This window comes from Gracilinanus agilis, chromosome 4, assembly GCF_016433145.1.
Source record: "Gracilinanus agilis isolate LMUSP501 chromosome 4, AgileGrace, whole genome shotgun sequence".
Classification (NCBI taxonomy): domain Eukaryota; kingdom Metazoa; phylum Chordata; class Mammalia; order Didelphimorphia; family Didelphidae; genus Gracilinanus; species Gracilinanus agilis.
The window spans coordinates 428943348-429015436 of record NC_058133.1 but is presented as its reverse complement, the minus strand read 5'-3'; positions in this window follow the sequence as shown (position 1 = coordinate 429015436).

The window sequence follows — 72089 nt, the reverse complement described above, 5'->3', positions numbered from 1 at the left end:
TTTCTCATCTTTTCCTGGCTTCCCTGGCTTGATGTTCAAGTTCAATCTAAATTCCCATCTTCTATAAGATTTTCCCAACTTTTCTTAATTCTAGTCCTTTTTGTGTTATTTCCTATTTAGTTGGTACTCAATTTGTTTGATTGTGAATTCCTTGAGGGCAAAGACTATCTCTCCTCTTTGTATCCCCAGTGTTTTGCATAATGCCTGGTATATAATGTTTATTATGCAATTCACTGACAGATGATAAAAATCTAGAATTTCTACAACTGGAGGAAAAATAAACAGGCTGTGCTTAAAATAAAATCAAATTAAATCAAATTTAAAAAATAAATAAGTAAATAAAATGGTGTGTTTGAAATGCCTACCCACACAAACACATATAAACAGGTTACTTGTGTTGGTGTGGGTAGGCATTTTATACGCACCCTTTTCTTAAGCTGATGGGAGCTTTTTCATCTGGAACTTAATATGGACTTCAAAGCATTTTGTATTGGACTGTTGGAGAAAGAGAAATCAATATCATTAATATCCAGATATAAAACAATTAACTGGGGCTCTAACAAGCCAATAGTCACAGTAAGCTGCTTTTGTAGAAATAGTGGAAATAATTGATTTAAGGAACTGCAACTGTCAACAACTAAAACTGAGTGATGATTTTGTCTGTACTTCCAGCTGAGGCACAATTTACATCCACAAACTAATTATTTCTTTTGAGTGGTTAACAAGTTTTATATTAATTTATGACCATGCTAAAAACTGCTAAATGGAAATTGGTGCAAAACATGAATATTGATCTCTGTTTTAAAGACAGCTAATACATATACTGTAGGTTTTGGTGAGAACAATGCTGAGATGAGTCTAAGTGTATTGTTATCATCATCAAGTCTTTAAAGGTTAAAATCAGCATTTGGGCATCTAATGATTTTTGGGTATGGAGGGAAGGGTAGCTTCACTAGCTTCATTGTTCAGTCAGTTGTGTACACCTCTTTCTGACCTTCCATGGTCTTTTATAGGCAACAACAATAGAATGGTTTCTCATTTTCTTTTCCAGTGGATTAGACAAAATGAAATAGATACTCTTAAGCTAAAAGCCATCTCTTGATAACAAAGAGGTAGAGAGAATCTTGAAGTTACTAATTCTAACTTCTTGCCATTCTATTTAATATTGAAAGTGAAAGAGATGCACTTTCTCTAGGCTAGTTATAATATATCTGTCCTTCGAGTTTCTCTGTTACCTTAAGAGGCATAAGAGAATATTTCTTTGCTTTTACTAATTATGTTTTCCATACTTGTGTTATGGGCAATGATGAATAGCTTAGTTTTATTTAACAGCTTTAGTTTTGAAGATATTGGCAAATATACATACATAAATTTTATCTCAATACTTCAAGGGTGTGGGAACATTAGGGGAAGAGCCAAGATGGCATAGTAGAGGAAGCAGTGAACTGAGTTCTCCCAACATTCCCCTCTAAAAAACTTTACAATGATACTTTAAATTGAATTCTGGCCTGGCAGAAGCAACAGATGTCAGAGTTACATATTCTTCCATCCCAAAAGAATACAGGAGATTAGGAAGAGACTGTGGAATGGGGGAAGAAGCCATTCTGGAGCTCAAGTGGATAAAACAAAAATAGTTGTTGGTAGTGACAGTAAGAGCAATATTTTGGGGAACTATTAAACCAGAGACACTAAGGCACCTGGGAACAGAATTTTTTTTCAGAAAAAAAATTTATGGTACTCCTTTTCTTTGTTAGCATTGATCACAGACCAAATGCTATTTGGTAACTCAATTGCCTATACTAACTTTGAGGGCAGAAATAAGCACTTTCAGTAAAAAGAAGGAATGTAAGTCCTGAGGTTCAGTATTATTTCAGGCTCCAAGGGATAAGGCACCCCTAATTTCTAGGTTCCAGAAGAGAGGGACCCTGTAGAACAGTATCAATTATAATCCCAAGGGATTGGGAGTCTTCCTGGGGAAGGACAAGAGTACACAACAGAGCAGTGACCACAAATCTCTCTAGATCATATTATCTCAGAAGCACTGAAAACTTCCAAACCCTCAAAATAGCTCTGAAAACAGTAGTGTAAAAAAGTCTGAAGTTGAAAACAGTCCCCCTTTCCTACCCCATCCCAGGAACAAAACTTAATAAAAAGTTCTAAATTAAGAAATAAGTTGTGAAGATGAACAACAACAACAACAACAAAAACCAACCTGATCATGAAAATATATTATAACAGGGAAGATAAAGAAAAACTCAGAAGAAGATCTTCTGATCTTCTGTAATAAAGTAAATATGATAAAGTAAATTATCTTCTATAAAAAGTAAATATAAATAAAGTAAAAATACTAAAGTATAAATATTTATAAGAAAAGCCTCAAAGGAAAAAAATTAGTTGTACACAAATCTAACAAGAATTTCTAGAAGGGTTTTTTAAAAGTATTTTCAAATTCAAATAAGCATGGTAGAGAAAAATGGTAAATAAATTAAAACAAAGGAAGAAAATAGTGAAAACACAATAGTTTGGTAAAAGAGGCAACAAAAAATACTGAAAAAATAACTTTATAAAACAGTATCAGTCAAATAGAAAAGAGGATACACAAATTCACTGATAAAAATAAATCCTTATATGGCAAAATTGACCAAGTAGGGGAAAAGATGCAAAAGTTTGCTGAAGAAAATAATTCCTTAAAAATTAAAATTGAGTAAATGGAAATTAATAACTCCATGAGGCATGAAGAAACAATAACATGAAGTCAAAAGAATGTAAAAATAGAATAAAATGTGAAATATATCTTAGTTAAAATAACTTAAGGTGAAAATATATCAGGGAGACATATTTTAAGAATCACTCGACTACTTGAGAGCCATGTCCAAAAAAAAATAAAAAGGGAGTCTAAACATTATATATCAAGAAATTATCATGAGAAACTGCCATGATATCCTATAACCAGAGGGTAAATTAGAAATGAAAGGGATATACTACTCAAACATCTAAAGAAGATCCCAAATTAAAAACTCTTTGGAATATTATAGCCACATTTCAGAGCTTCAAAGAGAAAATATTTCAAGCAGGAAAAAATACATCATTCAAATATCATGGTGCTTTCAGGACTGGAAACTTTAGAAGCTACCATCTTAAAGAAAAAGATGGCTTAGAGTACTTTAGTCTGCAAGGCAAAAGAGCTGAGATTATAACCTTGGGTTACCTAATCATCAAAACTGATTATAATTCTTTATGGAGGAAAAAGTAATATTTAATGAAATAGAGAATCTTCAAGCATTACTGATGAAAAGAAAATATCTGAATGTGAAATTTGCCTTCAAATACAAGACTTGAGAGAAAAAGAGAAATCATAAAGGTCTCATTAAGGTTAAACTATTTACTTTTATATATGGAAACATAATACCTATATGTCCTAAGAACTGTACCATTGGGGGGCAGCTGGGTGTCTCAGTGAATTAAAAGCCAGGCTGAAAGATGGGAGGTCCTAGGTTCAAATCTGGCCTCAGACACTTTCTAGCTATGTGACCCTGGGCAAGTTACTTAATCTCCATTGCCTAGCCCTTACCATTCTTTTGCCTTAGAATCAATACATAGTATTAATTTTAAGCTGGAAGGTAAGGGTTTAAAAAAAACTTTGTCATTATGATGGCAGTTGGAAAGACTTTACATAGAAAGAGAGTGTAGGATTCTGTTGAATATTTGGGATGAAGTAAATAAAAATGAATAAGTAAGAAAGAGAGATTCCCTAGGAGAAGGAATAAGGGAGATAAAGAATGGACAAAATTATAGCACATAAAAGAAGTATGTAAGTAAGAGCTTTTACACTTGAGGGAGAAATGAAGGGGTGGGCAGTTTTTGAACCTCACTAACAAAAAATTGGTTCAAAGGCAGAAAATATATATAGTTACTCAATTGGTAATAGAACTCTATCTTACAAAACAGAGAATAAGTTGATGAAAGAAAGGGAGAATGATAAAAAAAAGAGGACTGATAAAAGAAGAGTGGTCAGAAACAAAACAAACTTTAGAGGAGAAACATGAAATAAAGGAGAGAGAAAATTGCTAGAAGAGTTGAAGCAAAATGCATAGTTAGATATAACAATTGTGACTATGAATGGGATGAATTTATACCCAAATAGAAGCAGAGAGCAAAATGGATTAGAAAACAGAATCCAAAATCTTGTTTATAAGAAACACACTTAAAAGAGAGATGCACACAAAGAAGTAAAACAAGGTACAAAACAGAAGTGAATATATTCAATCGAATCCTTCCCTCAAAAAAAGACAGAGGTAGCAATTATACTCTCGAAGAAAAAACAAAAATGAACTTAGTTTACAGGGATATATAGGGAAATTATATCTTTCTGAAAGGAACCATAGGCAATGAAATGACATCAATATTAAATGTATCAACACCAAATGGCACAGCATCTAAATTCTTAAAGGAAAAGTTAAATGAATTACAAGAGGAAATAGTTAATAAAACTATATTGTTAGGAGATCTCAACTTTCTCCTTTCAGAGCTAAATAAATCTAAGCACAGTAAGTATAAAGAAGTCAAGTAGATGAATAGTATATTAGAAAAGTTGTATATTATGAATCTCTGGAGAAAACTGAATGTAAATAGAAAGAAGTATACATTTTTCTGAGCTGCATGTGGTATCTACATAAAAACTGAACATATACTAGGATATAAAAACCTCACAGACAAATGCAAAAAAGTAGAGATGTTAAATATATTATTTTTGAGTCATAATGCAATAAAAATTACATTAAATAAAGGATAATTGAAGCATATATTAAAAGCTACTGGAAAGAACCTAATACTAAAGAATTAGTGGGTCAAAGAAGAAATAATAGAAAAAAATAATTACATTAAAGACAGTGACAACAATGAGATGACATTCCAAAATTTGTAGGATGTAGCCAAAGCAGTTTGTGGGAGAAAATTCACATCTTTAAGTGCATACCTTAATAAAAATGAAAAAAGAGCAAATTAATCAATTGGGTATCTAACTAAAACACTCAAAATGAATAAATTAAAAATCCCTAATAAACACCCACCAAAAAGAGTACAACCATTCTTCAGATTTCCAAGATTTATAACCTTGGAGTTATCACTCTTCAGTCTTACACACCTCAGATATCCAATTACCTTAAATTCAAATTAAACTATACCATTATTTTAACTCAAGAAACTTTAATGACTCTTTATTGTCCATAGGATAAAATGTAATTTCTTCCTTTTAGGTTTTAAAACCCCTCATAATTTGACTCCAACTTATCTTTGAAGCCTCATTGTAAAATTATTTTCCTTTCTTTCAGTTCAGTAAAATTGACCCTCCATTTTTTTCTGATACAATATACCCCATCTCTCATTTTTGTGCCATCTCACTGTCCTTATTCCTTGTTTGTAATGCAATCTCTCTTCATGTCAGTTTCAAAAAATTTAGCTTCAAGACACAGCTCAGGTATCATCCTTTATACCATGTGATATCCCTAACTCCTAGAGTTCCTCCCAAACTACCTAATTTATTTTGTATTTATTTATAATTAATTTAATTATATTTATTCTTCAAATATTTGTTGCTTTATTCCAATAGAATGTTACCTTTGAATGATGATTGTTTCATTCTTAATATCTCTAAGACCTAGAACAGACCCAAAATTAAGAGGATACTTAATAAATCTTTGGTGATTAATTAACATGGGAAACTCAATGTCTTTCATTAACTAGAAGTAAACAGCATTTCATTCATTCATTTATTCTTGTAATGATCTCAATATATGTGATTCTATTTCATTCTTCTCTTCTATGATCCAGCCAGACTGGATATTTTACTACTCCTCACATAACTCTTCATCTTCCTTATTCAACTCCTTAGTATCTCCATTTTCCTTCAAAACTCACAACAAATGCCACCTTCTACAAGAAGACTTTTCCCATCCCACTCAACTACTAACATCTTCCCTGCCAAAATTCTTTGGATTTATTTTGTATACTCGTGTGTGTGTGTGTGTGTGTGTGTGTGTGTGTGTGTGTGTGTGTTAGATCTCTATTAGAATATAAGTTTTTTCAGGGGAGAGGCTTGTTCATTTCTATTTTTTTATCTCTATAGTTCAACATAATGTCAGGCACATAGTAAGTACTTAATGAATGTCTGTTGATTGATTCATAAATATAATTGGAAATATTTATTTATCATCTATTTTATATAATACATTGTTTTAAGGTGGTAAAGAAGATAGATAAATAATGCAATGGATTTCCTCAAGGAATTTAATATCTACTATAGGATATAAAGTTATGACATACTCAAATAAATAAAATACAAATGGGAATATGATAAGTGAATAAGTAATAAAAATTATTATAGTATTAAGGAGATATTTCTTCCTACTAACGGCATCAGTGGATCATGCTACTGTGAGTTTGATAAGGGATCATGCTAGTGTTGCTAAGACATGCTTTAGCAGACGCTTTTAAAATACTTCTCAAATTTTAATTAGATATAGGAATGAATCAATGTAAAGATATATTTTATGAGGTGCTAGATGTGGGTAGAAGAAAGGAAGACAAGCATTTATTAAGCAGCTATTATATTATAGGCACTAAACTAAATGCTTTGAAACTAGTATCTCCTTTAATCCTCACAATAACAATAGGTGCTATTAATATCCCCATTTTATAATTTAGGAAACTGAGGTACATAAAGGTTAAGTGATTTGCCCAAGGTCACACAGCTAATAATTGTTGGGTTAAATTTGAAATTGACCTTTCCTGACTTCAAGGCTAGTCTTCTTTCCCCTGTAGCATCTTTTTTGCTTCCTGTTGTACAATATGTAAGGGAATGTCCATAACATCAAAACAAAAAACATCAATAAAACTGATATATACACACATATAGGTACATCAATAAAACTGATATATACACACATATGATATATAAACACATATATTTTTGTACATATAGGTAATTCTCCCTCTTTGGGGGGTTTGGGAGAGGTAAGACACAGGCATAATATTGATATATCTGGGTCAATTACAACTTTACAAATAAGTTTCCAAATATCTATAAATTTATTATTAAGGAGACATAATCCAGATTTTTGAATTGTATTTGATTCTCTGTTTCAATTTTCATCTGCACATTTTGACAATGGTAATGTATGCATATCCACATGTTATTGTAGAGGTCTAAGTTCTAAGCTATGCATGCATGCCTACTCTCTTCATTGTAGTAGGAAGGGATAGACCTAAAGAGTATAAGCTGGAATAGATAAAGGAAACATACAAATCATTGTCTAATTTCTTTATTTTAGAGAAGAGAAAACTAAGAACCAGAGATACATAAGCAAAGGGCAGAGATTGTTTTGTTCTTATCTTTGTATGTCCAGCAACTAATACTATGACTGACGGAAAGTACTTATTGGAAAGAGAGAAGGGAAGACAAACATTTATTAAGCTCCTATTATGTGCCAGGTGCTATGTTCAGCACTTTATGAATATCTTATTTAATTCTCACAAAAACCCTGGAAAGTTAGTGACATTATTATGCACATTTTATAGTTGAGGAAACTGAGGGGACAGAAGTTAAGTAACTTGGCCAGGATCACATAGTCATTAAGGCTAGATTTGCTCTCAAGACTACTGGTCCAGTGCTCTATGTACTGGACCACCTAGCTACTAATAGTTTAAGCACTTATTAAGTATCTTATATGCTAGAAATTGTACTAAGTGCTTCTCATTTTGCCCAAAATAAAAGTTAGAAACAGATCTAAGTCTACATCCTAATCACCATCTAATCACCAGGTGAAAAACCACACACAGAATTTAAATACACCTGCAAAAAAAAAAAATACACACATATATATTTCTAAAGCTACATAATAATGTGCTTAGTTTGCATTAAAGCTTAAGAAAATATGATTGTTTTATGTTTCTTTTTATTCTATAATTCAATATAACAAATTATGAAGTTACTATATATAAGGCACAATGTCAAACAGAAATAATACATAACCAAAAGCTCAAAACAATTTCTCTCCTCAAAGAGCTTACATTTTTCTAAGAGGATACAACATATAAACAAGTAATTGTGAAATACTTTGAGGAAGAAAAAAGCATTAGGAGATCATATAACTTTGGATCAGAACAACTTTTAGCTACAAATTAACTTTTGCTCCACTGACATAAAAATGCATATACGCTGTACATCATATATACATATGATAATATGAGAATATATATATAAATGAAGACCAATTATTTGGGGTCATGGTTTGGACCAATTTATCATCCTCATTTCACTTTTCTTTTTTAATAATTAAATAATTTAGAGCATCAGAAGTAGAGTTCACTAAATATTACATAAAGGTCTTAACAAGCCACCTACTGACTAAGAAAACCACATGTTAATATTAATTATGTTTTACTTAATTTTTATTTATTTTTGTTAAATATTTACCTTGTCACATTTTATTCTGGTTTGAGCTGCACTCATGAATGTTATGGGTATCATGCTTCTGATGTAGACATTATGAGAATCAATAGTTTCGCTAAAATATTTAGGGACACTGGACCTCTGACAGTTTTATTCGAAGAAAGAAAGAAAGAAAGAAAGAAAGAAAGAAAGAGAGAGAGAGAGAGAGAGGGAAGGAAGGAAGGAAGGAAGGAAGGAAGGAAGGAAGGAAGGAAGGAAGGAAGGAAGGAAGGAAGGAAGATAGATATAGATATAGATATAGATACATATACAGATATAGATATAGATGTAGATGTATACATGTATTATAGCAGCTGCCAAATGGCTCAGTGTTGTATTCTATTGAAGTATTATCCTAACTCAGGATTTCTTAGCTGGGTGACTGGAGAATTCTAGTTCACTATATAACAGTTCTCTCCTCTGTGGGTATAATAATAATATCTACTTGACAAGGCTGTTGTGAGGATTCAAAGAGATCACACATGTAACATGCTTTTTTAAAAATTTAAAACATTACATAAATGCTAGCTATTATTATCACAGATGTTATATGTTGTATTTATTTATTTTAACTATGTATTCATCTATTTATTGGGAAACAAATGCAATGCTTCTTTTAGGTAGTATCTAGATCTACTGTGTGTTGTTTTTCAATTGTTTCAGTCATGTCCAATTCTTTATGATTCTATTTGGGGTTTTGTTAGCAAAGATATTCAAGGGGCTTGCCATTTCCTTCTCTAGCTTATTTTAAAGATGAGGTACTTCTGGGTTAAGATGGCTGCAGAGTAGTCACAGGACTCTTTACTCTTCTCACCACCAACCATACATAATACATCAAAAAGACAAAAAAAACACAAATCCAGATGAAAGAAGGGACTCCACAATAGGGTGCAGCATCGAAGGTATATGGAATTTGGGTATTTCAATGCTATAAGGGGGTAAAAAAGCTCCTACCAAAATAAAAGCTGATCAACCCTCCCCCATCCCACCTACGGTGCCAGAGCCAGAGCCAGCGAGCCAGTATTATAACAAGCATACAGCAATCTCTAGGGTCTTGGCAGCTGACTAAAAGTACCAGGGATCTACCCCTGAAAGCAGCTAGACCTGAGACCCCAAGAAGCTAAAGAGCATGGACTTTGGACTCAGAGATGGGAGGAGAGGGGCTGCAGACAGAAGCAGCAAGATAACTACTGGAAAAGTAGCCTCAGGCAAAAACTGCTCCATAGCTCCATACACAGAGACCCTGCCCTCCTCCCTCAGACTTCTGGCTGAGAAGGAAAATCGGCATAGTTATGGCAAGCAATAACCAAGAAATAACCACCAGAAAGAACAAGAAAAAGGCACTAACCCTAGATAACTTTTACAGAGAAAAAAATCCAGATGACAGAGCAGATAGCAGAGGACAAACAAGTAAACACATCCAAACTTTCCCCCCAAAATAGAAATTGATCACAAGCTCTTGAGGAGTTCAAATATGATAAAGGTGGAAGAGATTTGGCAAGAAAAGTGGGAAATAGTTCAAAAAGAAAGTAACAGTTTAAAAGACAAAATTTCGCACTTTGAAATTGAGTTACAGAAATCAAATGAAATGATACACAAATTGAAGTCCAGAAATGACCTGCTGGAAGCTATGAAAAGCAGGATAGACCAAACAGAAAAGGAAAATGAAATGATTATAGCAGAAAAGCAATCTTTAAAGACCAGAATTGGGCAAGTAGAAGCCAATGATCTTGCAAGAGAGCAAGAATTAAAAGGCAAAGTTAAAAGACTAAAAAAAATATAAGGAAAATGAAATATCACACTGAGAAAATTAATGACCTTGAAAACAGGTATAGAAGAGACAATTCAAGAATTATTGGTCTACTGGAAAACCCAGAAATCAAAACCCAGGAACTTGGACAGCATACTCCAAGAAATTATCCAAGAAAACTGCCCTGATGTTCTTAAACATCTCTCTTTTATAATTTCTTGAAATATGATATCTAGGCTCTTTCTTTGATCATGTTTTCAGTCCAGTAATTCTCCAATTATATCTCCTTCATCTATTTTCCAGGTCATTTTTTTTTCCAATTATCTATTTCACATTCCCCCTTTCCCCCATTTTCCCATTATTTTGACATTGTTTTATTGTTTCTTGTTGTCTCATGGAGTCATTCACTTCCATTCACTTCCACTTTCCCATTCTAATTTTTAAGAAATTATTTTCTTTGAGAATTTGTTCTTCCTTTTCCATTGGCCAAATCTGCTTTTCAAGGATTTCTCTTCAGTGAATATTTGTGCCCTCTTTAAAATGAGGCTAATTTAAGTATTTTTGAGGATTTATTTTCTTCAGTATTTTTATTCCTTTTTAATTAAGCGATTTATTTTCTTCTCAAAATTTTCTTACATCATTCATCCCCGCCTCCATTTTCCCCATCACTATTGCTATCTGCTTCTTTAAGTCTTACAGATATTGTTGTGGAAGGTGCTAGCTATTTTCACATTGTTGTCTTCCTCTGAGTTTCTATATTGATCTTCCCTGTCACCATAGTAGCACTTTCTAGTTATGTTCCTTATTTTTGTTTTTGCTCATTTTTCCAGGCTATTTCTTAAGTCTGAGCTTTATTTTAAAGTTGGGTTCTGCTCACCTGAATATGAGTAGGCACTATCTTAAACTTCAGGCTTTTCCATGTTGCCATTTTCTGAAATTAGTCCTGAAGGTCTGTAAGTTTTTGATACTTCTTAGGTAATGTGATCCTGTAATAAACATGGTCATTATTCCCCTGGTGGGTGATCTGTTCTTTACCTAGTAAGGGGACATGGTCGCCTGCATCCAAAAATGTTAGCACTTCTCTTTCTCTTAAAACTGAAACTTGGGACGCTGCTTCTTTGTAAAAAACCAATAGTGCTCCTACCCACCCTGAAAATGTTACCCACAACTGTGTATGGGCAATATGGGTAACAGAGTTAACAACCAGTGCCAGCTGTATCCAGTGACAGCAGATGCTCCCCTGTGATCTCTTTCTGACCAGTTTTCTGACCTTCTTACTCTCTGAGCTGACAGTTCCCAAAGCAGCTGCTGCCCTGGCCACTGTTGCTGCTTTTGCTTATACTCCAGAGAGGCCTCAACTACAGTGTCAAAGATGGCTCTTGGTGACCTTCAAATTTTTTTTTGTCCAGAAACAATATCTCACCTTGAACTTTTGTTGGTTCTGCCACTACAAAATTTGATGTGAGGTATTATTTTAAAGTTGTTTGGAAGGCAATGTTGATAGAGATCAGCTGAATTGCTGCCTCTACTCTACTCTCTTCCCTAATCCAAAATTAGAGAAAACCATTTATTGTAAACTCCTTGAAAGCCAGAATCATTTTATTTCCCTATCACTTCCCCAGCCTGCAAATATGTCTTATATCTAAGACGTTCTTTATGAATATTTGATGAGTGAATGATAAATGGATAGATGAATAACAAGTTCTCCATTATGTATTTGGATCTACTGTATAGTCCTGGAGATTTCTTCTGCTTCATCTTTAATATTTTTGAGTCAGTCAGGAATGAATTACATACAAGAATTTGATTGAATACTAAAAACAATATCCTTTGAATGTTTAAAAATGTTTTTTGAATTTGCTCAATATTTCCCAATTACATGTAAGAACATAGTAATTTTTTTCAAATTTTGAGTTCCAAATTCTCTCCCTTGCTCACCTCTTACTTCTTCCTCCTTGATAAGAAGATAAATAATTTGACATTAATAATATATGTGAGGTGATGCAAAATATATTTTAACATTAACCATATTACAAAAGAAAATACAAATAAAAAACAGAAAATAAAGTTTTAAAAATAAATCTGCATTTGGAGATCATCAGTTCACTCTCTGGAGATGAATAGCATTTTTCATCATAAGTCTTTCAGAATTATCTTAGATTGTTGTCTTAGTCAAAATAGGAGAAAAAAACAAATTTGTACAAGATAATTCTCACTTAATTTTTTTAATCTAAAGCTCTACTCAGGCTCCATTGGTCAGTGGCTAATTTCAACTATAGGCTCAAAGAAAGTTCGAATCTATCAATGGGTGGTTCAAGTAGTTACTAAGATCTCTCACCAGTCATCTCAGAGTCCAATACAGTTCTGGGCTTCCTGCTCTTTATTAATAACCTCTAGTTTTGTCTCAAAATTATGCCCTCTCTTTTTCATTTTTATATACATTAGTAAAGAAAAATTGAACTTTCAAATACCAAGCGTCCAAACAGGCTACCTCAAATTTATCGCAGTTATCAACATTCCATATCCTATTCCCATCTGTGAAGCAAATTATCCCCACCTTTTCATGCCATGCCATGATGACTAAATAGTTGGCATCACCCCTAGTATTACTGAAACCCTCTGGCATCAGACTGAATATCAGCATGCAAAGTTGATGAAGGAAGGAGGAACTTGGAAAAGAAAGCCCTCTGGGACTTCTTGAACAAAGATAGATCAGATGCACTAGGGGATTATCACAGTTAAAATGTATTGGCTTTAGCTAAATGGAGTCTCTATACTAATCTATACTTTAGAGCAGGGGTTGGCAAAGTATGGCTCTCTAGCCATATCTGGCTCTTTTGAGGGCCAGATATGGCTCTTTCTGCAGGAGCCATAAAGTCAATTTTTTTCAGGCACTGTTACAGGAGTGTGCTATGAGCACTGTACAGCTCTCACAAAATTACATTTTAAAAAATGTGGCGTTTATGGCTCTCATGGCCAAAAAGGTTGCCAACCCCTGCTTTAGAGCAACCTACCTCTATCTCCTCTCTATCATCACTCTCCTTATCCCTTCTGATTAATAAAATATTAAAATTCTATTGCCAGATTCCTCATTTTTAATCTTAACACATTCCAGACCCCACAATGAGGGTTCATTGCCAATATCCTTATCTGGTGTGGTGAATACAATGGTAATTTCAAAATCAACTGCAAGGAGGAGAGATAATTGTAAGTTTCTTAAAGAACTATTCATGGCAATAGCTCTCGTAATCCTTAGATTATGTCTCCTGGATTTATTTTCAAGTTCATTTTTTTCCCAGAGAAAGATTTCAACTTTTCATTTTTGATTCATTTGAATTCGTTTTATTGTTTTTTTATTATATCATGAACTAGTTAGCTCCCATTTGTACAATTCTAATTTTTAGGGAGCCATTTTCTTCTTTAAGGTTTTGTACTTCCTTTCTTAGGGAATTATTTTCCTATCAAGAGCATTGAATTTCCTTTTGTAGGAGACTCTTTTCTTCAATAAGTTTTTGTTCTAAGTTTTTTATTTTTCTTCGAATATTTTTTCACATTTTTTTCTAAAATTTTTATGTGTTTTTCTATTATTTTTTGGAGTTTGTTCAAGGTTTCACTTTGGGTTTGACATTCTTTATCATTTACCTTTGAGGTTTCACATATCTTCATTTTTGTTGTGCTGTCTTCTTCTGAGCTTGTATTTTGGTCATCTCTTTTATTGAAATTTTTTTTTCTACTGTCAGGCTTTTTCTCTGTCTTTTGCTCATTTAAAGCCTATTTTTTCCCTTGCTGAATCCCACCAAGGATGGACCTTTTTGAGTTCAATTTCTTCCCCTTCTGACTATGCTGGGTTCTCAACCAGCCTCTGTTCTGGGTAGACTATGCAGGGACACTTTTCTCCTACTGCTGCTTCTTCTATATCTTATTAGTTTGTACACCTACTTTGTTGAGGCTGAACTGAGCTTGTTTTGTTTTTTCTTCCACCTGCTTGTGCTGTATCATATCCAAATTTTGTTGAGGCTTATTCAGCACTCCTTAAATGAAAAGAAGACAAAAAAGAAATGCTTAATAGCAATTAATAAAGGGAAAACAAACACTCATAACTTTGAAAATCAATCTATGAAATTGTCCCCAAAATGGAGAAAGATAACAGAATAAATAAAGAAACAAAACTGAAGAACTTTTAAGCTATAAGCAATACTTAAACATAAAGATCTAAAAAGGGTTAAAATGAAGAGTTTGAATAGAATTGTCATAACTCTGGAACCACAATAGCAGAAGTAGCAATTTTAATTATAAACAAAGCAACAATCAAAAATAGATATGGATCAAGTAGGGATATTGTGTTAGAATTTTTTGCCTTGTTAAATATATATTTACATATGATATTTATATGTGTATATATATTATGTGTGGATATATATGTATATGTATATATATGTATATTTATATATATATATATATAATTAAAATGAGATAACATTTTTGCACTTAAAGAAAAGCCTAAAGGAATTAAAGACCTAACATAATAGGTAAATAACTGTTGGGAACTTTGACATTTCTTCTATGAACATAGGTAAATCTAAAAGCCAGATTAAACAGAAAATAATTTAAATATCCAAACAACATTAGGAGGGAAAAGATACTATAAACCTATAGTGATTATTAATTAGAAATATTCAAGAATATTACTATTCTTCATTTTTAATTACTCCTTTATAAATGATTTTATAGTAAGATATAAAGAACTTAAAAATAAATAGTATGATGAATATTAATGAAATATAAACAATAAAAGAATAAATACTCTAGTCAAGAATGGAAACAAGTACTAAGGATTGNTATATATGTATATGTATATATATGTTTATATATATATATATATATATAATTAAAATGAGATAACATTTTTGCACTTAAAGAAAAGCCTAAAGGAATTAAAGACCTAACATAATAGGCAAATAACTGTTGGGAACTTTGACATTTCTTCTATGAACATAGGTAAATCTAAAAGCCAGATTAAACAGAAAATAATTTAAATATCCAAACAACATTAGGAGGGAAAAGATACTATAAACCTATAGTGATTATTAATTAGAAATATTCAAGAATATTACTATTCTTCATTTTTAATTACTCCTTTATAAATGATTTTATAGTAAGATATAAAGAACTTAAAAATAAATAGTATGATGAATATTAATGAAATATAAACAATAAAAGAATAAATACTCTAGTCAAGAATGGAAACAAGTACTAAGGATTGATGTTTAAATATAGACTAAAATGTTGAATCACAAATTTAAAAAGCCTCAAAAAATAAATGAAATAACATCACTACTTTAAAGAAAATGTCAACAATGAGTCAACCTTCCAAAATTTCTATGATACAACAAAAGTAATCAGAGGAAAATATTTCATTATTGATTTGTTTCAATAAAAAAAAGAAAAACAATCATCAATTGAGCATACAATTATTTTTAAAAAACTAGAAAATCATAAATTAACCCTAAACAAATATAAAAATGGAATTATGAAAAAAAATTTAAAACTGATATGCAAAATGGAACAATTGTTGATAAGAGTGAAGTTTTTTTATAGGTTAGAAAAGTAACTAAATAATTAAATAGTTTTTCCCAAGGAGGGGAGAGAAATAAGGAAAAGAAAGACAGAGATTACAAATGACCAAAATAGAAAAGGAAAACAGAAATGCACAATTAACCAGGCCCTTATTTAATTATCAGAAATTATGGCAGCTTTATGACAACCAAACTGAAAATTTAAAAGAAATATGAGAATATTCCTTTAACTCTTACAATAGAAAAATCTAACAACTCCGTCTGAGAAAGAAAAAACTGAGCAAGTGATAAATTCGTAAAGAAAAACTACTTCAATTTCAAGTAAATGTGCAAATGAATTCTATTAAGCACTTAAAATTAAACAACTAATCCATATGTTTATGCTGTATATTGTTCATTAGTAAAGTAAAGAAAGCATCTTTCCAAATTCCTTTTATAAAGAAAATATGGCCCTGATATAGAAGCAAGGGAGATATAAAGCTATTTAAAAATTCTAGAATAATATCATAATTAATGCAAAAATATTGAATAAAATATTAACACATTCTTCAGTGATACATTCAAATTTAGGGCCTTTTGAACAATTGCTTTTATGCCAAGAAAAAAGGTTAAAAATTATAAATTTATTAAGTTACATTGTACCAAAATCAATAAAAATTATATCACTGTATCAATAAATATAGAAAATAAGTTATGACAAAATAAAGCATCAATTTTACTAATTATGTGTTAAGAATACACAAAAAGCATAAGAATCAAAGAACTTTCCCTTGCCATTAACAAAAGTATACAAATTTTTAAAAGATATTTTAAAAGTATTTAAAACATATAAGAGAAAGTATATTTTTTCAAAAATATCAAAAGTAAAGCAAAGACACTTATTATCTTTGATATAATATAATTAAATGCTAGGCATAATAATAAGACAAGGAAAACAAATTGGAGGAATGAGCATAGGCAACAAAAAGGCAAAATGATTTTCATTGGCAGATTATCTAATAGTTTACCAAAGAATCTCTCTGAAGAACAAAAGGCCAACAATATCAAATGAATTAATTTAAAAAAAAAGCATGGAAGAAGGATGACTGGCTATCCCAGATCTCAAACTAAATTATAAAGTGGTAAGCATCAAAACAATCTGGTACTGGCTAAGAAATAGAGTGGTAGATCAATGGAATAGATTAGGCAGTCAATACACAGCAGCCAATATCTGTAGCAACTTAGTGTTCAATAAATTCAAAGATTTAAGCTTTGGGGGAAATAACTCAGTATTTGACAAAAACTGCTAGGAAAACTGGAAATCAATATGGCAGATATTAGGCATGAACCAACATTTCACACCATATACCAGGATAATGTCAACATGGACACTTGATCTAGAAATAAAAGGTGACACCATAAACAAATTAAGAGAACATAGAAAAGTTTATTTTTCAGATTTGCAGATAAGGGAAGAATTTATAACTAAAGAAGACAAAGAAAAAAATACAAAAAATTAAATAGATAATTTTGATTCCATTAAATTGAAAAGGTTTTGTACAAATAAAACCAATGCAACTAAAGTTAGAAGGGAAAGAACAAATTTGAAGGGGATCTTATAGCAAATACCTCTAACAAAAGCTTGATTTCTCAAATATATAGAAAATTAAGTCAAATTTATAATAATACAAAGTATTCCCAATTGAAAAAAGGCCAAGTAATATGAATAGGCAGTACTCAGAAGAAGAAATTAAAACTATCCATAGGCATTTGGAAAATGTTCAAATTGCTATTGATTAGAGAAATTCAAACTCAAATAAGTCTGAGGTACCACATCACACCTACCAGACTGGCTAACATAACCAAAAAGAAAAGTGATAAATACTGGAGGGGATATCAGAAAATTGGGACACAAATACACCGGTGGCAGAACTATGAACTAATATAAATATTCTGGAAGGCAAAAAGAAAGCTGGCTCAAAGGAAGACAAAACTATGCACACCCTTTGACCCAGCAATACCACTGCTAGATCTATACCCCAAAAAGATTGGAGATTAGGGAAAAGGGCCTACTTTTACCAAAGTATTTCAGCAGCTCTATTTATTGTGGCAAAGAATTGGAAAATGAGTGAATGTCCATCACTTGGGGAATGGATGAACAAGTTGTGATAAATGGTTGTAATGGAATATTATTGCACCATAAGGAACAAAGAACAGGATGAGTTCAGAAAAACATGGAAAGTCATATGAACTGATGCAAAGTAAAATAAGCAGAACTTGGAAAACAATGTATACAACAGAAATACTGTGTAAAAATCAACTGCGATAAGTACTAAACTATTTTCAAAGCAGCAATTCTCCAAGATAACCACAAGGGACTCATGATGAAAATTCCTATCCATAGCCAAAAAAGGAACTTTTGGAATTTGAGTGCAAAAAAAGCATGCCATCTTCCATTATACTTCGTGAGATTTCAGTTGTATGTGTAAAATGTGACTTCTATCATGAACAATACAGAAATATGTATCACATGGGAATGTGAGAGAGAGGGAGAAAACTTAAAATCTAAAATGTCAAAAATCAATTATCAAAAATTGTTTCTATATGTAACTGAAAATTTTTTAAAAATTAAGAATCCCTTAAAGAATTAACAAATGGAAATTATAATGACACTAAAAGAGCATGATACAAAAAAAAACAATAAAAATAAAAGCCTTTCTTTATATTTTTACAAAACCCAGAAAAAGAAGAGAGAAAAAATTATTCAAAATAATTGCAAAATGCATAAAATATAGAAATGTTAACATAAAAAATACAATAGACCTATATAAAACAATTCAAGAACACTATAGAAATAAATGAATACTTAAATAATTGAAGAGACTGACAATTGATTTTGGGGTCATGCCAATACAATATCACAATGCTACCTAAATTAATTCATATATTTCATGTTATCCTAAACAAATTACCAAAATGTCATCTTATACAAGTATTAAACATTTATTTAGTATAATGAACAGTCAAGAATTTCAGAGGACATAATAAAATCGGAATTAAAAGTTGTTAATATTGGAATTCAAGCTACATTATAATGTGGTTGTCATCAAAGTTACTTGGTACTGGTTTAATTTCTTGAAGTAAATCATAAAATAGATTTATGATCAAGTGAATACAATAGTTTAGGTTTTAATGAGCCTAAGATTATAAACTCATGGAGGCAGGGTGCAGGAAATGACTCCCTAGTTAAACAAGTACAGTGGAAAAAACAAGAAATACATTTGAAAGAAATTAAGTTTAGACTAATATCTTCTATCATTCATCAAAATAAACCTTAACTAGATAAGCAATCTTAATATAAAAGGCTGTTAATTATAATTAATCTTAGTTCTATTGCCTTTTGTTTTATTTATATCATAGTTACTGTATATTGTTCTGGTTCTGCCTTTCTCTCCAAATATCTGTTTCTCTCAATTTTTCATAGTTTTCATTTCTTAGGGCATAATAATAGGAGACATTTGAAGAAGTTTCCTCACCTCTGAGTTCCCTATACCAATTAAATCATAAGTCCATTTCCTATTTCCTTAAAGATAAGAATATTCCATTGTATTCATATTCGTGCAGCCATTCCCCAAATGATATGACTACTTCTGTTAGATGACATAATAGATAGAATACCAGGCCTGAAGTCAGGAAGATTCATCTTCCAGAATTCAAATCTGGTCTCAGACATTTATTAGCTATGTGACCCTGGACAAATCACTTAACCCTGTTTACCTCAGTTTTCTCATTTGTAAAATAAGCTGGAGAAGAAATGGCAAACCACTCTAGTATCTTTACCAAGAAAGTCCCAAATGAGGCCACAAAGAGTCATACGTGACTAAAAACCAACTAAACAACAACTTCATTTCAAGAGTTAGGCACTTATTACATAAAACTAGCATAGAATAAAAAAGGTACTTTTTAATTTTATGATTAGAAAAAAGTAATCATCAAACAAGACACAGAATATATCACGAGGCATTTAAAGAGATTACTTACATGATTTTTTAAAATGTATGTAAAAAGTAATGTAACCAGAATAGAAAAAAACACATTGATTGATTGATTGAGGAAAATGTTAATAACAAATGTCTCTGATAAGTATGTTATGTTCAAGATATAGAGTGACCTGATATAAATTTATAAGGCCAACAGTCATTTCCTAATTCACAAGTGATCAGAGAACATTTCAGAAGAATAAATGCAAACTACCTAGAATCTTATGGGGAAATATTTCAAATTGCTAATAGTCTTTAATATATACCTTAATTCAATTTTATATTACTTTATACATTAATGAAAAAATGAAAAGACATTAAGTGTTTACTATGTATAACTTCTGTGCTGACTGTTGGGAATACAAAGAAAAACAAGTAAGAGAACCCCTTCATGTAAAACCTTACATTCTAATGAGGAAAGACAACATATATAAGAAAGTTGAGGGAGGAATGTTTTTAGAAAAAATGAAGAAAGAAGAAATAAAGAAGCATATATTAGGTGCTTAAAAATATTATCTCATTTAATAATAATAGCTAACATTTACGTAGCACCTACTTTATGCCAGACATTATACTTAATGCTCTATAATTATTCTTTAATTTCATGCTCCCAACAATCCTAAAAAATATGTTATAATGATTTACATGTTATAGTTGAGGAAACTGGGGCAAACAGCGGTTGTGATTTGCCCAGGGTTACATGTCTGAAGATAAGTGTCTGAGGCTAGATTTGAACTTAGCTTTTTCTGTCTCCAGGTCCAGCACTCTAACCACTATGCTACCAAATGATCTATAGCCAGAGAAATCTCAGGGATGGCTATTATATTCAAAGGCAATGATTGACACATCTTTTCTAGGAATGGCAGCATTGATTTGACAGCCATCCTCAAAATTGGGGGAAGCTATAGCTATGGAATGCTTCAATTTTGACAGATGTAGTTGCTTTGGTTATTAGTTTTGGTTAAATGTATAGTAAAAAAATCAAGGAGGAGGAGATGACAGGAATATATAAGTGATGGCAAGTAATAAAGATGGTCAGAAAGTAAAATAGTATGTCTGGTAAAAACTATATATGAGAAAGACTTGCAGGTAAAAAGCCCCAAGACACAGGGCAGGAATTGGAGTGGGAAATCAGATTTCACCAATAAAAAGATGAAAAAGAATTGCAAAATAAAAGAAAGAAATATTCAATGTTGGAAGTATAATGAGAAGATAGGAATGTTGCTAAACTGTTGGTGAAGTGAATTGGTTTGGTCAATCTAGAAAACAATTAGGAGCTACAATAGACAAGTCATTAAATTATTTGTTTTAACATATGACACTAGTGGACTTATTCCCTAAGAATCATAATCAGAGGAAATGTATATTTGTATATACATATATGTATGTGAAAATATGCACATGTGTGTATGTATGTAGCAATACGTTATGTGGTAGCAAAAGTCTAGAAATAAAATTGTCACATTCAGTTGGACAATAGCTGAATAAATATGACTGTAATGGAATATTATTCCACATAAAGAATAGGAATAAGGGACTATGGCTATGATTTCATTACTCTGAGGAACTCACAATTGAGGGAACTTCTTCTACTGTTTCTTATCGTTTTATCATAAAAGAAATAAAAAACAATTAAGAATTCAGAGAAACATTGGGGAACATAAGCACAGATAAGAAAAAAAGTAAGGGAACAAAATAGAAATTAAATGAAAACAACAATAAAAGGATTCTCATAGATTAATTGAAGTCAACAATTTTGCTTCAGGTAAACAACATTCATTCTCTTGGTAAAGCTGAGAGGTTGGGGAAGCTACAATTTTGAAAGTTTCATTGTCATATTGTAGTTGCCTTGCTTAATAATTTTGTTTAAATGCATAGTTACATAGAAGAGATGTTATAAGGGCAAATCTATGTTGGGAAATGTTTTTTAAAAACATTAATTTTTTATAATTACTTTTAAAAATGAAAGAATGGCACAGTCAATAGAGTTGACTTTGAACACAAGAAAATATAGGCAAAAGTCACAACTCTGAAGCGTGCTGGCTATCAATACTGGACAAGTAACTTCATATTTCTCTAGGCAATCATGGGTTTCTGAGAACGTGTCTACCTGTATAAGTAGAAGGAGTTACCCAATCCAGGAGCTCTCCATGCCAGAGAATTCACAAGTCCAATCCCTATTCACTCCCTAACCTTTATAAATAAGAATCCTTCCTCAGTATTCTTTTTGAATTTATATCTTCAGTTTCATACCAGCTAATATATTACATATATTCTCAAAAATATTCCTTCAATGTGTTACCTGTATATGTTTCATGGCCACCATCTTCAATTATAATAGAGGATAACTTCTTTCACAATAACAAGGATTTCTGATTATTTTTCTCATAATGTCCTACAAATAGAGCTAGAAATAACAGGTATAAGTAAATTGTAAACTAGTTAAAAATAACTGTTAGATATAATACCTAAGGCAAATATTAGCCCCTCATCCTCATGTCTATTATAATAATTCAATTGAAGAAAATGAGTGAATGATTTCACAGTATTTCTAATTTAATTAATTTTTTTCATATATCCCTTTAATTTGTTTGTATGCCCTGCTGATGGTTGGTAAGTAGCATTATATTTCTTACATGAACAATAGTTATTAATCTATTTGCCTTTCATTATGATAATATTTGGTAATTGGATTGGCAACAAAGTTTAGTAAAATGAATTCTCCTAGTGAAGTACATTTCTATTTGCAAAATAATAACAATAATTACTAACGGCCTCTTGTTTTTATTTCTTGAAAGTGTCCATGTCTCAACTTGAAATTATAATATTTTAATAATGCAGGTATAAATAAAAGTATTTGTGGGAATAACAAAAGCATTACTTACTGTAGTCAATTTTAGTTCTGAGTTAAGAATTCTCCACTAAATCCCTACCCAAATCCCCCACCAAAGCATAGAGTCCCTTGGGTTCTGGAAGCCTTTGCCAGCAAAGCACCCTCTCTCACATTTCTTTTTGTTGTTATTTTTATTGCTTAGCTGTTTCGGTTCTATTTCACTCTTCATAACCTCATTTGGGGTTTTCTTGGCAAAGATACTGGAGTGCTTTGCCATTTCCCTCTACAGCTTATTTTACATCTCACTTACTGAGGCAAACAGTTAAATGACTTGCCCAGAGTCACAAAACTAGCAAATGTCAGAAGTCAAAAATTTGAACTCAGATCTTCCTGACACCAGGGAAGCACTCTATCCACTCTACCACCTAACTGACTTTTGACAGAAATGATTTAAGGAAACTAAAGGGATGTCTATCAATTGGGGAATGGACAAACAAGTTGTGGTATATGAATGTAATGGAATACTGTTTTGCTTTAAGAATCGACAAACAAGATAATCGCAGAAAAACCTGGAAAGACATATGAAGTAATGGAAAGCAAAGTAAGTGGAACCAAGAGAATATTGTACATGGTAACAGCAATAAAGTACAATGACCAACTGAATGATTTAACTGTTATCAGCAATGCAAGAATCCAGGACAACTCCATGACGAAAAAGACTATCCACAGCCATAGAAGGAACTAATAGAGTAGGAATGCAGATTGAAGTTTACATTTCTTCACTATATTTCCTCCGTTATTTTTCCTCTAGTGTAAGCAATGTTTCTTTTTTCAAAATATAATGAACATGGAAATGTGTATTGTATCATAGCACTACAAGTTATGTCATATTACCTGCTATCTTAGGGAGAAGAGAGAGATGGAAGGGAGGGAAAGAACATGGATTGCAAAGTGTCAGAACACTATTATTAAAAGTGTTACTAATATGCAATGTGGGGAAATTTTTTTGAATTTTTAATTGCTGTTCCGACGGCAGATTGTTTCTATTATCCAAAACTCAGGCTAGTTTCTAAGTGCACAAAGACTCAACTCCTGGATGTTAGCTACCAGATAATTAGGAGAAGGTTCTTTTGGGTAGGGACAGAGTAGAGTAACACATGAAGCTGTCTAGTGCCCATAATGATAAACAAAAGCTTGAACTGAAATGGTTTTAGCTGAACAATATTTATTATACAGCTCATATTATGGTTTAAGTATTTCTCAATGTGAAATAGCCCCAAAATATTTTCTAAGTTTCTAATTCCTAGAATTGAATTTAAAATGTCCTTCGTGGACAATTTTCATTAAATTCATGAACATTCATAACTTAATACTGATCAGAAATTGTAAGTTTGCTTTTCTGGTTTATAAGTAGGTATATTTAATTTTGTAGTCTGACAGCCTTTTTGTACTATCATAGGAAGAAAATGACAAATCTACCAAGTATTGAACTTTGTAGGAGTGAAATGAATCTAAAAATGTATAAGTAAAGAACACAATTTCTGTTGAAATACTTTCTAGATTGTACATTTAAATTGTCAAGATAACTTATTTTTTCAGTAGCTCTGTCTTTGGTGAAAACTAGCTGTGCATTTGGAGAGAGTGATGATTATATGTTGGAAGAATGCTAGAGATATAGTTTACCAAAATTTAATTTAGCATTTGACAAAGTCTCTTACACTATTCTTATGTATTCTTACAGTTATCCTTATATACAACATGGAACTGGTTGAATAACCAGACAACAAAAGTAATCACCATGGTTTAATATCAGCTTGGGAGGAACTGCCCAGAGATCTTTCCTATTAACTTTGAGTATTTCTTTTAACATTTTTATCAAGAGTTTGAGAAAGCAAGACTATCAAATGTGTAGATGACACAAATTTCAGAGGGATAAAAAGCATGTTAGATGATAGAATCAGGATTCCCCCAAATTTTAAAAGCTTAGAACTTTGTTGAACAAGATAAAGTTTCATACTCCTAAATGTAGTGAATGAATGAATGTGCGAATAAAAAAATGTTATTACATGCTCATTTTGTACTAAGTGTGTGTAATAAATTATGTGTGAATTCAAAAAGTGAATTTTACAAGAACACAGTAAAGTTTGGCTAGCCATTATTTCAGGTACTAATATACATATTTTAGTAAACTCTCAGCTCAGTGGAAGTTAACATTTGTGCTATCACAACCAAAACAGCTAATGAAATCTTGGGTTGTCTTTAAGAGAGAAATAGTGTCAGGACTATGGTTCAGGCATATTTTTTCCTTTATCAGATCATATCTGTAATATTATATTCACTTCTGAGAAACACATATTAGAAAGTGATTGAGAAGCATCAAAAGGCTCTTCCAGGAATCTATTGTATCATGTCCCCCTGTAGCAACCTGTGCAAGTCTATGGATTCCGTCTCAGAATGTTAATATAAAATGCACATGGTGACAAAAGAATCCAATTAAATTGAAACACTGTTAACAACAACAACAACAAAAAATCTAATCCTAGATTAAGAAATCTTGTTTTGGAGAATGACAAGCTAGCTACTGAAGGGCCTAAAGATCATAATAATATGTAAAAACTGGTTAAAGGAAATATGTACACTTATGCTAGAAAAAGAACACATTGAGAAAATATGAACAAACACATGAAAAGTATTCTAATTCTCTTATAATTAGAGAAATGCAAATCAAAACAATTCTGAGGTACCACCTCACACCTAGCAGACTGGCTAAAATGACAACAATGGAAAGTAATGAATGTTGGAGGGGATGTGGCAAAATTGGGACATTAATGTATTGCTGGTGGAGTTGTGAATTGATCCAAACATTCTGGATGGCAATTTGGAACTATGTCCAAAGAGCGCTAAAAGCATGCCTGCCCTTTGATCCAGCCATACCAGTGCTGGGTTTGTATACCAAAGAAATCATAGATAAAAAGACTTGTACAAAAATATGTATAGCTGTGCTCTTTGTGGTGGCAAAAGACTGGAAAATGAGGGTATGTCCTTCAATTGGGGAATGGCTGAACAAATTGTGGTATATGTTGGTGATGGAATACTATTGTGCTCAAAGGAATGGCAAACTGGAGGAATTCCATGTGAACTGGAATGACCTCCAGGAGTTGATGCAGAGTGAAAGGAGCAGAGCCAGGAGAACATTATACAAAAAGACTGATATACTGTGGTAAAATCAAATGTAATGGACTTCTCTACTAGCAGCAATACAATGATCCAGTAACACTATGAGGGACCTATGAGAAAGAATGCTATTCACATTCAGCGGAAGAATTGTGGGAGTAGAAACACAGAAGGAAAAAAAACTGCCTGATCACATGGCAGGATGGGGATATAATTAGAGATATTGACTCAAAACGAGCACCCCAGTGCAAATATCAATAATATGGAAATAGGTCTTGATCAATTAAACATGTCAAACCCAGTGGAATTGTGTGTTGGTTATGGGAGGGGGCAGAAGGAGGGAAGGGATAGAACATGAATCCTATAACAATGGAAAAATGTTCTAAATTAATTAAAGATCTTAAAATTTTAAAAAGTTTAAAAAATAATTTCATATTTGTCAAAGAAGGAGGAGGAGGAGGAGGAAGAGGAGGAGGTTGAACCTGAGAAAACAGAACTAGGAGAAACAGATAGAAATCAAAAAGACACAAATTTTGACTTGATGTAGGGAAGGAAAATAATCAAAAATAGAATTGGCCACCATGTGAAATGGTGGATTCCTCCTGTCTGGAAATCTTCATGCAAAGGTTAGTTTATCATTTTTCAAATATGTTCTAGAGAAGATTCTTGTTTAGGTAAGGGTTGGATATGAAGTCTTCTAAGGCTCTTTCCAACTAAGATTCTGTGATTCTGTAATTTTTTTTCTTTAGGGTCTTGAATTGCAGATCAAATTGGAATCATTAGCAAATGTTTGGATTTCCTCTGGGATGTGGTATAGAGTAATGCGGATTGAATGAAATTCAAGAGACAGGGATTTTCTGCCCTGGCTTTACTATTTGATCATCCCTACACTAACTACATTCTCCTTTCTCTCTCTTGACCCACTGGTGATCCTCAAAACTAAACTATTGCAATAACCTGCCAGTTGATGTCTCTGACACATGTCCCTCTCCATTCCAATCAATTCTCCACTCACCTTTCAAATTAATCTTCCCAAAGTGCAAGTCTTAGTATGTCATTCTTCTATTCAATAAGCCACTCCAGTAGCTTCCTGTAACCTTTAGGATCCCATATAAAATCCTCTTTTTGCTTTTCAAAGCCCCACACTTCTCCCACACACACATTTCCAATCTTCTTATACCTTACACCACCACCACTCTCACTTCCCATTGATCTAGTGACACTGGTTTTCCTGCTGTTTGTAAAGCAAGATATTCCATCTCCAGTTTTCAGGCATGTTCACTGCTGTCTCTCCTACACTGGAATGGTTATCCTCTTCATCTCTGCCTTCTGACTTCTCTGATTTCCTTCAATTCCAGCCAGATTCTACCTTCTCCTAGAAACTTTGCATGATTCCTCTTAATTCTAATGCCTTTGATCTAATGATAGTTTCAAATTACCCTGTAAATACCCCAGTTTGTAGTTTGAATATTGCCTCCTCCATTAGACTGTGAGCTTCTTAAGACAGGAATTTTGTATCTCCAGTACTTAGCATCATCCCTCATTCATAAAAGGTACCTAATAAATGTTTAATAACCAGCTGTGTGGAGGGATTGGGCTATATACATTTTTTGAGCTTGTGATAACCAGACCTCCAAAAAGAGAATAAAAACCATCTCAGTAAAACCAATTTATCAATCATTATAACATCATATGCAATATTTTATACACATAAACCTCTGAATCTGCAAAGAAAGGAAAGGAAGTAAAGGCAGATAGTTGAATGGAAATATACCATATTTTCCAGACTGTTTTTCCTATCCAAATAATGAGTATTGTTTTTAAATCATAATCTGGCAAAATAATATCAAAGGGAAAGGTGTGAAAACATTATTTAGTGATTTCCAATCAAAGCATCTCTGGGAAGCATCTGTAATTTTACCTAAAGTATATTTTAAAAAAAAGATTCACTTAAGCTTTTGCTACAAATTTGTAAGCACATTAGAAACCCCATAGTAAGCTTTTTATTGTACAAATTAATGAGATATATTCTAAAGATGTAGCAAATGATGGGAGTGGTTCTAAAGTTCAGATAAAGGCTTTTATCTAAAATTAAAGTCAACTGTTTTATGTATTTTATATTTTGATTGACAAGAAGAAAACAATTGCCAACCCTTCTGAATATATTTTCAACTTAATAGACTTCAAAAAACTAAATATGAAATTGCAATCCCTACTCTTAATGGAACCACACACTAGCACTGAGAGGAAACAGGTTATAAAATGAGCCTTGCCTTATGCCCAGAAGATTAAGTTTGTTGTTGTTGGAGTTGACAAAGTTCTTCACAGAACTGCCAGTCCTTCCTGGGCAAACAAATTTATAATTAATTGGAAGTAAGCACTGATTCTATTATTGAGGAATAGTTTCAAATCCTACTTCTGACATTTGCTGCTTTTATGACCTTGAACAAGTCAAATTACCTCCTGAGCCTCAATTTTCTCATCTGTAAAATGAGGGAATTGGACAAATGCTTATAGATCTATGATCTGATAACCTTCCCAAATGATATAATCTCAGGACTGAAATGATCCAGGTACATGCAGTGTTACTGAGTGGATAGAGTCAACTTGACTTCAAAGTCAAAAGGATTTCAGTTCAAGTCCCACTTTGGACAAAACTGGCTGTGTGACCTTAGGCAAGAAATTTACCCTCTTAATGCTGTAGACAGCTCTCAAAACAGGCAGAAAAGGTATAGACCTTCATTGGTAGAGGAAGTTTCCTCACCTGGAAGTTGACTAGATAAAATAACTCAAAAGCCTATATGACTCTCTAGGATTCAAAATAATGTTCTCCCCTGTGAAGATATTTTTCTCTGTTCTGAACCCATTATCCAACTATCCCTCCCAATGTAATAATATTTGTAGCTTTGATAAACATGTTATCTATGCCTTTATCTATGTAGTTGATAAACATTTTAAACAACATAGAGCCAATTTAAAATCCCTAGAGAGATCTCTTACCACATCAACATTAACCATTAACAACTATTCTGTTAGACCATCCAACCATTTCTAAATCCACCTGATTATAGAATCATTTTGTCAACATCTCTCTCTCTTTTGCAATAATAATATATTTTATCAAAATCTTTGCTAAAATCAAACTATACCTACATTATTTTCTTCATCTATTTGATTAGTCATCTTGTCACAAAGGAAATAAGGTTAGTCAAGTATGATCTGTTTGTAATGAAGTAATCTCCCCATCCCTTTCCAGATATTCACTCACCATCATTTTAGTAATCCATTCTATAATCTTTCTAGAGATTGGATTCAAGTTCACTGGCCAATATTTATAGACTCAATATAATTGCCTTTTGAAAATCAAGGCAATTACTCTTCTTTGATTTTTTAGTTCCTCTCCCTGTTTTGCATGATCTTTCAAAGGATCACTGACAAAAATTCAGCAGTGACATATTCCAGTTATTTTCGTAGTCAAAAATATAGTTCCTCTAGCCTGGAGACTTGAATTCACCAAGGGACTCTGGGTAGTCTCTCACTATCTCCTATCTTATCTGGAATATAACTGTCCTATTAGTAGTTTTGTTCTATCAGTCAGTGAAGAAGTATTAGGTATGCTAAGTACTGGGGATACCAAAATAGGCAAAAGGCAGTTCCTATCCTCAAATAGCTCACAATCTAATATCTAATTAATCTTATCAGTTGTCTTTCCCAGGATGAAGAGAAGTAAAATAAAAAATGGGTAGCTTTGCATTGACTCCAACCAAAGCAAAAGTTTGATCTCCTCTTATCCTTTTTCTCTCAAGGTAGTAAAACAAACAAAACAAAGTTCCTTTATCCTTAGGTTCCTTCACTAGCCTCATTTCTTTTGAAGCCTTAGCATTATGGAGATTTTTACAGGATTTTGCCATAATCTTATATGCAACTTTTGTTGCCTGGCTTTGCCTCCTTCATCTTCTGGGCTTTTTTTCCCTTTTCAAGGTATTTGGTGAGTTCCCTGTGCATCCGCATTGGTCTCTTCAGATAGACAAATCATATTTCCCCTCCTTTTTCCAATTCTTCCTACTTGTGAAAATGTCCCAGAGTCATAGAGCCAATAGGAAAATCATTTCAAACTCAGTTTTTTGGATTCTAAATCTAGTTCCTTCCCTCCACATACAGGAGGATATAATGAAAGACTAGAACAAATCTCACCTTTCAGATGAACTTATCCCATTCATCATTTTTTCCCCAGAAATCTCCCCAGATCTTGACTTCATCCAGAGTCAAACACACAAAAATGCAATATCTATATGGGCAAACTCAAATCTTTTCATTCCAAAATTCAGAGCCTTTTCCATTACAATGTGCAGATGGATAAAATGAAAGAATAGAGTGAATGTTTCTTGTGTTCAATCTATATTATCACATCTTTCATTCTTCTCCAGAAACGTTCCCAAATCAAGTGCCCACATTTCTAACTACAGCGTCTAGCAACAAGCAATCGCCTGGTTAACTTTCAATGGTGAATTGTAATTAAGCATTTAAAACAAAATTTCAGACATGCCTGTCAAAGCACTTCTAACCACAAGAGGGCACTCTAGATCTGGGTCCAGGGCAATGACTGTTAGCAGACCATTAATAGAATTAGGAGAAAGGGTCCAGTCTCTAGTCACACTTGACAGCGGTTATCTAGCTAGTTTCAGAATAGAGACAACCTCTGGCATTTATCGGTGCCCTGTGACATTCATATTATCATAAGATCAAGGAATTCATTGAACTTGGATCAAACTTAAACACTTTTAGACCCACTGGTAGCAAGCTCTTCGTCCTTAGGATTTTGTGTTTGTTTTTAAGCAAATGATGTAGGTTAAGTGGGAAATGGACTGAATGACAACAGACACTGAGATCTGTTTTTAAGATGGTGCCTGTGCTACATACAGTTCTTTCCACCTCATCTCCACCTTGCTATTGGCTAAAATTCCTCACTGACATAAACCAACTGATAGGAAACCAGATTATAAGAGATTAAAAATAGGGTATTGCAGCTGTCCTGGGGCAGCAGGGAAGTGGATGTAGGAACCCTTGAGAAAGCACAGGAAAAGGGTCACTGACCCATAGCTGGGAAGGGGCCAAGCTCTCATCTTTACCAATGCTATTCCAACTAGAGCAATGGAGGGGCATTTGCTTGCAAAGAAAACTTGCCAGAAAAGGGGGTGAGGGTGGGGAGGGGGAGGTGAGAGGAAGAGGTGGAGAAATCATTTCCCTGTGAGTCAAGGGACAACAGCTGTCACCACGAGGTGGGGGGGGGGGTTGAGGGAGGTGGAAAACTGGATCCAACCTCTCCCTAAAGCTGAGTCATAACAAGCAGTCAGAAACATGAAGCCCTTAAAGGGGTGGGGAGGGATGGAGGGGAAGATACAGTAATTCATGCTACATCAAAGCAGTGATTAGCACAACTTCCTGGCTGTCTCCTTCTGTTTATTTATGGTGCATTACAGGTTTTTAATGCTATTTTCATAATGTGTTTCAGCTGTCCCAGTTCCATATTTGGGTAGCAAAGGTGCCTGAGAAATACTACATTTTAGGGCACACCACAAACAAAAAAAGACTCTACAAACCCATAAACACGAGAACAGATTTTCTTTTGACACCACCCACAAAAATACTGAGACAAATCCCTGTACTTTTAAAAAGAAAAACCATGGAAAGACCTACATGAAATTCTGAAGAGTGAAATGAGCAGAACCAAGAAAGCATTACATTCAGCCACAGAAATATTGTTTGAAGAATAATTTGTGTATGGCCATATTCAGAGAAAGAATTGATAAATAGAAACAAGCAAGACCTAGTTTTATATAGAATATACATTTCTGTTAAATGATGCCTTCTCTAGATCAGGAAGGGGATGGGAAAAAAGAAGGGGAAAAAGGAAATCTAGGGATTTTAATGTAACAAATAACTTTTTTTAATTTAAGGCAACTGTATTTTCTTGACTTTTCAGGGAAAATGGATAGTTTTGACCCAGTCCTAATCTGCCCTTTTCAGCTTGGACAAAACTCTTTTTTCTTTTTTTTAAAGAAATAATGCCACTTTTTTTAAGGACATTCTTAACTATACTACCCAGCTCTGGGCTTTAGTTGGGACAGATTAGTCACTGAAATCATCAAAGTGCCTTGTTTTTGTGAAGGAGAAAGGAGGAGGAGCAGAAGGGAGAATGGGGGAAGAGATCCCTGTAAATGTGCTCCTAGCTGCTTTGCCTCTCCTTTCCCTCACCCTAGAGAAAAAGATGATAATGATGATGATCCTTTTAGGAAAATGCAGTAGCAATCCACCCTGTGTCAAGCAGACAAGATTTATTTCTCCTGCCCATAAATTGAGCAACACTCCCCTCCAAGCATGACTTCTCATTACAATTATTCTCCTCGCGAAATGCAAGTCATTTTGTTTATGCCAAGGGAAAAAATATGCATAATCTTTTAGCACACAGACATAAAACAAATAGTATCCAAAAAGAAAAAAGGGGGTGGGGGGGATCCAGACCAGTCAGAAGAACTGAAGACATTGTACTTCAGCCTCTGAAGTGAATGACACATGGAAGGTTGCTGAGCACCTCCTGCTGAAATGCTTCTACCCTGGTGAGTGGGAGTGAAAGTTTTAAAAGGCTCCTTTTAGGTTTATGAATATTCAGCGTGTCATTATAAGCACAGGATTCTGTGTCATAGTTTCTATTAAAAACCCCTGTCCCACTCCTTACTCCCCAAGAGCATTTAATGTTCGTGAAGGGCAGTGGAAGAGGCATGCAAAACTGCCTCAAAGAGAGGGAGCTGCAGAGGCGGTTCATCTTCTCATCTCTATTGGCAGGGGGACCCTGGACAAGTCATTTAAACTTGTGTTGCACCAAGGCAACCCTCTAAAACTATAATTGCTAAGCATTTCCTGACCCGCATTGGTAATGGGAGTTTCCACAAAGGAAATTCTCTTTACAAACAAAGTCACAGGCCTGGACTAAACGTTAAAAAAAAAAAATAACAGATTGATAAGCTCTGTTTATTCACAAAGGAGAAGCAGTGAGAAATTTATTCACAGTCACTTTTTTTTTCATTTTTGTGTATCTGCAAGTGCCTAGTACAGTGCTTGGTATGTAGTAGGTGCTTAATAAATGTTTGTTGCCAGATGTAACTGGCAACAAAGATCTTACTCTTTTCCTTTTGTACCACCATAGTTAGCCCTAAGATTTGCTCTTAATGGGAACATTCCCAGATAGAAGGAGCAACTTAAGGTTCTATGACTTATTCTGGCTTTGGGTCTCTCTCCTTGTCTTACACATTGAGGTGCCAAATTCTCAAGTGGACACCTGTCCTAGCAACTGAGCTGGAGTCAGAAATGCATTTCACACTGGTGGTTTCACAGTCATCCCGAGTTAACCAGGTTTAGAATTTGACCAGGCTCCTACAAATAAAACACATCCCATTACCCAGCTCTGAAGGCATCCAGTATTCCACAGCCTCCTATTTCTATCAGTTGCATCAGCCACACAAATATACTGCATACTAGGACTTAGTGTCTAACTTCTCAGTCCAGCAGAGTTTTGTTTTGCTTTTTCTAAGCTTCTTAAACCAAATAGATAATTTTGGAAATGTCCTAAGTTATAAATGTCCAAAAGGAATGCGTGCATGATTACTTTGTACTTTCTAATGTTCTGCTCATTTTAATAATTATTTTCTGGTCTTTTTTAATCTAACAACATTTTACAAATTGTAAACACATATTTGCACCTCCCTGGTGCAAAAGAAGTAAATTCTCATTTGTCTGATACACAAACAGAGAACAAATGTCAAAACAATTTACTCTGGTCTTCAACTGGAAGTGTTGGTAATACGCTTCAAGGCTCCTGGTTAGTTGGGAAATCCAGGCATCAAGATTAATTGATTGGCATCAGTCCTGAAAACTAATTTTGAAACAATTATCTCAGGGGATTAAAGTGAGGATGGATCCCCAAACTAATCACTGTTCTCAGAGTCATCCCACAGCCTTCTGGAAGTATGTTGTACTGAAGAAAATCCTCTACTTGAAGTCAGAAAAAGTTGGTTCAAGTTTGAACCCTGAGAAAAAAGAATTGTGTAACCATACGCAAGTCACTCAGTCCCCTAAATCTGATTTTTCCTTTTTCTCAGCCCCGGAATTGGTCGTCCATTCTTTTTGTGTTTTTCTGCTAATTGGAATGTGAATTACTTCAGAGTAGAGACTCTCTAGCTTTTTCTCTGTGTAACCCCAGGACTTAGCACAATGCTTGGCATATAAGCATCTAATAAATGATGTTTTTATTCATTCATTCATTCATCAACAAAATAAAGAGTTTGAACTGAAATAGGCATTTTCCAGATCTAAAATCTCTGCCTCTTTCCTCTACCCGATCAGTACAAGCCGAGACAGAGGGAATTCACTGGGTTGAAGTCAGAATAATTGAGTTTGAGTCCCTCTTTGCTACTTACTACCTGTGGAAATTCATTTCACAGTTTTCTCTGTTCTTCAATTAAGAGAATGGATTAAATAAATAGATATCTAAAAGTATTTCCATCTCTCAAGCCGGTGATCCCCTGATCTCATAAGTCCCAATTCTTATCTCCAATAAACTAAAAGACCATAGAAATATTGGTCTGGCAGGGAAAGAAGGGTCAAGTGAGGAAGTCTTCATGCTAAGCCTGGAAGCTTCATATTTGTTGACGATGTTATGTGTTTGTTTAGGGAGGAGAGAGGAGGAAGAGATTGCTATTCCAACCTTGAGTTAGTTAGTGATTATCTGAGGGATCTCTCTACAAACTTTTCCTTCTGAATTTGAAGCCAAAAAAAAATGTTGTATAATGGGAATCTAAAAGAGTATGACAACCACAACTTCTGAACCAAACATGGTCTAAAAAAAGAAATACCTCTTTCCAAAATCTCTAACTCCATTTTCTTTTCTTGAAATCAGCACTGTCTTGGAAAATCCAAGGCACATAGACACCAATACTGTGGGCCAGTAGAGGGAGCCAGCTACATTGGTATCAGTTTGCCCACTGGGACCCCTAAGGTTCAATGGGACTCACAAGTTCACACAAACACCCAGACACCCTGCCTATGGAGCTTATTAAATTGAAAAGAAAAGAGAGACCCTCCGGATCTGGACCCTCTCTTGAATTGATGGACCAGTGGATTTTCCCTTGGCAGTCTTGGTGTGAATGGACAGCAACCTCCAGCACTGTACTTGGAGCCAGAGCTCCACAGGAGATGTGACAGGCTGCCAGGTCAATAACTTAGTCTTTCAAAGAAGCCCTAAGTATGCATTTAGGTAAGAGACCAAAACAATTCCCACAGAGCTGCTACTGTCCTTTGACTCAATAATTTACTCACAACTGGACTGCTTAAGGCATGGTTGCTGCTACAAACTGAATTTCCTGGCTTCTTCATGACACAAACTCAACAGTAGATATGAGAACAAATGCAGTGCAGAGGCATCTGTTTTGTCCTTCGAGCCCACATCCTTCCTCTTTGAATCTCTACATATGTGAGTTAAGGCAAGTCAATTGACATTTGTTTCCTTTTGAGTAAAATGAGAAAGGGTTGCACAATATGACTTCTAAGATCCCTCTCCCAGTCTTAAATGTGTGATCCCTTAATATGTTCATCTTAAATTCACTCAGCAGTATTTAATTTTAGGTGGCACAGTGATTCTACTATAGAACTTGAAATCAGGTAGATCATTCATTCATTCAATAAATATTTATTAAGTACCTACTATGTGCCAGGCATTGAGTTTGAATATTGCCTCAGACATTCACTTACTGTATGGCCCTGGGAAAGTCATTATCTCTGTTTTTAGACTCCTTATCTACAAAATGGGGATCTATATCTACAAAATAGCATCTACCTCACTGTGAGGATCAAATTAAGTAAAGTGCTTTGCAAATCTGAAAACTCTAAATAACTTGGTCCTACATAATGACTCCTGTGAAATGGTCCACTATTTGAATTCATAATGCATATTTCTATTGGGCTAGAATCAATGATCACATTTTACATAGCTAAAATTTCAAATACTGTGAATTTTAATATGTGAGACCACTTCAGAGGAATTCCTTATTCACACTATTTGAGATTTGGCTATCTACTGATTATTTAAATTATGATTATTTAAATGATTATTTAAAATCTTTCTCCTAATATATACATACTTGTAATGTGCCTAAGAGAAAAGTGATGACTTGGTTTCTCTTAACTTTATGCATCGTGTTTAAATCTTAATTTAAAGAGGAGAAAAATGTAAACCAAAATCAGCATTGACAGTATTGACCTATGTAGGCTCCAAATGAGGTCTAGTCTTTCCTAAAAAAGTAACAGTATTTGCCTTTGCCACCACTGCTCAAAGAGAAAGACAGAAACTCTTGTAAGTCCTTGATAGAAAATGTCAATTATCAGAACAAGGAGATACATTTGAAGTAGATTGAGCATATGAAAGAAAAGCAAAAGTCAATTTGAGAATATGGATGTACACTCTGGATATGTACATATAAGAGGATGTAATAGTGAGCAAAGCATTGCATCTGCCTCATGTCCTTCATCTATAAAATGAAGAGGTTGAGCTGTATGATATCTAGGGAACCTTCTATGATCCTAGGCATAAGGAATCCTGCATTTGGGTTAATATACAGGTGCACACTCACTAAACAATATGCAGTATGTAGTGTATCTGTTTGTAGTTTATATGGTATCTATGTAGCTAAAAATTTCTCTGTACTCTAAAATTCTCTGAATCTTTGAAAAATCAAAATTATAGGTTCTCTAAAAGGCACCAAAGAGATATACTGTGAGCAAAAAGGAGCATATATTGGTGATAAATTATTCAGAAGTAGCAATGTAAATGCTATACTCAAAAAGATGTATGATGAGAAAAGGATGGAGATTGGCCACATAGCACACAAGTGGGATAAGTTTGTAGGTTACACTGATGTCCTCAAAGTGTTGAGAGATTACCTAGAAAAAAGTCTTCAGCACCCTCAGTGACTTCTCTATGAAAGCCTGGAGCTCTATAAAGCTCTGGATACTATGGACGACAAGGGTTCCCCAAGGTGAGAAGGGGTACGTGGGTTTCAATCTGCATTGTTGGAAGGAGTATGAAGGAAAGCAGGTGGAATCATTTGGGATTGTGCATATTCATACTGATGAGATCATGAACACAGTAAAGAACTGAAAGCCACACACATCCTGATATAGAAGTCCATGCATATATGAGTACAGATATATGTTTTATGTGACCATTATGTATGTGTGTATATATACATATATGCATAAATAGATAGATATATACACACCCTGGACTTGACCATTCAATTGAAATTTGTACTGTTGATATATCCACCCACTTCTTAGCTCCCTACCATTCACACTTCATTTTTTAAAAAGCCTGGTATAATTTAGTACTAGCACAGCATATGTCTAATGAGTATACTATGGGGGAACATTTTTTACTTCTAAACTTAGGTCTCTACTCCTCTGATAGGAAACTATGTTCAATAAACTTAATCTCTTACTCTCTCGGGTTTTGTTGTTGATGTTCAGTTGTTCAGTCACATCTGACTCTTCTTGACCTCTTGGACTATATCCTACCAATGGTGTCCATGGGGTTTCCTTGGCAAAGAAACTGGAGAGGGTTGCCATTTTCTTCTCCTGTGCATTATATCAAGCAGAGGTTAAGTGACTTGCCCAGAGACACACAGCTAGTAAGTATCTGAGGTCAGATTTTAAGTTAGGTTTTCTTGAATGCAGGCCCCCATATCTTATCAACTTGTTTTTTTTTTCTAAAGTAGTACATAATAATATAGGTTTTGTATCTTTTTTAAATGGTGTACAGCTAAACTCCTTAATTGTTGGAAAGAATCAACCAATAAGTAGTGGTATCTTAGCTCCAAACATATGCCCTACCTTTAATTTCAAAATTGAAAAGATCCTTATAGGAAATAATCTGAGATATACATATGTACATACATATGTACTTATGTACTGAATGAGGAGAGGGGTAAAGGAAAGAGGTATATGCACGTCTGTATATGTATGTGTATGTAAAATAAATATAGGGAGGCAAAACACTAACTTTTGTTCAGAGATCACATTGATTTCTGTAACATGCATGACCTTAAGTGGGGTGAACTGCCTCACGAAATTCCACAGTACCCCTCAGAACTCCAGGAGAGGGGGTAGTTGGAGCAGTTAAGAATGTGGGTATAAAAGCAGGACACCTAGCTTGGCAAACACACACTTTCTGGGGGGAGCTGGGTGGTTTGAGAGGGGTAGGATTTTACTTCTCTGTTAGCTTAGCTCTGAGCTCAGGGAGCAGGGTGATTCTTTGCTGTTTATCCATACAGATTGAACCAGGCTGTGAGCACTGTGAAAATACCCATATGCAGTATCCCAACTAATCTTTAAACAATATAGATCTACAATCAAGATTACCTTCACCATTTTAACTAGATAACATTAGATTCAGGAGAAAGTTTAGTTTGTGAGGGAGTGAGTGGAATAAGTTGCTCAGAGGCATTCCCCTCTGGGGAATTGCTATTGCTGTCAATATCCTGAAGATACTAGATAGTTTTACCTCACCATTTATCCTAGAAATTATCCCTCCTTCCCTGCTTTCCTGAATTAATAAATCCCTTCCCTTGTTAAGTGTATGGGTTGTGTGAAGTTATATTTCTAGGATTTACCAACTCCATCCATACAATACCAAAGCAAATCTTCATCCAGGCAAGCTCTAAGCATAGCTGTGATCCAGAGGGCAAGAGAGCTGTTTGAAGTCATCCTGAGAACTTTATCTTCCAGAGGCTTTAGGAATAATCTTCCTAAGGTGGAAACTGCTAATTTCTGTGGGATAATTCCCTATTTGTCAGCCAATTTAGCCCTGAGATACTCAAGTTAATATAGCCTCCATTCCTGGTCTACTAGGGTTTCTGTTATAACTGTTATTCTAGGGAACAACTGCCCAGGATGGGGAGGAGAAAGAATTCTAACCACACTCCCCTCCCTCCCTTGCTATTGCTGGCAGCTTGACATCATTGCCAACTGGACCCATCTTTACATTTCCCAGTTTTAAGTGGTGTATCCACTCTCTCGTACAACAGTACAATTATCACTATGGTCCATTTTAGTCTCCTTTGGTTCCCTGTAGCCTCAATATTTCACCGGCAAGAAGAATTCAGCTTAATCATTCAAAGAGCCAATCTGAGGCAAAGGGGATCAATTTAGCAAATCAAAGGAAACCCCAATTTGTTCAACTCCATTTTGACTGGAAAATTTATGGGGGTAGAGTGGGAAACACAAAGAGAGAATTCTGGGGTAGAGCTCCTCATTCATCTATAAATTCAAAAACTAACTCCCTATTTTGCCATTTTGAATCACAGAACTCTGAAGATGGAAAAAATTTGGAGGCCATCCAGTCTACAGGACTCTTTTCTGTAGTATCCTCAAGGATCTGAGATGCCTCTTGCCCAAAGCTTTCAGTGACAAAGAACTCCCTACTTCCTAAGATAGCCTGTTCTATTTTTTGACAGCCATAACATTGGATGGTTCTTTCCTGAACTTAAAGTTGTCCCCCTGAAATTTCCACTTATTTCTCTTATTTCTGCCCTTTGTATCTCAGAATAAATCTAATTCCACTCTTACTCATGGTTCCTTCTGGGCACCTTTAGGAGTATGTGTCCTTTTTGAAATGCTGGATGTAGGTCTGAGAACAAAATTCCCTGTGAAATCTGGGCAGAGTGGAAGATGTGAGGACTCCGATATGGAAAGGTTAATTTGAAATGTTTCTGATTTAGAGAAATTCACTAAGTAGTAACTCTCCTACTTTATTCAGCTAGATAGTTGACTAGGATATCAATGTGAGCTCCTTGTTTCAAGTTCAGGAGCAATAAAACCTTCAACTTTGACTGTTCCAGTGCTATCATCCTCTTGCTATATGAGACAGTTTCAGTGAGACTAGTTGTTTCAGATCAATGCCTTTTAAAGCTTAAAAAAAATTATAGCCGAGTTAAAAATAACAATAAAAAAAAAACTTCGAGCAGATATAACCTTTTATGTGGGCCTGACATCATGGTTTAAGCTTTATTGGACTCCTGAAGGTGAGCATAAATTAGAAATAGAATCTTTTATTTAAAAAATTAATTAAGTTTTTATTAAATATTAAAGAACAAGGCCGGAGTCCTTTTCCTTCTAGATAAATGCTCAAGAAAATTAGATATGGTATTCATCTCCCTTTGGATAAAAAAGACCTATGTAAAAAAGTATTTTTGAGTTAATTTTGGACAAAAATTCACTTGTGTTTGAAAAGGGCTTTGGAAGCACATACAAATAGTGACTCCAACATGTAGCAGAAAGAATCTACAAAAGTACATGGGTTATGCAATATTTTATTTTATTTTACCCTGTTTTGAGGTGGGAGAGGAAGGAAATGTGGGTAGGTTTTGAAAATAGTTTAGGAATCTCATGAGCAAAGGGCACTAATATTGTAATTACTGGTTTTCTTTTATCAGCCTTAATTCTCTTTGTGGCTTCCGCTATTTAAAGTTACTTGTTCACCTACTGTAGCTAATTCCCTTTGTTAAATTTCACAGTCAATGCTGCTTCCTGAATATTTGTTATTTCAGTCCTATGGATGTGGGCTTCTCAGATAAAGGAAAAACTGGGTGCATCCATCTGTGGGTAAATTAAAAATGAATTTAACCCACTCGTTTCTGTGAATGTATTTGTCCTGAGGCAACCTGTGTTCTTTGCTTTTTTACTTACATGGGATAAAATGCCTGTTAGCATAAGTATTGACAAAAACTGGCCCATATTCTGTACGGTCTGGACTCCGTTGTCATGAGGTGACCCTGTGTTCAAACAAAAGGTGGGGACAGAGAGGGGGAGTACAATGTGGAGAATGAGAAAGAAACAGCGAAGTGTTTATGGCTTTGGAGAGAATAATCTGTTTTCATTTCCCATGGTATGCTCCCTGTCAAATTACGTGCTTATTTGCAACTTGCTGAGAGTTTATCATGTCCCCGATATGCTGCTTGCCTTTTGCAGTGATTTGAGAAGGGAGAAATGAAATGTGTGTGTCTGGGGAGCTAAGGGGGAAGAGGTAAAGAGAGAACAGGACGAGAAAATGACTTTAAGCTACTAGAAACGTGGACACACTCTAAGACTGGAAATTGGCAGTTTTCTCTGATGACAGAGAAATGAAGTCAATGAGCATGTGCCAAGTTCTGTGCTAAGTACGAGTGTGAAAGGCAGAAATGTAGGCTTCCTTCTGTCCCCCAATCCTTCCCCTGCTCTCTCCTTCAGAAATGACAAAAGGATTGGGAGTTTGGGAAAAGCACTGAGTTTAACTACCATTAAATATTCAAGTAGTGAGCTCCCAGTTGAGAGTGGGGGAAAAGCTTAAATACCCTAGGACTCAGTATTAAGGGAAAACATTAGTTAGATTTATTCACTAGAGTCAACATTATAGGAAACTGGCTCAGGATTAACTTAAAATTCCCAAAGTGTATCTGGGAATAGGTTCTTCTAGGGAGGACTACATTTTGGTTGTTCAATGACTTTTTTCTGGTCCAATAAACAGCATGGATTTTTCAAGGGCATTTAAAAGGTCTGAGCTTCACAGAAAAGGCTGTTGCTGAGGCTCCAGAGGGTCTTGGGAGTGAAATGCTGTTTTTGTAGTGCTCTTCAAAAAAAAATGCTCTCTGTGAAATAGGCCTTCTATTTAATGAAGCCTTGCAAAGGCCTGTATTTTAATCGGCAATTTCCCTCCAATTTGCGTTTTTCATTTGCTTTTTAGTCCGAGTTGCTGAAAGGAGCTTGTGCCTGTATGTGTTTGAGTAAAAGCTAACATGTTTCCAATTTTTCTCTCCTTTGAATGGGGTCATAGTGGATTCACAGTATAGAGGAAAGAGCACTGGACTGTAGTCAGTGAATCTGAGTTTGAGTTTAGGTTCTTCCTCTTATTGTGTAATATATAAGAACAATTTATTTCGCCTCCTGGAGACTCGGGTTCTCAGAATCTCAGCATTGTGATGGAAAAGGAAGTAGATTTGCTCTGGAGTCAGAGCTAGGATTCCCTGCCATGCCACTTTCTACTTGTGTGACCTTGGATAAATCATTTATACTCTGTGGGTCTTACTTTCTTCATCTACATAATGAGGTGGAAGACTGAAATGGAGGACTCTAAGGTCCTGTCCATTTCTAAATCTGTTATCCCATCCTGACTGTAGATGAACAAGAGGCCCTGTCAATATTCCCCACAATTGGGTATCAAACATCTGACCAAAGAATTTCAATTATGAGAAATTCACTTCCTCTCAAGGCAGGTAATTCTACTTTGGGAAAACTCTTATTGTTAGGAAGTTTCGTTTGCAAAATAAATAAATAAATAAAAAATGACAGGTCTAGATCAGATGATTTCAAAGGTTGCTTCCAGTTCTAACATGCTGTGATTCTTCTCACATCTTAGGGGCAAACTACATTTGTTCCATATTAAAGATCTCTCTTCATACAGTCCATGACATCTTACCACTAGGTGTCAAGTTTGGCCTGGCTCACCCTTGCTGAAGTGTTAACAGCTGTTTGTAGGGGGTTGGAGGGAGGGACAGAGGAAATATAGAAGAGAGCTGGTACAGCAGAATCTAAAGAAGAAGGGAAATGAAAATGTGGCACCAAAATTAAGCAAAAAAGGGGCTTTTAGAATGTCATCACCTCGGTATGAATGTCTGCTGCCAGGAAAGAGGTCTAGAAGAGAAAAAAAAATCCAAGAGAAAGCTGAAGTCAAATTAATGTAGGAATAAATCAGGTACAAGAGTTCAGGATGATCACGGGAAGCAAGATCATTTTTCCTCGTGGAGAATTTTAAGTGGTACTTTCTTTTGATGGTGAGCCAGCACATGCTGGCCACATAACTTAAAAGATGGCACAGAAATTAACATCCAGTTAACGCCAACAACTGAGTCCAGAAATAGAAGTTAATAATATTACCTACACTCCAGTTTGGTTTTCATTCCTGCTTAATTCACTTTGAGTCCAGTGTTTGCTCAAATGCTTTTGTCAGAAGGTACATGATAGAGAAAGAAACAACAACAACAACAACAACAACAAAGGGTATTAGAACAGGTTGTATTTTCCCATGTCTCTGAATCCTTGTTCCTTCTGACACAGTCCTGTCCCAAATTGGTTTCTGCTTAGTAATTTGTTCATTTTCCCAAGAACTGATGTACATTTCCCCTGCTCTGACCCACTTCTTTTAACCTCTCTCTCATTCAACCAACACAAACTCTGTAGTGTAATTCAGAGCATATAATTCATTTGAACAAATCTACAAAACAACACTGAATCACCCAAAAAAAAAAAAAGAAAACACTTGGATTCAAATTAAAAGTAGCAGAACACTAAGGGGGACATTAAATCCAAATATATTTGCCTTTTTTTTTTGCTTTCCCCAATTAAATTAATTTGATAAAGGAAAAGGTAGGATAAATATGGTTAGCCTATCAGTGATTCTATACAAATAACTGGGCTTACAGATTTGGCATATTGCTTTAATATCATCTATATGGATCTGGACACATACATCAAAATAATGGTGCATAATATATTAATGTATTCTGCATGTGAGCGTATCAGTATGTGGATAAAGGCATTCTGGAATAGGAGAAAGAACACCAGTCCCTAGTTTGAAGATAGGAATTCAAACAAGTATTGGCTCTGCAATTGATTAGCCATTTGGCTATATTTAATTTAAATATTTAACTTCTCTAAGTCTTACTTTCCTTTTCTAACTGGGCAAAATTTAATGGTTACTAATTACCTTACAGTTCTGCTGTGAATGTCCAATAAAATCATGGATGTAAATTGCTTTGAAACCCAAATGCTATGTAAACATGAATTATTATTATGGAGAACTAAATGAATGAGAAGATTCCATTAAAAACAATGTCTTGTGTTAAAACTCTGAGGACTCTTAGGACTGAGAATTGATAGAAGCCTTAGAGATCATCTAGTCTAATTTTACTAGTGAACAGGGGAGGAAACAGAGACTCTAATGACCTGGTCTCAGAGGTGGCATTTAGAAGAATCAAGATTTGAATCCAGATCTTCTGACTCTAAATGTGCTTTTCTGGCATAGTATATCCCTTATTATCTAGCTAAAATAAAAAAAATAAGAGGAAACTTGTTTTGCTTGCCTTTCCAAAGCCGAACAAGGACCATATTACTGAATCTGACAGTGTTTCCCACAATTTAAAAAATAGTAACCCTGGGATCAAGCATCACTGAAACCAATCAGATGTAGTGATTAATAGTTCCTCCTTCAAAAGAGACAAGGACACACATGGATTTAAAATTAGACTTTGTTGCCAAAGAAGACCCAAGAGGATATCTGGGAAGAAAAGCAGAAAATATTATATCTCTGAATGAAATCCTAATGGCTGATTCTAAATGACATTTCCCAATGCAGGACTGAAGTTCCCTGAGTAGGTTTGGGAACAAAAACTGCCTGCTGCCCTCCAGCCAACTCTGCCCCTAAACTATTCAAAGACAGGCCTGTTCTTAGGAGTTTCACTCTTAATTGTTTTGCACCCACTCTGGCCCAAATCTTTTCCTGCTTTCCTTTTATCTGCACTATGCTCCATAGACTTCCTGCAGGGTTCCCAGTGTAATTCTGAGAAATATTACTCTCTTATTCCATTTTGTGTTTCTTTTACCCATGGGCAGCTTTCCTTTTTATACTGAGTGTCCATCTGAATGGAGCATTTTACAGCCTCGAAAAGCCTTGCTTTAGAAAGTTTACTTGGGTATTCACATCATCCCTTGGGTGGTGACTCAAGCCAGATTACCCTGGCAAAACTCAGAGCCGCCGTTTCTTTGCCTAATAGTTTCTTGCAGCTTTTAAAAGTTTCAGAGGAAGGAGGCAGAAGGAAGAGAGAAACAGTGTGGGAATGCCACTGTTTCTATTCTGATTATCATGTCCATCATTATTTCTGGAGAAAGAAATGGCAAACCACTCCAGGATCTTCGCCAAGAAAGCCCCAAATGGGGTCACAAAGAGTCAGGCACAACTGAAACGACTAAACAACAACAACAACATCACCTAAATCTTGTAGATGTTTGGATAAAACTAGGCTGCCTCTTTGCTATTTCTATACTTAAATATACACATTCATATATATGGATGATGGAGGAGAGGAGTGGATTTTCCAGAATTCTTTGTACAGTTTTAAAATATTAAAGCTCAAAACTGTAGTAATACTCTTGGAACACCCTGTATATAAACATCACTGTCCTTCATACTTGAAAATGACATTGGTGTTCTTTTGCTATTCTTTCATATCAACTGTCCTGATGATGACATTTCTTGAGTGGATGCATTCAGCTGAAGATAACAGAGTGTGACTGCCGTTCTTGTCACGCTCAGCTCACTTACAGAATGTCCCCTGACTCTTGTAGCTACTTGTATGGCTAATGCTGTTTGTTTTTGAGCTGTCTAGCTCTAAAATTAGTTGGCTGACTTTCCTTCAGATATATTGTCATTATTATGGTTCCTGTTGTCTGTACAGATTTCTTACTGCCACTACCCCCTCCCACAATAATGCTCCAGGGCACCGCAGTTTCTCTCCAAGTAAGGGGCTTCACCGTGGCATTAAGATCTTGTATATGCAATCCGAAACATGCATGTAAATGGGAATATTCAATTTAAAAATCAAGGTATTTTATTTTCAAGAAGATTTATGCTTCCTCAAAGTCTTCTCTTTGCGTGAAGATATCTCAGAACCACGGTATAGATTTGTGTATACCACTATGATTTGAGCTTTCCCACTCCCCACAGTGTATTAGTCATTGACCGGAAAAGCTAACGCCTAATTTTGTAGTGTTTTAGTATTTTTGAAATGCTGTTTTTTTTTCTCCTTGCAGTAGCCACATAGGTCGATAGTGCAAATAGTATTGCCCCCAACTAACAGATAGTAAAACTGAGAATCAGAGAGATTGTCACTTTTGCAAAGACACAGAGACAAAGAGCCAACTGGTATCAAAGCCAATATCTGAAACCCAGTTTCCTCAATCTAAGTCTAGCATTCTTTGCATTATATTATATCATAGTCACGAAGGAAAGGGTCCCTGACTTGGATGAGGATCTCTTCTAATCTAGGGTAGTAGTGTAACAGGAAGACGATGTGACTCATTGGGGGAAAAAATGAAACACATCCTCATGTCTGATCCTGCTACATTGGATTATCTGATTTTAGTCCTTAACCTGTATCTGCTTTTAATGTATTTGAAATATTGCATGATTTTAAAAATTCTTTGCTATTGAAGCATCAGGGCTTTTTGTGGGAGAATGAAAAGGTAGGTTTATTTATCTTAGCCCAGGTTATTCTGGTAAGTCCTTTTTTTTCTGCAGCACTGCATTTTATTTGGTTTGGGGTTTGTTTGTTTTTTCTCTCAAAAATGGGTCTATATAGATTTTAGAAGTTTGTTTTATTGTTTTTTGTTTAATTTATTTTTTTCACCTGCTGTGCAGGCTTTGTTGCTTTTCCCTTTGTCCACTTTCTAGCGTATATGTATAGTGTTGTCATTCAGAAGGGAAGTGGAAGTTCTGAAAAAACCTCCAAACAGCTGCTTTGCAGTGTTTCCTGTCCAGGGAAGCAGGAAGGACTGGATGTTTCATGAGGAAGTCTGCCAACATTAGATTTCCACAATTGTATGGGTAGTATTATAGGGCCCAGCATGGAACCCAAGGGCTGAGGCACAGAATCTCATCTAAAATGGATGTCTGAGCCTGTGAGTTTCCCTCTTCTTTGGTCACATCAGCGGAAACTCTTCATGCAGTGTATAAATGACTGAATCACAGAGAAGTCAGTGTTCATAAACATATCAGAAGCACTCTATAGCTTCCCAGCAGAAAATGTCCTCTCACAAAAGAACTGACAGCATCACCTCTTTAAAGTTGGAAGCAACTTAGAAATCAGTTAGTCCATTCCCATTATTTTACAGCTAAGGAAACTGAGATAGAGAAGAGCAAAGTTGCAGAAGAAGGTTATAATATGAATTTAAGCACTTGCTGGAGGTGAAAAACTGTGCTAAGCCCTTCATAAAGATGATTTCATTTGATTCTCACAACAGTCTTTATTATTAGCTTCATTTTAAAATTGAGGAAACTGAGCAGACAAGTAAAATAACTTGCCCAAGGTCACACAGTCAGTAAATGTCAAGGATTAAATTTAAGTTCAAGTCTTCCTTACTGCAGGGCTGGAATTAACCATTGCATCACTTACCTCCTGGAAAAGAGAATACTGGTTTCAGAGTCAGAGGGCCTGGCTTCAAATTCTGACTCTGTTGCTTAGTAGGACAAAACTCTGGTCATCTTACTTCACAGTTCTTACCTTTAGTTTCTCATTAGAAAAATGAGGTTGAGCTAGGTAATCTCTAATTACATATTCCATTTTAACATAAAAATCTATGATCATATGACCTGCTCAAGGTCATACAGGAAATAAGTAGCTATGTCAAGATTGAGACCCAGATACTTTGACACCGAATTCAACTCTCTTTCCTAAGTCATTATTTAAGAAGGGTTTATACTGGGTTAAAAGCATCCACTGATGCTCCCTAAAGTTCTAAACCACAAATCAAAATAAAATTGTTTTTAATGAAAGCATCATGAACAAAGGAACAGATGTGATTTTTGTTGGCAGCTTGGTTGAAAGCTAAGTTCAACTGGCAACAGGAAAGAGGGAGTGATAGGACAATATGTACAAGTCATGAGGACCATGTAAAGAATGTGAAATTCTGAATAAGTGAAAAAAAGAAAAAAGAAAAAAGAAAAAAGAAAATCCTCTTTGGAGGGAACTAGTAATATAAAAGAAAATTGACCACCAAAAAGTCAAAAAGGAATCTGATGAATAAAATTCAACTGGACACCAAATTGGAATATTTCTTTATCCAAAAGGAATGTTCTTCCCTGTGATCTAAGAATACTAAAAGAAACCAAAGTAGACTTAGCAAAAGCAACATAATCCAGGATCAAATGTACCAGAGCTAATTCTAGATGAAAACAAGAGTTCTAGGCTCTTGTGTCATGAGAGTCTATTGAATCTGAGACTTCCTATGTCCACACTGAACTAACTTAGAGCTATTTTGCCATAGTTCTGGTCTTGTCAATTAGACAAAATCCTTCTTTGATTAGAAAGAATTTTATTTCTAGGCTGTCACAGAATTCCAACGTTGCCTTGATTGGGGAGGATAGTTCCAAATTGGTCCAGTACTCAACAGAATATTATTTAATCTTACTTCTCTTTCCCATTCTACATGCCCTACACAACTCTGGTAGAAAAAAAATTTCAGAGATCCTTGATAATAGTTATGCTTAATTTTTTGAGGTTACTCATCAAGGTGGGAAATAACCCTGATTGTTGAGGCTGGAATGCTCTGCTTCAATCCCTCCAGTATTTCTAGAGGTAGATTTCCAGGCTGGCAGGATTTCAAAGAACAAATGAACCCATTTATTCATGTTCATCCATAGCCTCAAAGATATTTATTGAGAGATATAAACAATCAGGATTGGGAACCTTCTGAAGGGAAAGATGGAATCCAAGAAGTCCCTAAATTGCCTGACTGACCATTTTTATGGAATACAGTAGAAGAGACTGTGCAGCTGTTTAATGGCAGGCTGTTTAAGGACAGGATAGTAGTGTTTACTATCCTGTGGCATATGGCCTACGAGATCTAAACAATAGTAGCAAAACAGCAGAGAATGGTGGAGAATCTGCAGCAGTAGATGAAGAATAGTAGACAGAGCTTCAGTCAACAACAGCTATGGCAGTGGTCCAGCCTCTGTAGCAGCAGATGTGAGGTAGAGGAAAGAAATGACAGAATCCCTGGAGCACAACACACCAAAGAGGAGGTGGAATTTCCAGTCAAGATGTGAGGCATATCCCCAACCTGAAGTGAGAGTCTTCTAGGATCTGTTTATTTTCCCATCAATACCATGAGTATAAAATATGCTAAAGATTGAATCCATCGTTTGATTTTTCCATTTAAAAATAACATATATCATTTTAATTAAGTAATTTGCTCTATGATTTAGAATTTCTGCCTGTTCTGTTGACAGAGAGTACACAAGATGGGCATATAATCTAGATATTAACCATCTATATGTTCACGTTGAACCCAAGCAGTGATGTCATTCCAGAGTTTAGTGGGGTATATAATACATTTGTAACTACCTAGAACTCTTGCCCAATCCTGTTGTTCCTCCTCCCACCAAAAATGTGGGCCTTTTAACTGCTAATTCATACTTCTATCTGAAGACGGGAAGAAGAATGAAAGAAGTGCCTGCTAATTTCATCATTTGTTACATGCTCTGAGAATAGATATTCTCGAGATGGGGGTTGAAGTTAATGATTAAAATGAACTTTCAGGATTACCTACTTCTTTTATCCATGCTACCTCCATTCACCATTAGCACAGGAAGGTAAGAGTTCATTTACTATAAAAAGATGCAAATGGAGGATAGTAAACAGCAAAAGGGAAAACCAACAATATATTAAGAATTATCAAAGAAAGAGAAATGGAAAGATATAAAACCCCAAAGTAGAAACCAAAAGAAGGAGAAATAATTAACAGAGGTGAACAAAGAATAAATACCAGGAAATGAAGAAGGAGAAAGGGCCTAGTAGAAAGACTAGAAAACAAGTAATCTAAGCTAAGAAGTAATGATATTCTTAATATGGAAGTAGAAAATTACTAGTTTTAATAAGATAAGAAGGAAAAATTTGAAAAATACACTTCATTACAAAAAAGATTAAGAAAAAATTTTTGAATTTTTTTTCTACCTTAAAGAAAATATCTATAGCACTATGGTAGACTATTAAATACAAAGAGAAACTGGAGAAAATTAAATGGGAATAGAAAAAAGTATGCCTTTTCTCACCTGTACAAGGTACTTTCACAAAAAATGAGCTTGTATTAGGACATTAAAACCTTACTTCCAAATGCCAAAAAAGTAGAAATATCAAATACATAATTTTTAGATCATAATGTAAAGAAATTACATTCAATAAAGTGCATAGTTGGAAAATCTTGAACCCCTGGAACTGCATTGCCCAAAATTCCTTTCTATATTACCCACAATTCCTTTTGCCTTTCAAATATGTGCCTCATTACCCATTCTGTATATAGTTTGGGTTTGCTCTGCCACACCCTCTCTTTTCCATGTGCATTGAGTGGTAAACATTCCCTGTGTTCTCTAGCTATCTAGTTAAATATTAATAAATCTTTATAAATATTATACTTTGGAGATTTTGAATATTAATTTTAAAATCTACAAAAGGACAATGTAAACATAGATGAAAAATTAACTAAAAACATAATAGTCCTAAAGAATGAATGGTTAAAAAATAAATTATAGAAACAATAAATAATTTAATTAAAGAGAATGAAAATAGTGCAACAACATAAAATTTATGGGATGCAAGCAAAGTAAAACTTCAGAGAAAATTTATATCTCTAAATAAATATTTCAATAAAAGAGAGAAAGAGCAGATAGATAAATTGGGAATGTAGGTTTTAAAAAACCTTAGAAAAGGGAGACAGCTGGGTAGCTCAGTATATTGAGAGCCAGGCCTAGAGATGGGAAATCTTAGGTTGAAATCTGGCCTCAGACACTTCTTACCTGTGTGACCCTGGGCAAGTCACTTAACCCCCATTGCCCAGCCCTAACCACTCTTCTACCTTGGAACCAATACAAAGTATTGATTCTAACACAGAAGGTAAGAGTTAAAAAAAAACCTTCGAAAAGGACAAATTACAAAAGCTTAATTAAGCACCAAATTAGAAGTCCCAAAAATATAAAATAAAAAAACTACTAAGCTAATAAATAAAATTGGAAACTGGTTTTATGAAAAAAATATATGAATATACAAAGAGATAATAAGGAAAAAGATTTGGGCCAAAATATTCATAGCCACATTCTTTGTGGTGACAAAAAATTGGAAAATGAGGGGGTGTCCATCGGTTAGGGAATGGCTGAACAAATTGTGGTATCTATTGATGATGGAATACTATTGTGCTGAAAGGAATGATGGACTAGAGGAATTTCGTGTGAACTGGAAAGAACTCTGGGAATTGAGGGAGAATGAAAGGAGCAGAACCAGGAGAACATTGTTCACAGAGATTGTGGCACAATCAAATGTAAGAGACTTTTCTACTAGCAGCAATGCAATGATCCAGGACAACACAGAGGAATGTATGAGAAAGAACACTATTCACATCCAGAGAAAGAACTGTGAGAGCAGAAACACAGAAGAAAAATATATGATTGATCATGTGGTTCCATGGGGATATGATTAGGATTTTGATGTTAAAAGATCACTCTAATGCAAATATGAATAACGTGGAAATAAGTTTTGAACAATGATACATGTGTAACCCAGTGGAATTGCTGGTCAACTCCAGGAGGAGGAAGGGAAAAAGAGTGGGAAAAATCATAAATCATGGAATCATGGAAAAATATTCTAAATAAAATTTTAAAAAATTATGATTAGACAAACCATTGGTTAATTTAATTATAAAAAGAATAAAATAAAATTACCAGCATCAAAAATGAAAAGGGTGAATTTATTTCCAATGAAGAAGAAATTATAGCTTTTATTAGTAGTTATTTTGCCCAATTATAGCCAATAAATCTAACAATCTAAGTGAAATGGATGAGTATTTACACAACTATCAAGTTTCCAGATTAAGAGAAGAAAAACGGAATACTTAAATAACATTATCTTAGAAAATAAATTTGAACTAGTCAAATATGGACTTTTTGAGAAAAAATCCCAAAGACAAGATGGAGTCACAAGTGAACTCTACCAAACATTTAAAGCACAATTAATTCCAATAATATATTAACTATTTGGGAAAATAAGCATAGAAAGAGTACTACCAAATTCCAAATATAATGGTGCTGATACCAGAACCAGGAAGAACAAAAATGGAGAAAGGAAACTATAGATCAATTTCACTAATGAATAGTGATGCAAAATTTTTCAGTAAAATACAAGAAAGGAGATTATAGCAATATGTCCTATATACTATAACCAATTAGGTCTTATACTACAACCAATTAGGATTCATACTAGGAATGCAGGGCTGATTTAATATTAGGAAAACTACCAGCATAATTGACCACATTAATAACAAAAACAACAAAAATCATAAAACTATCTCAATTGATGCAGAAAAAAACTTTTGATTAAATAGAATGTTCATTCTTTTTTTAAAAAAAAAAAGCAGCAGAAAGCTTTGAAATAATTGGAGCTTTCCTTAAAATAATAAGTACTATCTTTCTAAAACCATCAGCAAGCATTATCAGCAATGGCAATAAGCTAGAACCGTTCTCAAGATCAGTGTGAAGCAAGGATGCCTATTAGCATGACTATTGTTTAATATTGTACTAGAAAGACTAGCAATAGGAATAAGAGAAGAAGAAATTGAAGGAATTAGAATAGGCAATGAGGAAACAAAACTGTCACTCTTTGAGATGATATGATGGTATACTTAGAGAATCTAAGAGAAACAACCAAAAAACTAAATGAAATAATTAACAATTTCAGCAAAGTGGCAGGATATAAAATAGATCCACATAAATAATTGGCATTTCTATATATTATGAACAAAGTCCAGAAGGAAGAGCTAGAAAAAGAAAGTCCATTTCAAATAACTATAAATAATATAAATTTACTTGGGAGTCAGTTTGCCAAGACAAACCCAAGAACCATACAAAAACAATTACAAAGCAGTTTTCACACAAATAAATTCAGGTTTAAACACTTGAATTTCAAAATATTAATTGCTCATGTGTAGGTTGAGCCAATATTATGAAAATGAAAATTCTACCTAGATTAATTATTTATTCAGCACTATATCAAGCTATCAAAAATTATTTTATAGAACTAGAAAAAGTAATAGCATTCATCTGGAAGAACAAAAAGGTGAAGAATCAATGAAAAAATGTGAAGGAAAGTAGTTTAGTAGTGGCATAGCTCAGACTGTATTATAAAGGAATAATCACCAAAACAGTCTCTGGTATTGGCTAAGAAATAGAGTGGTGGATCAGGGGAATAGATTAGGTACCCAATACACAATCTAATAGCAATCTAATGTTTGATAAAGGGAAAAAATCCAAGCTTTTGGTACAAAAACTCACTGTTTGACAAAAATTGCTGAGAAAGCTGCGAAAGAATTTTACAGAAACTAGGTCTAGCCCACCATATTACAGTGTTTACCAAGATAACATTAAGAAGGGTATGTGATTTAGACATTAAAGGTGATATCATAAGCAAATTAAAGAAACAAGGAATATTTTACCTGTCAGATCTATGATTAAGGGAAGAATTTAGCACCAATTAAAAGATGGAGAACACTGCAGCATATGAAATGGATAATTTTGATTACATTGAATTTAAAAGACTTCTTTGTGGTGGCAAAAAATTGGAAAATAAGGGGATGTCCTTCAGTTGGGGAATGACTGAACAAATTGTGGTATCTGTTGGTGATGGAATACTATTGTGCTCAAAGGAATAATGAACTGGAGGAATTCCATGTGAACTGGAATGACCTCAAGCAATTGATGCAGAGTGAAAGGAGCAGAACCAGGAGAACCTTATACACAGAGATGGATACACTGTGGTACAATCTATTGTAATGGACTTCTGTACTAGCAGCAATGCAATGACCCAGGAAAAATCTTGGAAGACTTAAATGAATTGTTTCAAAGTAAAAAGAGCTCAACCATGAGAAGAACCTTTGCACTTAGCTATTCTCAACAATACAATGATCCAAAACAATTTTGAAGGAGTTATCATAAAAGATGTTATCCACCTCCAGAGAAAGAACTGATGGAGTCTGAATACAGATCAAAGTATATCTTTTTTTAAAAAATTTCTTTATATTTCTTGGTTTGTTTTGTTTTTCTTTTGTAACATGATTAATATGGAAATATATTTTACATGGCTAAACATGTATAATCTATAGCAAATTGCTTGCCTTCTTCAAGGAAGATTAGGAAGGTAAGAAGTAAGAGAATTTGGAACTCAAGATTTAAAAAATTTAATGTTAAAATTGTTTTTACATGTAATCAAGGGAAAATAAATATTCAGAAAGAGGCATTGCTAAGAAGTGAGAGAATGAGAGGAGAAACAAAGCAAGAAATAAAGAAACTAAGATAGGGAGACAAAAAGAATGTCTATATATATAAAGCTTTAGAACTGGAAGAGATTTTACAAACGATCTAGTCCTAATGCTGAGAATTTAAGAGAACTGATTTGGAGAACTATATGATTATAATAGTGAACAGTATAGCAGATATTTATTAAGCATTTATCATGTTCTAGTCATTTGGGATACAAAAACATTTTTTAAAACCCTACCCCTAACCCAAGGAGTTTCTTTTCATTCTGATTTTGGAAGAGAGAGGTGGATAATACATGTAAAAAAGGTAATAGTATATACAAATAAAGTCATTTTGAAAAAGAATGTTAGCACTAGAGTACCTGAATTAGTGAAATAATTAAAAAAGGGCTGATGCAAGAAGTTGCAGCTGAGTTGTGCTTTGAAGACAGCTAGGGTCATCACAAGGCAGGAAGAATAGAGAGAACACATTTCAGAGCTGGGATACGACTTGTGCAAAGTGAAGATGGGGGATGGAATAGCATGTAAAAGTAACAGCCACTAAGCCAGTAACACTGGACCCAAGACTAAGAAAGAGGGAACAGCTAAGTGGCTCAGTGGATTAAGAGCCAAGCCTGGGAGACAGGAAGTCCAGTGTTCAAATGTAGCCTCAGACACTTTCTAGATGTGTGACCCTGGGCAAGTCACCTAACCCCCACTGCCTAGTCCTTTCTGCTCTTCTGCGTGGGAACTAACACACAGTATTGAATCTAAGACAACAGACAAGGATTTAAAAAAAAAGATTATAAAATAGAGATTAAAATAAATTGAAATCAAAAAGATACACTGAAACTAGATTGTGAAGGGTTTGAAATGCCACAAGGAAGAATTCCTATCTTATTCTAGATCAAGTTATCAACCAGCATGTATTGACCACTTCCTAACATTCCAGGTCCTTTATTAAACACTGGGGATATAAAGGAAGGTAAAAATAGTCACTGACTTCAAAAAGCTTATATTCTAATATTAGAGGCAACACATAAATAGATGGGTATAAACAGGAAGGATATAGAGAAAGTATGTGGAAAGTAACCAAGGAGGGAAGGGTAAGGAACAAGAGGGGAAATAAAGGAAAGGGGGAGCATCTGCCAACTCTTTTTAATTCAGATATTTCCCAAATTACATGTAATAATTATTTTCAGTATATGTTTTCCAAAATTAAGATAATTGTCTATCTCTTCTTTCTTTTTGAAGATGATAAAAAATTTGATCTGGTTTATACATATATTATCATGCAAAAATATTTCCATATTGGTCATTATTGTAAGAGAATATTCATACAAAATCAAACCCAAAAATAAAATCATAAATGAACTAATGGGGAAGATAGTATGCTGTGAGCTGCATTGGAATCCAACAGTTCTTTCTCTGAAGGTGGGTAGAATTCTTTGTCATAACATCCTTCAGAATTGTTTCAGATTGTTGTATTGCTGAGAGTAGTTAAGTCTTTCACAGTTGATCCTAATCCAATATTATTATTACTTTGTATAATATTCTCCCCATTATGCTTATTTCACTCTGTATCAGTTCCTATAGATCTTTCTAAATTTTCTAAAATCATTTGATTTATCACTTCATATAGCACAATAGTATTCCATCATCAGCATATACCACAATTTGTTCAACATTTCCCTAATTGACAGTCATCCCTTCAGTTTCTAATTTTTTGCCACCACAAAAAGAATTGCTATAAATATTTTTCTGCAAGTAGGTCCTTTCTCCTTTTTTATGAACTCTTTGGGATTCAGACCCAATGGTGGTATAACAGGATTAAAGGATTTGCAGAGTTTTATAACCTTTTAGTCCAAATTGTCCTCCAGAATAATTGGATCAGTTCACATTAGTGTCCCAATTTTGCCACATCCCCTCCAATGTTTATCATTTTTTAAAAATTTTAAACCCTTAACTTCTGTATATTGACTTATAGGTGGAAGAGTGGTAAGGGTAGGCAAGTGACTTGCCCAGGGTCACACAGCTGGGAAGTGTCTGAGGCCAGATTTGAACCCAGGACCTCCCATCTCCAGGCCTGGCTCTCTATCCACTGAGCTACCCAGCTGCCCCTATCATTTTCTTTTAGTCACATCAGTCAGTCTGATAGGTGTGAGGCGGTACCTCAGAGCTGTTTGAATTTGAATTTCTCTAATCAAGAGTGATTTAGAACCTTTTCCATATGATTATTAACAGTTTTGATTTCTTCATTTGAAAATTGCTTTACATGTCTTTTGACCATTTGTCAATTGGGGAATGAATAACCTGTGTTCTTAAAATTTTGACTTAGGGGTGTAGACTCGAAACTACCACACCAATGCAACTACCAACAATTTGGAAATTGGTCTTGTTCAAGGACACATGACAAAACTAGTGGAAACGCGCATCGGCCAAGGGTGGGGGGGGGGGCGGGGGGGGTTGAAGGGGAAAGGTGGAGCATGAATCATGTAACCATGTTAAAAATGAATATTAATAAATGTTAAAAAAAATAAAAAAAAATTTGACTTAGTTCTCTATAAATTTGAGAAATGAAAATCGTTATCAGATGAATGTTATAATTTTTTTCCTGGTTTATTGCTTCCCTTCTAATTCTGGTTACATTTGTTTGTACAAAAGCCTTTTAATTTAAAATAATTAAAATTATTCATTTTACAACTTATAATGCTCTTTATCTTTTGTTTGTTCATAAATTCTTCCCTTCATCATAGATCTGCCAGGTAAACTATTCTATGTTCCCCTAATTACTTATGGTTTCACTATATTTAAATCGTATACCCATTTTGACCTTATCTTGGAATAGGATGTAAGATATTATTCTCTATCTAGTTTCTGTAATACTGTTTTCCAATTTTCCCAGCAGTTTTTGTTAAATAGTGAGTTTCTATGAAATCTTTAACCTAAATATGGGCCATTAAAATGATTTTGCCTCACAGCGTGTTAATATTCACATATAGTTTTCATGCTACATTTAAGTAAAACTTTCAAATAAGACATAATAAATGAAATGGGGGTATCCAGGCATTGTAAGAATGAAGAATAGAATTCCCTTATGCCTTCAAGTACCACATTATTCTTTTTTTACTGTAGAGGAATGCTACTTACCTATATATAAAGGTTTGTTTGTTTTGTTTGGTAGGGGACAAACTATAGGTGACTATAATTTAGTTATTAGCAAAGTATGGAGAAAGCATGGTTTAATAGAAAAATCAATTTTAAAAGTATTGAAGAGAGAACTTAAAGATCTCTGCTTTTCTGTATCCAGATACATGCTAGGAAAAAAAACTGGGAACAAAGAGGCCACTTACAGGTTTGCTCAGTTCCTTTTAATATTAATTCAGATTTACATAGTACTTTCAGTTTTATAGAGCTCATTTCTCACAACAATCCTGAGGAGTCAGCAGTGCAAGTATTTTATGCCTGATTTAAAAACGAGTGTTTTAAAGTTCAGAAAAGTTAAATTTCTTGTTGTAAGTTACATTGCTAATATGTAATAGTGCAGCTTCTAATTTCTAAGCAATGTAGAAGATAATGTCAAGTGCATGTGTGTGGATGATTTCTCTTCCATAAATCTAAATGAATATGTCCAGTTCCAATATTCTAACAGCTTATTGGTAGACTAGACTGGAACAGAACAATTTAAAAGACAATTGGGGCAGCTAGGTGGTGCAGTGGAAAGAGAGGTGGTCCAGGAATTAGAAAGATCTGAATTCAAATTAGACCTCAGATTCTTTATTAGCTTTGTGACACTGGGCAGGTCACTTAACCCTGTTTCCTTCAGTTTCCTCATCTATAAAATGAGCTGGAGAAGGAAATAGGAAACTGTTCCAGTATCTTTGCAAAGAAAACCCTAAATGGAGTCATGAAGAGTTGGACACAACTGAAAATGACTGGACAGCAACAAAATGTATCTGCTGATAGGAGACATAAAGTTTTTTATTTATGTACCTAATATGTACCAATCACTTATTAGGAGTTAAGGATTCAAAGCTAAAAAAGAAAAGTGTTCTTATCCTTGAGGAGATTACATTCTGCTGAGTAGAAGTATAGTAAGTTCATGGATAAGTAAATGAAAAATATATACAATGTCAGTACAAACTAATGTGGGAAAGGAAAAGAACTGGTAGAAACAGAAAAAGTTTCATTTAAAAGATACTTGAGCTGAGCCTCAGACCAAATGAGGCATACTGAAAAAACAAGGAATATTAATATGGTTTTTGTTTACTTTTAATTAGGAAAATATGCTTATAGGTGGCTAGCTTGTGAATACGGCTTAATTAGATTAATCCTGGGGGGAAAAGCATGGTCCAAAGTCTAGGCTCTGCCACAGTATATATGACCTTAGACCAGTCATCTACTTCCTCTAGAACACCTGTGGTCATCATGTAGCTATAGAAGAAATAAAATAACTGCACAATCAACACAAATCTGCCTCTTTAAAAAAAAAAAAAAAGATTTGTGAACTATCTTCTTTCTCCAGCTTCCCTTTCCCTCTTTTCTTCCTGGCAGACCTCTGTTGCCTTCCCTCTTTAATTAGTAATATATGTATATGTATATGTGTATATATATATATGTATGTATGTTATTCTAAGAGCAGTTATCCAGGGCTGCCTTTTCTCCATAGTATGGAAAAGAGATTCAAGAAGGAGTCTCTTTGGTGGAGTCAAAAGAACCCTGTGCCCCAGATCTTGTAAATCCCCAGAGGTTGGACTGAATCATCTCTGAGATTCTTTTCAACTCTCAGATTCTATACCCTAAACCACTGTGGATTTACAAATTCTCCCTTCAAATCTATAGAATTTGTCTTATTCGTTCCTTTTACTATTTTTACTTCATTAACAGATCTGGTTTGTAAGACACTCGCCTGTTATTTGCCTCAGCTAGCACTGTTTGCCCCAGGATGCCAAGGCTGCTGTGTGTGTGTGTGTGTGTGTGTGTGTGTGTGTGTGTGTGTGTGTTTGGCAAAGGCTAAGGGTATCTCTTTGTCAGATGAAGTGAAAGAGTGATTAGACCATAGCCTGCTGGTTCCTAGACACTGATACCTCCCTTTCCTCTCCTTATCCCATCACTATCTATTATGCTCTTTAAATTTCCCATCCAGAGGTTCCAAATTAGTTACAAATCTGTTGTCATTAGTATTGCCAACATGGTTATCCTCTTCTTACTTTCCTGTCACTCACATTTTCTTTACCTTCCTTTTACCAAAGAGCTGAAATTACCCAAAGCCACACTAGTGGAGATGTGCCCCCAAAGTTGTCAGAACAGACCTACATTCATGCACAAAGTATTTTGAATTTAAGTAACCAGCTAGTAGAAATTGTTCCTCCAGGGCCACCCAGCTGGTTGCTGATCTTGACCCTTGAGCTGATAGTTTTTGCATGCTTGTTATCATGGACTCTGTGTCACAAAGTGAATAATTGCATCAAACTTTCCCCAAGTATACAACTTCACACAAGTAGAAGATTTAAAAGATGAGCTTGCATTGGAGAAAACTAAGCTAAGAAGGTTTAACCATGCTGTTCCTTTCGACTGTAACAGAAAACATGTTACATATCTTGAATATGTCCATAATCAGAGATTAAACTTAAAAGTTTTTCACCTATATGTTTACAACATGAGTGCTAAATTTAAGCCAAAGGAGGAAAATGTGTATTTTTTTTCAGAGCATTTCCAATAATGGACCAAATTGTTTTTATAACATCAGAAACTCACTCTAACCAGCCATGTTATTCCTTAAATATATGCCAACAGGGCTTGAAACCCATTGGAAACTCTTCCTTTGTTCCCCATGGGAAGGGGGATGGGAGAGTGGCTTGAAATATCAATAAACCAAAAGCCTTTGAGTTTGAGAAAGTTCTACTGGAAGTTGGAAAAGTTATTTCACTTCCCCTGGAAAGGGGAAAGATAGTTTATGTAGTAGATTAACAACCTTTTCTTTTGTTCTCCTTGAATTCACAAGTAGAAAAGGGGAAGATGACTTAAGAACTTAACAATGAAAGTGACCCGCTCCTTCACCTTGTCACTTTCCATGCCACATTAACCAGTTTTGCCAAACTAATCCATGAATCACAGATGCTGGTCATCACCATATATAGCACATTCATCTCCCGTGTCATCATTCACGCTGGACACTGAATAGTGGCATTTGTCTCCAGATATGGCCCTCAAAGGACACCCATCAGCCTCATACTAATTCCTCCGACCTCATCAGCTTTGGTTGTTGATCGTTCTGCTGAAAAGCAGGAAATCATTCAGCCTGGGAAACTTGGGAAAATTTGTAGACACATAAAGCAATCTTTTAGGTTCAGGGGTTTTCTGGTCAGAGCTAGATTTTTTTTTTCCTCCCTCCTCGAAACCACTTTAGATTCTCATATTCAACAGCAAATCAGTCCAGCTAATATAAAAGCCATTTTCTTTCATTCCTTTCTCTTATTTCCATTGAGCACTACCCCCCACCCCACCCCCCAGCCCCCTTCAATCTGCAGTGCTCGCCTCCGGTGCCTCAATAGTAGCTAGGACTGTGTCTTAATGAAAAAAGATGGATAAAATATTACCATAACCTCAGAAGCGGGAGTAAAGCCCTTATTAGAATTCGGGACCTGCAGCTGGAACTTTCAGCATGGGGTGGGAGATAAAGTTAACTATTGTTAGCTCACAAGTGGTTCAGACTTCCTGGCAACTGCAGTGAATTACTCAGCCCTTTATGCAGGCCTTCAGAAACAGGCCACTGTTTCACAACAAAAAAGGCATTCAGGCAGGGAAAGATGGCCTCCCCAGGCTCTAGAAAGCTAGCTTTAAGGCAGTGAATGGACACTGCTGCCTCCCAAGTGAATGACCACTGTGGGAAAGGGTGATGATGTCAGCATGAATGCATTTCCAGTGTCTTTGTCCTGCTTCTCCCTGATCTCTCTCCCTCTTGGGCTGATGCCTCCTGCTTTGGCTGTTTTTCTATCTCCTCATCTTTCTCTGTCTCTCTGTGTATCTCTTTGTCTCTCTCTGTCTCTTTTCTCTGTCCCTCTCTTTCCTGCAACTCTTTTCCCTCCTGCTTATCATGCTTTCTGTTTCTCTCCCCTTCTCCTTCTTTTTCTTTGTTTCATCTTCTCTCTCTCTGGCTCTCTCACTTTCTCTTCCCATCCTGCCATTCTGAGTCTTTTATCATCATCCTTCATCATCCATCATCATTATTATCATCATTTAGAACTCCCATCAGCACCACTATCATATTGCCACCATGGCAATGCTACTTTAAATTCATTTTTTTTCCTTTTCATCAAAAACAAGAAAAAAATGAAAAATAGAGCAAAATTGAAAGAGTGTATTTGTGTGCTGGGGGGGTGGGGTGGGTGGAGTGGTGGTTCAGTCTGGTCCCTCCTGTTATTGGTTGGAAAAGGACTGCATGAGAGGGGGTGGGAATGACAAGGAAGAATGGGGGGAGGAGAGGTGTGGCTTTTGAGAAACAAATTTGTAATCCTTCACACTGGAAACTCCTGAAAGGAGCTGCCCTTCTCATGGTTTCCAGGAGCAGCAGAAGAATAACATTCTTGACTAAGGCTTCAACCAGCAACACAGCCTTGCTTTTGAAAATGTTCCCAATTACCAAGTTTATAGGAAGCTTTCAAAGGTTTATCTGGCTTTTAGAATAAAATGAAAAAAAAAACCAACAAAATATAAAAAAGAAGAGAACAGGGAAGAAAGGAAAAGACTTCTAAATGCCTTTGGCCCTCTGTAGAGTCAAAGTGTTAAATAAGCAGCCATACCTTCTGGAATGGCCCATGTCCTCAGGTTCCCTAGTGTTGAACCCATGCAGTAATAAAAATTAAGATATGAGGTTTGTTAAGCAGCCGCTATATAACTGATAATAAAAGACATTATTTTCTTTATTTTTTTACTTTCTACTTTTTCTTTTTTTACATTTTTACATCTTTAAGTTCCCTTAAGCTCTCTGTACCAGAATATACAAATTATTTCTTTGAAATGTTTTAAGTCCATTTTATAGAAATGCGGGAAATATGCTCCTTAAAAAACTTCTCCAGGTAAAATTGAATGCCCTCTTTCTTTACTCATAAAACTGTTAAGAGTTTTTGAGCCTGTTTTTTTGAGCCTGGTTATTTGGAAATGTGCGTGCCTGACTTCCTCACTGCTCTTTCTCAAAAGTTCCATCCATATTTAATATATACAGCTTGAACTCTTTGATTGGGACTTATCTTTGCTTCTTTTGTTTCCTTATTCTGTCACGTTAACAAGTTACTGCATATTTGCTGAGTATCTACTTTGTCCAGAGAACAGAGGCTTTGCTGTAGGATGGATACAAATGTTCATGAGAACTTGGAATTTAGTTAAGGGAGAAAAGAGACTCTTGGCTAGTGACTTGAGCACTACAATCTGTAAGTATAAAATAAAGGAGAATGGGAGGAACTGGACAGTGGAGGTTCAGTTAATCCTAAGAAAATGCAAGAGGCTCTGAATACTGCCATCAGTATAGGGGATTTGGGGAAACAGATTCTGGAAGTATGGGATGATGTATAAAGAAGGGGCTTTGTACATCTCCAACCCCCCACCATTTATAAAATGTAAAATAATTCATAGACTGTTTCTTTTGCACTTACCCTGGGGTGAAGAAAAACCTTTTAATTGACCTACTTAGCTAGAACTCATCTTGCATTCAAAAGACTCCAATGGAAAAATTCAAACTTTCTTTTTTTCTTCTTTGCCTTCTTGCTAGCTACAAGGTATAAGTATGATTTCTGAGATCACTCATGAGGGTGTAGCTTCTTTGGCAAGCCTTTGTTTGAGAGGAATATCTCTTGTCTTTTTTTTTCCCCTTTGGTATAGGACCTTGTAAGATTTCAGAAGATGAGAAGAACAAATGGTGGTCCATCAGGTAGGATTGAGAAGGAGTCAAACCTGAGGCAGAACACATCCAACTTGTTGAACTAACCCAGAAGTGAAACTACATACTAGGCAAGAAAGTGTGCCTTTCAAGCAATTGAGTCATCCAATGACTATTCCTTATTTGGTGAATATTTAGTAGTAACTACTTTAAATTGAGTTCACTCTTCCCAGAGATTGTAGGATCAGAATGTAAATGGGAGATATAGTCAGATGTCTATTTTAGCTATAGTTTCTCAGTAAAATTCCCTTTGTAAAAGCGAATTGATTTTCATTGGTTCTTAATGATAATAAGATATGGGTTAAAATGGTGGTAGAGGTCCAATCCCAATTATTAGTGATATTGAGAAGATATCGCTAGTTTAGTTGGCAATAATATTAGGTCAATAATCACTGGTGAAAAATAATGGTTTACATTATCTCTCAAGAGTACCTTCAGAACAGCTGCCAGAATTCACAAGGACTGGAGGAGCTTAGAATCTCCCTACAAAAGTACCATGTTTTGAAGGTATAACTGTCCAAGAGTTGTGCAGTAATTGTTGATCAGTAACAGGGAGTTTAATCAGAAAGATTTCCAGGAGAGGGTGACCTTTGGGATAAGTCTTAAAGGAGGCGACAGGCATGAACTAAGAGAAAACAGTATCTCCTTTACACGATTATAAGAATTATAATTATTATCATAACATGTAATTATAAAAATTGTGTTATTAGAATAAATTTTCTTTTTTATATACCTCTAAAATATCTCATGCAACCCTGTATATACAAGAAGTCCTCAGTAAATGCTTATTAATTTAATGTGTTCAAAAAGAGCCATAAGATTTGTAAGGTACTTTATATGGATTAGTTCATTTAATCCCAATAACACCGCTTTCAAGTAGGTACTATTTTTTTTCCCATTTTACAAATTAGGGAACTGAGGCTGGGAGTGGTTAATGATATTTGTCCAGGGCCACAACAGCTACCAAGTGTCCCAGAAACAATATGAACTTATATCATCCTATCTTGAAGTCCAGAGATCTAACTGTTGTGCCTCCTAGCTGTCATATAAATGTAGTTTCAAGCAAGTATCTTTTAATAGCAGCGCTGGATTACAGACTATTTCTCTAGCTCAGAGAACAAAAGCAGAACTCTTTTCTGTGAAATCATTATGATCTCAAGTGCACATGACCTCACTGACTTCAGTGTCTTTCCATAGACTGAGTAGCACTGTAGCATGTAGGGTAGGAATAAGATGACATCTCTATTAAGAAAACCCAAAAAATCAGATCTCCCAATCAAACTTTTTAAAGTGTATTCTCTAAAAAAGAGGTATAAATATCAGCAAATATACCCCAAATGTTTGAATAGTGTTTTAGATTGCGTATTTGGCAACTCATAGATACTTAACAAATGTTCGATGACATGATTTTGTTTTATTTTTAAAAGAAAATCTGGTAAGATAATTTACAATCAGAGCAAATCCATGTAAACCACTGAACAGATCAAGATTGAACATGACCCATACTTTTTCTAAAAATGCTAGGTTTCACTCAAACCATTCTCAGTTGCTGAGGAAACAATTTGGGAATAGTTATTGTGACAGTGTTTCTAGTTATAGGATCAGAAGAGGTATATAGGACTAGCTGACCATCACTGAAGAGAACTGGACTCTAATGGGATAAGATGAAAAAGCAAACAATAAATATTAATGAGGTAAAAAGCAAGAAACGGTTCTAAGTATTAGTCCTCCATGGTTCAGTTCAGAGGCATTTTCTATGACTGTCCCCTATCCTTGGAATGCTCTCTTACCTCTATTCCACTCCAACTACTGACTTTCCTGGCTTCCTTTAAGTCCATCCTTCTATAGGAAGTCTTTCCCAATTCCTCTTAATTCCAGTGCTTTCCTTCTGTTAAATATTTCCTATGTATCCTGTGTAGTATGTTTTGTATATATTTGTTTGCATGTCTCCTGCATTCCATTGTAAACTCCTTGAGGACCTAGATTGTCTTTTTTCACTCTTTGTAACCTCAGTGCTTAGCACAGTGTTAGGCACATAGTTGTCAGTTAATAAATGTTGATAGATTGATAGTATAAGATGTATCATTAAAAGGGTCAGAGAACACTGGGAAGAGAGAAAGGTGTGGTAAAATACTACAATTGTGGGGATTTAGCGGTAGTATAGTGTTTAGATGGCGAAATTCCCCTAACTGCTCTCTCCTTCTGGTGTTAATAACTCTGGTTGTTTAATCTCCCAAAACTGCTCAATCCCAATAGACCTATTTCTTAGAATGAATTTTTTAAAATAACTGATAGAAATGATAAATTTTAATAAAGTGATCAGGGAAAATAAATATGTATTTTCCCTGTTCAAGAACATGGACCCCCTGGAGGTTGAGAACCTCTCACTAAATTCACATCTCTCAGTTTGTATAGTTGAAGAAACTGAGGCTCAAATAGTTCCAAGTGAAAAGAAGAAGGGGAGTATAATTTTTGATATCTTTCCAACCACTCATAGATGACCCAGTTGATTATTGTGGCAAAGGGCTTAGCATTAGCAGGCTCCTATCTATATGTGTCAGCAATATTATCCTGATCCCCCAAAACACATAATCCTAGGCAGGGATCCTTTAATGCTAGGAAGATTTTTTTAAGTTGATTCCCTCTTGGATAAGGTAGAGAACATCATAGTTGCAAAAAATACAGGAAAAGGAGAAAAGATAGCAACAACCACATTTAGCCTTAGTCCCTCTAAGAACAAAACTGCCTTTGCAGAAGTGTCTGGCCCAAGTCTGAGAAACTGTTGTGTTATTTCAGGCTTACTATTTCCCTTATAATGAGTCTTGAAATGTGCTGGGAAACCAATAGTAAAAAAATTAGTTAAAACTAAAATCTAAAATTGATCTTGTCAATATTAGGACAGATATATTTGTTTATCTGGTATGTTTTTTCCCATAACGTATCTGGGGATTTTTGCTTTTGTATAAAAACAAACAGAAACAATATTTATTTGAATGTGTGGCAGAGAAAGGGAAAGAGTTTGTTTGCTTTTCAGTGTTCAGTGCTCTGGTTTTCCATCTTAATGGGATAGTACAGGATTTTGGTGATCTTCAGGCCTATTCTATTATTTAAGCGCTAGTCTCATATTTTCAGATTAGTACCAAGAATTTCTACTTGGATCTATGTTTAGGAATCTATACTAAGACACATACTTAGGAATCAACATACCTCAAACTGAGTTCATCTTCCCCACAACAAACAGCTCCTTCCTCCAAAATTCTCTCTCTGTCAGTGGCCCTGCTACTCTTATCATTTTGTGTAAGCACTTGAAGTCAAAACTACTTCACAATATTGCTGGAATAAAAATACTCTGTAAACTGTAAAATATTTCAAAGGGCTGGTTTGGGCTATTATTATTATTTTGTTGAACCTATCTTTTCCTTGAATGTAATCCATTTTCAAAACTTTTGATTTTTCTTTCAAAAAGTCATAGAACTGTGTATATACCTTCAGACATGATGGATGTGTTGTTGCTTGGATTTAGCAGCCCCTACTCCCTACTAAGACTAACAACTCTATTCCATCTTGATTCCTCCTACAGAATGCCCCTCTGCCACCTTCACTCACTTGTTTTCAACCTCTCCTTCTCTATTGATTCATTTTCTTTTTCCTACACAAAATGTTTTCCTCCATTCTCAAAACACTCTTACTTGATTCTCCCATCCCCTCTAACTACCATCCTACATCTCTTTTGACCCTAGCTGCTAAACTTAAAAAGGTCATCTACGATAGGTGGCTCCACTTTCTTCTCACTCTTCTCTACCCTTTTATAATTGAGCCTCCTACCTTATCATTCCACTGAAACTGCTCTCTCCAAAGTTACTAATGATCTCTTAGTTGCTAAATCTCGTGACCTTTTCTCAATCCCATTTCTCCTTGATCTCTCTGAAGTCTTTGGCACTTTCTTCTTGATATTCTCTTTAGGTGTGCAACTCACCCCTCTCTCCTGGTTCTCTTCCTACTTATTTGACTAATTCTCTGACTCCTTTCTTGGGACTTCCTCCAGATTATACCCTTTAACCCATAGGTGTCCCTCTAACCATAAGTATTCCTCAGGGTTCTGCCCTCTTTTTCCTCTATACTACTTCACTTGGTGATCTCATCAGCTCCCCTGGATTAAAATACTCTTTCTGTGCTAATCATTCTCAAAACTATCTGTCCTACCCCCAAACTCTCTGCTAACTTCCAATCTTGCATCTCCAACTGCCTTTCAGACATTTCAAACTGGATGTCCAGTAGATTTCTTAAACTCAATATGTACAAAATAAAACTCATTATCTTTGCCTCCAGAACTCTTCCTCAGTCCACTACCACTTTCCTAATTGTAGCAGAAGGCAATCTCATCCATTCAGACTCTCAGGTCACAGACTTGGAGTCATTGGGAATAATATATGTGTAATAGTATATAATACATACATAAAGTGAGATATAGATATCACCCTTCATATCCCATTCTTTTGCCAAATCCTACCAGTTTCACATTTGCAAAATCTCTCAAATATTCTCTCCTTTTGACATTGCTATCCAGTACTCATCATCTCATGCCTGGATTATTGCAATAGGCTGTTGGTGGGTTGCTTCAAGTCATTACCAGCTCTGATCCATTCTCCAGCTCACCACTAAACTGATATTCCTAAAGTATAGTCTGATTATCATTTGCCTACTTAATAAACTTTGGTGTCTCCGTGTTGCCTCAAGAATCAAATACAAAATGCTCCATTTAGCATTCAACACCCTTTACAACCAACTCCCTCTTTTCTTTACAGTCTTCTTAAGCTTTATTCCCAACATGTACACTTTGATCCAGTGACACTGATCTCCTAGCCATCCCTTGTACAAGTTATACTTCATCTCTTATTTCTGAACTTTTTCTCTGGCTCTTCCCAGTGCCTTGAACGATTTCCCTCCTCTGTTCTGACTATTGACCTCGCTGGCATCATTCCATTAAGTCTCAACAAAATCCTATCTTCTACAAGAAACCTTCCTCAGCCTCTCTTAATCCCAGTATTTTCCCTCTATTAATTACCTCCTATTTATCATATTCATGGAATGATTTGTATATAGAGTCAATCCTTAATATTTAGGCATTTATCCTGGAAGACTTCAAGCATTCACATGTTTTTATTAACCTCATTTTCACTTTCTCTGAAGTAGAGAAAAAAAGTGGTACAATACGTACAAGTTTATTTCTGCAAAAAAAGGGAAGAAGGTATTCACGAAACCATTTCAAAATATCCTAAAGTGACTTCTCAAGTATATGGCAAGGCAATTGAAAAAATAAAAAAGCAGCTAAGTTGTGAGTAAATGAGGTGGTGGTCTCCTCTGCCATCCTGAAAGCACCAAGTGAGCAGCCCAGAATAGTAGAGAGCAGCCCAGCCTGCCCCAACCTGCCCCAACCCTGTCTAGTCATTCAGCTATCCCAGTGAGGAGTTCTGAGCTTAGAATCTGGGCTGGGGATTTACCAGAGGCATATGCTTTTCATCAGGGAACAGCACAATCATGGAGCCAAAAGGGAGATTAAAGATGGCAAGTGATGATCCTTTCTTTTCCTTTTTTAACCCCATGGTTTTTCTGACATCTCTGCCCTTGGCTTGTTCCATTCCTGTATTGCCTCTCCTCTCCTTTGCATTTTATGGGTTATTTCATGGTTACTATGTTAGGAAAAGTGCATGTTATCAGAATTAATGAATTGTTATAAAGAATTGTGTGTATAAAAGTGTATTTTCAGCAATCTCTAGTGAAAGATTACAGTTTTTGGTAGTCAGGGGATCCTAAAGCCCTATTTCCCATGAATTCAGTGTATCAAAATTTGTGTTTTTTAAATGTTTACACAATTTTCTTTTTTTTAAAACCCTTAACTTCTGTGTATTGGCTCCTAGGTGGAAGAGTGGTAAGGCAATGTGGGTCAAGTGACTTGCCCAGGGTCACACAGCTGGGAAGTGTCTGAGGCCAGATTTGAACCTAGGACCTCCCGTCTCTAGGCCTGACTCTCAATCCACTGAGCTACCCAGCTGCCCCTTTTACACAATTTTCTAAGAACTTTGCCCTCTCAAAAGTTGAGGATTGTTCCTAGGTTCAAATCTGACCTCAGATACTTCCTAGCTATGTTACTTTGGGCAAGTCGCTTGACCCCCATTGCCTACCCTTACCACTCTTCTGCCTTGGAGCCAATACACAGTATTGACTCCAAGACGAAAGGTGTAAGGGTTTAAAAAAAAAGTTGAGGATTGATTATATTTGTTTGCATGTTGTCTCTTCCATTAGATTGCATGCTCCATAAGGACAAAGTCTATCATTTTGGTTCTTTTTTGAATCCCTAACACTATACAACAGTGCCTGGAAAATACTAGATGCTTAATGCATATTGATAATGGATTGATTAATTGATTAGATTGGATTATCTGCCTTTCATTTTTAATTTTGTTACTAGGAGAGGATTGCTAAGTATCAAAGAGAGAAGGCTATATTCAGAAATGAATGTGGGGCTGCTGGGTGGGTCAGTGGATTGTGAGCCAGGCCTAGAGAGGGGAGGTCCTGGGTTCAAATCTGGCCTCAGATACTTCCTAACTGTGTGACATTGAGCAAGTCTCTCAATCCCCATTGCCTAGCCCTTACTGCTATTCTGCCTTGGAACCAATACACAGTACTGATTCTAAGATGGGAGGTAAGGGTTTAAAAAAATAAATGTGATATAAGAACAAAAGGCATCAATGATGAGAATATGTATGTGTGAGTGGTCAAAGAATGGTCCATATATGTTAGAGGCAAATGGTACTTCTGAGATGTTATAGTTCAAATTCCTCATTTTAAAAATGAGGAAATTGAGGCTCAGAGAAGTTAAATGGTCTTCCCAAATGGCAGAGCTAGTATTTTGATTCAAGTATCTTGGCTTCAGGGCAAATGCTTTTTCATGACTGGCCCTTTATCAATCTCTATTAAACTTTTCCATTCATTCCTTACTTTTGTTCTCTTTCTTTAAAAAATTATTTCTTACAGCTTATTGAAAATTATTAAAATATCACCTTATAATTGAATACCATTTTACTGTTTTCTAAGCATTTTTGAAGACATCCTTTTCTGGACTTCACAATGATTCTATGAGATTTGCAGATAAGTATTATTACCAGGAGCAGCTAGATGGCTCAGTGGATAGAGCACTGGGCCTCATCAGGAAGATTTGAGTTCAAATATGACTTCAGACACTAGTTTTGTGACCCTGGGAAAGTCACTTAACTCTGTTTGCCTAAGTTACCTTATATGTAAAATGAGATGGAAAAGGAAATGACAAACTGCTTCATTATCTTTGCCAAGAAAATCCCAAATGGGGTTATGTAGAGACACAACTGAAATGACTGAAATTAGTACAGTCTTGGTGATTAGGAAGTTGAAAATCAGAGAAACTAAAATTGGACACAAGATTTTACAATAGTAAATGGAAAGTTAGGGCTAGAGAAAAGGTCTTCTGATATCAGGTTCAATGTTTTTCCTGCTTTATGACACATGAGGCCAGCTAGTCTAACTCCCTCCTCACACTTCCCCAGTACACACACATACACAGTTTACAAATAAGGAAACAGACCTAAGGTAGCTAAATGATTTGTCCAGCTGTACCAACAAATTCTCTGGGCAACATCATTATAGTTTAAAAAGGCGCTTTTCTTCCAAGAGTCCAGTGAAGGAAGCATGACTTCAAGTACTCAAACCAAAGTGAAAAAATGGTGGTGCCATTGACAAAGAGGGACTTTTAAAGGGACAATTAATTTTGGGATGAATCTACATATTTATATCTTTGTCTACATCTATGTCTTTGTACATCTATACACACAAGGAGTCACAGAGAACATTTAGGACATTTTTATGGGTAAATTCTACTTTATTAAAAAACTCACTTAAAAACTTCAAAATTAGAAAGCAAATTATTTGCCTTTCTTAAGAAATATTCACTTTACAAAACAGCAAGCTCTCCCTCTGTCCTATTCATCCCTTTTTCTCCATTTCCTGCTGCTTCCCTAATTATCCAAGTTCCACTTCACTTCACATGGGATTACTAAAATAACTACCTACTTTGCCTCCTTATCTTGTACTCCCTCTCCAATCTATCCTGTACCATATCCCCTGAGGGAGCAGACCCTGGGTTTTGTAATTCTCCTCGTATGCTCCATTGTAATTACTTTTTGTAGTAAGTATGCAGTAGGTGCTTAATAAATGATTGTTGACCTTGAATGATCTTCATGTAATGAAGAATTTGTCTGGATGCACCATTCTAGAGAAAATGCTTCCCCAGGAGAGTTATTCCAACTACTGTCACTCATAACCATTTATGTAGGAACACCTTCTGCCAAAATCTTTGGGAATTATCATTTAAGCACATCTTATATTATTTGTTCTTTCCTTAGGTTATGTATAAATTCACTACCATTTGGAGAGCTCAACACAATAGCAGATGTAGACAACCAGTATGATGTACACCCACCCTCTGAGTTAATGTGATTAGTCCTAGTTATTAACTAGACCCTACATGCAGTGCAAGCAAGCAACTTAATGACTGAATCTGAAATAAGAAAAAAATCCCTTAGGTACTATGGTCACAAGGCACTCAAGATTCCTTAGTTATTCAAGCATGGTCAGGATCAAAAGAGGAAATTCAGTGATGAGGAGCTAAAAAGAGATGGGATTTGATTTTAAAAAGTCAAAAGCAGATCTAGCTGTCATCAGAGTAAAACCTATGGTCTATTTTCCACATACAACTTCCTCTTATTCTATTCTGAAACAAGAAAAGCTCCCCTTACCCTAAATACATTATGTAGATTGTCTAAATCTACAGAGAACCTTCCCATAGTTTTACTGTCCTCAAAGGAAATTTGCTTGTGGTTGGGGAGGGGAGAGTTAGGAATTGAAGGGAGCAAAATCAATTAATCAAAAATAATTTATATCTTTCATACATTTCTAAAGATATTCTTTTTGAGACCTCACAATGACTATATAAGATGTGCTGGTGAGGCACTGTTTCCACCATTTTACATATGAAGAAATTGAAGTTCAATCAGGCTCAAGTGATTGGCACCATATCATTTGATGAGTGTT